The sequence below is a fragment of the Halichoeres trimaculatus genome, unplaced genomic scaffold (assembly GCF_033239565.1).
Source record: "Halichoeres trimaculatus isolate MK-OKI-2021-1 unplaced genomic scaffold, fHalTri1.1 fHalTri1_scaffold_13, whole genome shotgun sequence".
Lineage (NCBI taxonomy): Eukaryota > Metazoa > Chordata > Actinopteri > Labriformes > Labridae > Halichoeres > Halichoeres trimaculatus.
The window spans coordinates 12,106,360-12,178,448 of record NW_027437191.1 but is presented as its reverse complement, the minus strand read 5'-3'; the positions used below and the strand labels follow the sequence as shown (position 1 = coordinate 12,178,448).

General features: G+C 40.7%; 1 protein-coding gene across 2 annotated transcripts; it reads right to left on the bottom strand.

Annotated features, from left to right (window-relative positions):
• Positions 1-33,715: 33,715 nt before the first annotated feature.
• tbx18 (T-box transcription factor 18) lies at positions 33,716-44,059 on the bottom strand. Of its 2 annotated transcripts, none has more exons than XM_074685186.1 (8): positions 43,615-44,059; positions 42,039-42,198; positions 41,605-41,706; positions 39,951-40,122; positions 39,542-39,709; positions 38,640-38,704; positions 37,226-37,320; positions 33,716-36,332 (listed from the first exon to the last, which is right to left on the bottom strand). In XM_074685186.1, exons 1-8 carry the CDS (start codon positions 43,847-43,849, stop codon positions 35,803-35,805), a joined length of 1,527 nt encoding a protein of 508 aa, XP_074541287.1. In that variant the 5' UTR covers positions 43,850-44,059; the 3' UTR covers positions 33,716-35,802. The 2 variants fall into 2 exon arrangements, with proteins under 2 accessions (XP_074541287.1, XP_074541286.1); XM_074685185.1 differs by having other exon boundaries at positions 33,717-36,332; positions 42,039-42,201.
• Between the last annotated feature and the right edge of the window lie 28,030 nt (positions 44,060-72,089).

Genomic DNA, 72,089 nt, shown 5'->3' with positions numbered 1-72,089 from the left:
CCACACAGCATCTGCTCCATGTGGATACATCCATGTGGGCGCCACAGCAATGCATGTTTATGTGCAAACTTGGCAAAGAAGCCTTTACATTTTATTAGTTTCTGTCTTTACATCTGTCAGATGCTTGCTACGTTATATTTAGCATTTACATCCCTGCATCTGAAATAAATCCTCCCACAGTGGAGCTAATTATGGGACATCTTTGCTAAAATAAAGTCCACATAAAACACATTCTCTGGTTTCCGCTCGCCTGCCTCCCTCTGATCACTCTGCTGTAACCTGCTAATCACAAGCAGCACGGCAGCATGCTGGTCACAGCCCCACTATGTTTAGTGTTTACAAGGCCTAAACCCAGCCGTGTTTAGACATGCTCCACTCATATAGGCAGCGAGATACAAGCATATGTAAGCACACCAACATACTTATACACCCCCTTTTTATAACATATGTATCCGTCCATGCAGTGGACAAGCACGCAACCCACTGCTCCTCTTTGTAGTGGGCTCCTCAATGTTTGGAATAGACTGAACAGTAATTAGATTTCTGACCATCTACCATAAAGAGCATCATTCTCCATAAGCAAGGATCATTTCTGCCGCTGTAAGACAAGAAGTATAATTAGAGCTTCATAAGTTAATGCTCCACCATGCTGTGTAGAAGTTTATTCTGTTTGTTCCCTCTCCCCTAAAGTTCATGTGAGGAGAATACAAGAGAAATCAGGTCTAGAAATGTAAAGAAAGAACAGCAGATGGTGTTCAGTCTTTCACTGGATTAGAATCCACTATTATTCAACTTACAAAATCTTTCACAGACTTCTCTCAGATTCAGAATCCCATCATAACTATTTAAACCATTCAAACTAATCATTCATGTAAGATCTCTTGTAACTTGATGTTAGACCTTCACATTTTAACCTTAACTATTTTTAACAACTTATAAAGGGAGGTGTCCAATCAGTAGTTATCACATTAGAAGTATAGAAATGTCACAATGAAACTTTTTGCCTGTTTCCTTTTGCACAATCAGGTCACTGTACATTTTCTCCTCAAAGAGTTTCATATTCTGACTGTATCCCAGCTGAGACAGCTGTTTTCCTGCCTTTGAAGCCACTATGTGTCCACCAACATCACATTGAGTGTCTCAGGATTCAGGAACAAGTTTTGTATGACCATAAATGTGGCTGCTGAAGAACAGATGCTTTACTTTTGAAGGCCTAATTTTAGTCTTTCTGGAAACAGACTTTTGGAGAAGATGAATCGAGTCTTGAATTCATGAGCTATTTATTAATACCGTTCAGTAAAGGGATGGGTACCTTATTTGAAATGATACGGTACCAATGCCCAGTACCTGGCAATTGGTATTGGTACTCAACACTACCAATTTTTGGTACTTTTTTGTGTGGTAATATATAATAGTGTGTTCACTAATAAAATCTCAAAGTTTTTCAATATAAGATATTTGTTCTTCAATATATAACCTTGCAGTGCTGTGTTCATGTCCAGTATGGAAAATCGCATACTCTTCCACTCCCTCACAGCCACAAGGATGCGTTTAGGTACCTAAACATGGTACGGTTTGGTTTTATGTGAATCGGTACTTGGTACTACAGACAGAATTCGGTCGGTACCGATAAAAGTACCTACTTTGGTACCCATCCCTACTTCAGTATGTCACATGAAACTCCAGCTTTTTGTTGTATATTGCAAATATTGTAATATACCTAATATCAAATATATTTTTGCTGTGTCTCAAATCAGATACTTGTACATTTACATGAAGCACATTGTGTACACTGAGAACTAGCCAGAGCAGTGTATTAATTAGACATGTATGATCAATCGGTGCGATTTCCTTAATTACGGGGGGTCAGGATCAGGGATTGGTGATCGGCCCATCCTTACATATGAAATTGATCTTTTATAGCTCTGGGAAGGTCTGACAGCCAGCCATTGTTACTTTTTGCTCTGAGACCTAAAACTCAGGACACTTTATTGGTTGTTTAAGTTAAAACCCAAAGATTTTATTGTTTCACAGGTATTGTTCAATGATTTTCAATAAAATAGGACTGGAACAGTTAAGGTATATGCTGTCAGTTATAAAAATAAATAAATAAGTAAATAAATAATTTGTATCGGCCCAATTCGGTATCGGCAGGTCCAGCTGTTAAAAGGTTTTCAAAGGACTGTGAAAACACACTGAATAACAAGAAGCTAAATAATGTGTCTTATATTTCATATACTCAAACACTTGTTAAATTTGTGTCATGTTTTATTGTAAAACGTATATTTTTTTCTCATATTGTGCAAGCCCCAACCCAAAGCCTCCAACAAAAAGAGATCTTCACTCACTTATTTTCATGTTCTCGTTGTAACCTAAGATCCTCCCTCTCCTCTCCTCTCCTCAGTCCGCTCAGTGGGCCTCAGCTCTGTCACAGAGCGTGACGCCTACAGCAGCCAAGGGAGTTACAGCCATGCTCTTAGATTAAATACAACTCTCAGAGGGGAGATCGAACATGACCACACACATACTGATAATCACATCTTCATCCTATCAGACTGATGGGTTAAGTGTTCAAAGATAAAACAGGTGAGGATACACAGTAACATTTCACTCCCATGCTTATGAGAACAAGTGAACTAAAAGGAGATGGTGTGTGTTTGCATGTGCCTCTCCTGTTTGTGTTAGTGAAAGTCTTCTGGATTTATCTGTTAGCGCTCTGAGGCCAGCGTGTGTGGGATCCAAACACACTGGAATTATGGGAAAGAAGTTTAAAGGTCAAGGCCAGAAACACACTGCAGTGTGTATTGTGTGTTTGTATCTGTGTGTATGTGAGTACTGGTGAAACGGTCTCATCAGGGAGGGAGCTGAGCACGGATCATCAGGCATGTGATTGAAGGTGTTCATGAGGAATTTAGATTAGCACTGAGAGAAAACAAATGAGAGACGAGAGAGGGGGATGAAGACCTCAGAATATCAGTTCATTTCTAGAAAAAAAACGTCTCGACACCCCTGAACAAGCTGCTTCACCCTCAGTTTCTGTCCTACAGCTCCCAAAGCTGAATGCATGTCCCAGGCCGCGTTTACACTATGCCAAAAAACGGTCAAATCCGATAACATTTTGTTGCGTTTTGGCCATGTGTTTAGATAAGACCGCGTTGCGTTTTGTCCGAAAACGGAAACACTCTCCAGAGAGGAGAGTTTTCAAAAAGCTCCTCCATTCAGCCTCGTATAAACACAGAGCAGGGCGTTTCGGGTGAAACGCTGACTTCACTCGCAGTTTCAGGTGAAGGTTGCGCGTGCAGCCACGACTTATAGTTGAGCCAGGCGGTAATGCGCCTCAAGGTTGGATTGCCAACCGTCTCACACAATAAAATGGCAGAAAAAAAAGAACCACCACAACAACAATGGCTGATTTCCGAGTAGCATATATACACACATATATCCACATCGCCAACCACTGGCCTGGCATGGCCACTACATCATTGTGACTTTTCCTCTTGGAGTCATATGAATGCAGATCGTTTCCACGCCGTCCTCATGTAAGCTCGGGTGGGTTTTGGAAATGCAAAGGGAGAATCATTGCGGGAGTCTCCGTGAAAACGTGGCCTTATTTTGTTGTCAGCTTTGTCAGCGGACAGTTTTTCTTTATCTTGCTCAGCAGTTCTCGTTTATCTTATGCTGTAGAATTTTCAAAACTTTAATATTTTCCAACACTAATTTCTTTAAAAATATAATTTTGGTAGCTCAGAAACAAAAGCAGCTACTCATATAAGTTATTTCCTGTACTGTTGCACAAAAACTGGACTCATGGGGTGAGAGACCAACCTCAGGACAGATAATGTATTTAAAGATCGATGAAAGGCTTTAGGAATCAATATTTAAACATTGAATTAAAAACTCTATCAGCATCTAAACATAATTTATTAAATTCAGCCTTACTATTGTAACCAAGTTTGTTGGGTTTGTCAGGCTTGATACACTTGGCAAGAAAACAACAAAAGGCACACAGGCAGGGAGCTTCTGTATCCACGGCTTCCACTTTGTTCAACACCTACATGTGTACCGCCAACAGGATCACATCAGCTTTACGGCAGCTTTAGTAATTGATGAGGGACTAAAGGTGCTTGGAGATTACAGTAAATGACCATTGATTCTTTGGTGTTACACATTTGTGCTGGAAATTTAAATATAGAGTTTTAATAATTTCTGATAGCAATAAAACAGGCTTTAGTTTCAGATGGCTGTTGCTTTACTGAAGTACTGGCCTGATGAGTCCTCAGCTTAATTCACAACATTAACTTGTCCTTTGTGCAGGAACAAGGGGGACAAAAGATTTTTGTGTACACACTGCAAATAACTGAAATCTTATCAAGTTTTTTTTTCTTCTTTTAAGTAAAAAAAAAGTCTTGTTATACTTGATATTAGCCACATTCACCTGACCAGTCCATAAAAATGTCTTGTTTTACATTCCTTAAAGACAAAATGGGGTCTGAATTGCTTGTAACAAGTAAAAATAATCTGCCAATGGAACAAGAAAAAAGTGCTTGAAAATTTGCTTAAAACTAGAGTAATGTCTCAAAATAAGTTACTATGATAATATAATGAAGTCTGAAAGAATCATTTTCCACTGAATATAAGACAAAAACACTTGATCAGATTTCAGGTTTTTCTAGTGAGTTTTCAAATATTAAGCCTCACACTCCAGTTTTTAACTGTTTCACAATCTTGCAGTGCCTGCACAAATACACAGGGTGTGATGAAGGGAGAGTTTGTGGGTTTTTCAAAAGTCCAGGAAGAATCCCCCCTAAGAAAGAGTAATATTTTTAGTAGATGTTGAATATACATTACAAAAAACTTTAAGAGGGGGGAAGTTGAAAATAAATGTGAAGGAATGTGAAAATGTGAGAAAAAATGAGACAGACAGCGACAGAGAGAAAGAGAGTCACTCAGAAGTCAGTGCATCTGAAAAACCAGCAGGTCATAACCTCTGCTCACACTCCGTTTTATTTCAATTACAGACGCCAGGCTTGGAGTGTGTGTGTGTGTGAATGTGTCATTGTGTGAGTGTGTGATTGTGTGAGTGTGTGTGTGTGGACTGGAGATGTGGAGATGGAGTGTGAATGGTGTTTATTTGGTCATGGGTCTAAACCGGATGGAAAGGTGTGGTTAACGGCAGTGCAGGGACATGATGTCATGCACATCCCATACACTCTCAAGCCCTCAAGCACATAAACACACACACACACACACACACACACACACACACACACACACACACACACACACACACACACACACACACACACGTGTGTGTGTATGACCGACAGCAGTATGGACTTTTTCGGATAGGAACTCATGCTACATTGGTGTCCGTGTGGCGTGTCATTCCCAGCAGCGCCTCCTGCAGCGAGTTGGTCGTGGGAACAGAGCGCGCTCAGACGAGGCTGATGACAGGCAGACGTCTGTTTATGAAATACAGGAGTTTCTCTACCAGGGATTTCTCCAGCAAGTCTCCTCCTGCTTTGGCTTTTAGTTTCTCTTTTCTTTTTGTCTCTGTCTGTCTTTCTCCTTTTTGCAGGATGCTCCTTGTGTTCTTATCACCCACAAATCATAATCTGGGCCTTAACATCCAGATCAATAAAAGTATTATCTGTACTCCAGTTTCAAAATGCGTTATTCAAACAAAACTATCCTGACCCAAGAGTAACCTCAGCTGCCCTGATGGCAGGTAGACCCTGTACAATAATATCAGAGAGGTGAGCTATTCTCAGTGATGTTTAATATGCCCTGATGCAAACATGGACGTCACACACAACCGCAGCGTAAACAAACACACACTCCAACAAACAGAGGTTTCATGCGAGTGTAAACAGAGCAGAACCGCAAACCAAGAGTGACCATCGCACACAAAGTGGTTACAGATGAAACGGATGAAGCTGGTCCTATCTGTCCTCCTGCCTCCGTAAAGATCCTGACTCAGATAGTCTCGCCTCGCTGCAGGTGTGAGTGTAAACTTTGGTGTGTGTGGGGAAAACAGAGAGAGTGAGACACAGAGGCTGGGACAGACCAAAGCAGAGGACAGAGATGTGTGAGCAGATTAGGCTCGTCCTTGGCGCCTGTCTCTGGTTCCAGAGAACAGATGTGTCACCCGGATCCTGAGGGTGCTGACAGCAGAGCAGGCGAAAAGATGGTGTTGATGCCACTGAGAGCTTTTTCTTATTTTAATGAATTTGTTTATTGATGTTAGTGTATCCAAACAAATTAGGAGACAGAGGAAGATTTCGTCCATCTGTCTGTTATCTGTGCTGCTTTGAACTTAGAGAGTTTACCATCCATAAGATGAAGACGCTTTCGGCACACCTCATTACAAACCTGAGAAATGAGCATTATATTTGTAGAATCATTTCCACAGGAACCTCTGTCTGCCAGTATCGCTCTCTCAGGCCAGCTGGCTGCAGCAGATGGATTTTCACCAACAAGTCCAGTTCTACTCAAGGTTTCTGCCACTTAAAGGGGAGTTTTTCTCCGCAGTTTTGACAAAATGCTTGCCTGTGGTGGATTAAGTTGGGTCAAGGTGAATACATTTGGAGTATCGCATTCTACCTCTTAATCAATAAAAAATCACAACCATATCATTGAAAAGACCAGTTCAAAGATTCAGAATAGAAGAATATTCGGAGATCGTTGCTGCTGCCACCCACACACATACCTGCCCCTACATTACACTTTGATATAGATGGACAGAGCTGTTATGCTCTGCACGTCAATCATCAAAATTACTTTTTTGAGTGAAGGAGCCTACCACAGACTGTTGATCTGCGGACAGCGCTGCACTTGACGACTTGAGTTGTTGACCACTTGTGATGTGCCAGCTATATCTTTCAGAGTTTGCACTGTACCTCATTTTCGTTCATTTTTTTGAGGAAGTTCCTGCACTTTCCAATCCATATTTGAATGCTTCCTCATTTTGGCTTTGGCTGTAAATCCTCCAGCCTGTTCACTTCTGGTCTGGCTCCGTTCATAATGTCAGTTTTTTTTTCTATAGTCAAGTTAAACATGATCTGGTTTGGACGCAGTTTGTTGTATTTCGAATGTTGTTGTGCATTTTAGATGGTTTCCATGCAGAACTTCCTGTCCCACTCGACCTGCTTTTCGTGAAATTGACACGTACCAGCTCCAGCATCCTGCATAAAACTGCGATCTGCTGCAGACGGGACAAAGCCTTCGTCACGTGAACTACTCCATTTTTTTTATGTTAACGACTATTTGAACATTGGAAAGACACAGCCACCAGGTATGTGCTAATCTAAACCTGGACACTTTAGGGTCTTACCCAGGGATCCTTCTCCATGTGAACAGTGGGACCTAGGGTTGAACCCCTGACCTTCTGACTGAGAGATGAGTAACTCTGCGTCTGAGCCATTTTGCCACTAACTTTCTAAAGCTGGGATACTTCATCTGATTGCTTATCATCAAAAAAGGTTTAGTAAAAAGAAGTCACATGTTGAAAAAACTTGGAAAAAAAGCATGATCAAACTTGAAAAAGCTTTGCTATCAGAACTAGCAGCTGAACAGTTTTTCAGACGTCCACTTACCTATAATCCCTCATAGTTGCACTATGCATTGTGGTAGCTGAACAGCACTGTGACCTCTTGGAGCTGATAGTTTTGTCACCGGTAAACTGAAGGGGCTCCTTCTCTCTCAGTAAACTCACATAGAGGTTATTTAGCTGTTACTGTGACTGTAGTGAAATAAAGCACCGTGCAGGTGAATTACGTAAACAGTCCCAAACTCAACCTTTCCTTTTCCCAAATATCTATTTCTCCTTCAGCTTCTAACTCTTTCCTCTTCTTTGCAAATGTGCACATGGTTGCACAAATGCAAGCGAGTACACGTGTGAGCATCTGTGTGAGAGTGTGTGCGTTCCTCTGTGACACACACATGGTTTTCCCATAGTGCTTTTACTGCCTTTTGCTGTGTAACTCTGACCAGTGTCTAACCATCTGTCCTGCTCTCTGGATGCCTGTAACAACCAGCTCACCCCCATGTGTCCTCTCTGCCCTCCCACACCCTGGACCCTCTTCCCAGAGTCCCCACAAAGGCCAACACCACCCTCACTCCAGAAAATGTTCATATACAAAACATAAAGTCACACTTCAATGGGTTTTGACTTGTGATGTCTTCGAAGTGTGAAACTCGGAAGAGGCACAGTTGACGCAGGGAGTAAAAATAAAGTTGAATGTTCACACACACACACAAGATGTGTTATGTGATAGTGTGAGATGTATGTAGGTATGTGTATATATATGTGAGCTATTTTCTTGTAAGCATACTAGGACACACACACGCACGCACACACGCACGCACGCACGCACGCACGCACGCACGCACGCACGCACGCACGCACGCACGCACGCACGCACGCACGCACGCAAAAGCTTTGAAGGCAGCTTATTTCATTTCCTCACACCTTAACACCTGCGCAACAGACACTGGCCTTGGTATATGGTTGACACACACACACACACACACACACACACACACACACTTTCTATACAATAATCTAGACAAAGACCTGCATTCACAGCCTCAGTGTTATCAAAGTGACTGGAGCAGGAAAGGTTGCAGCTGCAGGGAGGTGCCAATGAGTCTCAGTGAGAAGATAAAGATTCAGAACAGCTGATAATGGAGGAAGATGTGTTTCCCGTGAAACTCTTTCGAGACTTCTTTCTCCTGAGTTTTGCAGTGAAATGTCTGCTAATATTTTTCTGATAGATTCAGGCTCCATTACTTAGTTCAGCTGCCCTTTAAAATGAGCAGACACAGTTAAAGATTCAAGTGTGTAAATGTGCACAAACATACTGAGACAGAGGAGTGGGAAAAGGATGAGACGAACACATGTAGTGTAATTCTTCAGATCAACTTCATTCTTCTGAGCTCAAAGTCACGGCATTGTTGCTGTTAACCACAGCTCATCAAATGTTACAGCTCCATGAGTTGTTGCTTAGGAACCTTCAAAATAAAGTGTCAGGTTCCACACAAGTGTCGCTGTGGGTGTCGAGTTGTGTCGTCTGAACCCATCCCAGGATACTTAGCATACTAAGATCTATTTATGCAACTCTGGACACAGACAGTTGTATCAATGCATAGGAGTGTGTATTGTTGGTATGATTTATGGGATTAATCCAAAGTTTGACAAAAACACATTTATATTTTATTCCTCATTGTCAAATGAAGCATAAAGACTTAAAGCCTGGCATAACTAATCAGTTGGGTTTGGGGTTTTCAAATGCAAATTTTAAAAATCCAACTGAAGGGTCTGATAAAGTTGTTATACTAGTGACATTTTATGCATCAAAGGTTTGAATTTCAAATTTATGTAGTGATTTAGAGAAGAAATCAGAATATCAAGATTCATATCGTGTGTTGGGGTTAGAGCCCAAACCAATATGGGATTTTTGGGGTCGATGCCGATTCTGATACCAGGGGACAAAAAAAAGCCGATATCCGATATATTGGTCGATATATGTAATAAATTCATTGATATACACAGGATATATGCTGTATATAATCACAAATCATTATAATACCCATAAAATTCAAGACAGAGACAGAACACTATTTAATTAAAACAAGGAACTTTAATTATAAAACTGTAAACATAAGAACTGTAGTGTAAACCAATGATAAATAAGAACAAGCTGTATACACAATAATAGATAAAGAAGTCATACTATAAACACCTTAAATAAATAAGTCAAACTTTAAGCACAGTAAGTATGAAAAAAATAAAAAATGTAAACACAAAATGAGCAACTTGCACGACGTTAAAACACCATATTATAGTCTTACATTAGATAATGGTGGATGTATGAATTAACAGTAGCATTTATCTCTGTTTATCTCACAAAAAAGCAGCTAACACGATGTTAGAACGTCATTCTATAGTCTTACATTAGATAATGGTGGACAGATACCGATTATTTGTAGTCAAGGATGCTGTTAACCGATATTTGAAGCCTATATTAATTTGCAGTCCAAGTGCAAATATTAGTGTCAAAATTTTGAACAATACAAACTCCAAAGCTTAACTTTATTCAAATGCGATGGCATGGCTCTGCTTGTAACCAATCACATGGTACACACAGTTTTAAATTTGTTTCTTATCGGCCATCGGATCCCAAAAAAGGCTGATGCTGACATGCCTCAAAATGCCAAATATTGGCCCCGATAATTGGCCTGGCTGATAAACGGTCTATCCCTTGTTGGGGTATAGCTTAAAAATATCAAGATATTGGTTTAAGGCCATGTTGTGCAGCCCTAATGTAAAGGTATGAAGCAAAAGACATTTGACTTAAATTAATTAACAGCCTGTGTGGCCAGACATGGTATTAAACTCAAATTTATCATTAACACAGAAATAAGACTCTCTCTCTGCTTTCCAGAAAACCCCTCAAATTGACAATGTTTGACCCGACTGATAACGATCTTAAGTCTAGTGGGTCCCACAAAGCATTGTTGTATCTTGAATTGAGTTAAGTTTAATGAAAGCCCAAGCTCACTATCTGTCAACCAACTGAAACCAAAACAAACCACAAACCAACCAACTTGCTAACCAAGCCAACCCATTACAAAAAAACAAACAAACCAAACTACCAAAAGCCAAAGTAGCCAATAACCACCTGTGCATCTTGGAATAAAATAGGAGTTTGAGCCATTAGGCATTACACTTAGGACTTGGTCACACTGGCCAATCGTGCCGTGCCTAAGCACGCTTCAGCCGTAAAGCACGTTTGGAATGGCCAGTATGACCGCAACTGTGCCGTGCTTGAGCACGATCCCCTTCCGTGCTTCGGCACGCTTCGAAGAGGAGGGCTTCGGCACGGTTTACTTCATGCACGAGCACAAGCACGCACAAGGACAGCGCGTGCGATCCATTACGTATAATCACCGCGAGCGCATCCCTCGACAATCAGTTTAAACAAAGGGGGGTTGTTAGGGGGCTGCGAAAACGACTTAATATAAGTCCAAAAGTCTCTAAAGTTGCCGCAGTGCTCTGTGTGTCTCATTGTGCTGACTCTGATGTGATCGTGCTTCATGTAAAAAGACGCTTCACGATGACGAATGCGGGCCGTGCGCGTGTCTGATACCTGCTAAAGTCTGGTTCATATAGGGGTAGTGTGACCGCCGGCCGTACTCTCCAGTTTGGGAACAGCGCTGCAGGGGGGCAATCGTGCTTAGGCACGACACTTTTTGGATGGCCAGTGTGACCGCGCTCTTAGCAAAGAATGATTCTGATGTTTGATGGCTAATAAGCATGGCCAGACATGCTTAAAGGTCTGATGTGTCTGTGTCTGTGCATCAGATTTAACCAAAAAGCGGTACCTTTGACCATCTCTGGGTTTCTAACCTTCAGCCTTCGGTCTAAAAATGTGAGGCCATGCAGAAGTGTGAAAATCTGCAGTTTGTGGAGTGTGAGCTGGCTCTGGAAGTACCACATACGCACCAAGCTCAAAAAAAACAAAAAACAATTTTTTTTTTACAGCAGATAAACAATGTTTACAGCCTGTTACAAAAATGTCTCCTATCTAAAAATGAAAAATTGAAATAAATTATTTTTTCATGGACAGTTTAGAAGATGTCAAGATCACAAGTTTGCCCAATCAGTGGCACAGCTCAGCTGACTGGCAGGCGGTCACCCTATAGCTGGTAGTGCGGAGGCTCAAAGCCGCCTAATTTCCAATATAGCTCCTGTCAATATTTTGGTACAAAACTCCTTGTCAGAAACAGATGAGTGATGTTATGGAGACTACGCTCGTTTATTATACAGTCTGGGGTCACCTTCAGCTACTCTTGAGGGTCATCCTCTTCTACTGAAGCAACTGTTAAGAAGGGACTAAGAGTAAGTTTCTGATGTGTTTGAGGTGGCGTAAGTAAAAGCGACTACTAGGCAAACACCACAATGATGTGTTCAAATGTAACATCAAGGAACAAGACAGGTTTTGACCTTACATTAATAAATGAAGCTCTTATGAGAAACCTTTTTGTTTCCCCTGCAGTGTGTAATAGAGATCAGATAACAAATATGACCCGTTTTTCCTCTAAATAGTGCCCTTGTTGTTAATTTGATAGCTAAAAACTGTATGTGGTGTAGCTTTAAAGATATTTCTCCCTTTCAGAGCTGAATGTTTGTCTGAATGTGTGCTGTGTTGAACAGGCTTATTTTTTCAAGTTTCTTGTGGATGTTTTTGTCAGTGTTGAACTCTTGAGGAAATCCAATCTACCTCCTTTTTTGAGAACCTCACAGTCAAAATACACTTGTTTGGGCTTCATGGGGATTACACAGGGGTCAGCTAAGGCAAGAGGAGTGTTAATAGATGAGTCCGGATGGACACTTTTTTGATAATTGTAAAGGTGAGGAGATTTCTGGCAGCCTTTGCACAGATGTGCCAGGATGTGTATTTCTTGTAGTCATTTCCTAGCTGAGGAAGGACATCGGAAACAAAGGAGGCATAAAATTTCTAAACTGAAGAAAAAGGAAGTCTAGGTAAAGCTGTGTGGGATGTTGTAGAGTGTATGTTAGCTGCTGCTGCTTCAGTCTGAGCGCTGGGCTCTGGGTTAATTAGACGAATCAGAGGCTAATCCCTCTCCTGGGTCATCTGCCGGGGTCACGCCTAAAAAGAGAAAGGTCACACTAACATCCGGCTCAACGCATTAATGATGGCTTCATACTGTAGACTAACGCGTGTGTTTGTGTGTGGAGGGGTTAGCTGGAGGGTTTTTCTGCCTGTTATTTTTTAGGTCATGTTTTGTTTAGAGAATATTTCTGTGAAAATCATAGAAATCAGAATCAACAGGGAAGCTTTAAACCTCAGCTGTGGAGCATATTTGAGGGTATTTACTCTTGTGTGTTTATTTGTTGTAGCTAAGTGCCAGCAGGTGGAACAGTATTGATGATCGGCCTTTGGTTGCTGTTATTGATCAGTGATTACAGTCAAAAACCTTTACTGTAGTCAGCTGAGGCACGCAGCTGTACACATACACACACCCACACACAGCCATTTGTTCCCTGTGGGCTACTGTAGCTCCCTACTGTATTCAGCTGAGTGTGACTGCTGAGCAAGGACAGGGATTAACACAAAACAAATGGACAAGTTAACACTCACAAACACGCACCTCGTCACAGTGACACATTTACTGACTGAAACCATGAACACAGAAACAGGAATACAAAAGCTGTTACATGTAGACTGTTCAAAGTACAGAGACATCAGCTTGTGTTGAGAACACTCTTTATTTGACCTGAAGAAAAAAATTACTTGGTGGCGCCAGATTGCTCAAAAAAACAAACAAAACTCTTTCTGTTTCATCTTGAAGCACCGTGGCTGACTCTTCCATTTCTGCTGCACACTTAGGGGCAACACAACACAACAAGGGTTTTAGGGTTAAACGCAAAAGTATTGTCGTGTTTCGGCCTCGCGTTTACACGGAACCAGCGTTCTAGCCAACCTAAAATGCAAACTTTTGAAAACGGACTCCAGAGAAGAATTTTTCTGAAATGCTGCAGACACCTTGTAAACAGTAAGCCAGCATTTTTAGAGGAAACACTGATGTCACACTTCGCGCATCCAACTGTACAGCTGTACAGTTGTTATGGTTGTCGCGGACTACCATGTTGTGCTTGTGTTGGTCAATCGGCTGAATCTGCTGACTGTCTTTCAACAAAATGTGCATCTTTTGCTCCACTTTTTAACTTAGTATTCCCCAGTACACCAGATGATCAGCTCAACTCTACTTCAGTGGAGAGCTACCAAAAGTGGCTTCTGGTCAAGACAGTTATAGCGCCAACTACAGGCCTGGCATGCTCAGGGTTTTCAGTCCTTCAGCGTTTCTTTGTAAACACAAGTTTTTTTCAATGCGTTTATCCTCCGTTCTAGCTTTTTAAGATGAAACGTTGTTGTGTAAACAGGGCCTTGGCCAACAGACCAGACAGGTTTTTTACACTTCAGACCTTAAGCCTTTTGGTATTATCCATGACTGCAACTCTGCCCACACAAAAACTATCATCACAAACTTATATACATGTGTATTTGTAACAATGATTTAGTACAAAGGTACAATGTTTTAGTAAGTATTAGTCCCATTTTTATCTCTCACAGTTTCTCACTGTTTCTTCTTTGACTCTTTGTGTTTGTTTTTGTAAACACATGACCTATCTGGATAATAGCTTTTAAGACCCTGGCTCCCATCTTGTGTAACATCCACTTTATGATCCTCAGATTTGCCTTAACACCAAAACAGAAAGAGCTCTTTTAATGCTCTATGACCCTTCTTATTATCCATGTCCGAACAAGAGATGCCTTTGTTAGAAGTGGAGTGGAAGGACTTAAAACTAAATCTGGAGTTGATCTGAAGTCAGCCTCTTAAATTAAAGCTCTTTGATTAAAGGATGTTCCTCATTAAACAGGACCAGTTTTGGAATCTCATTTAGTGTTCCACAATGTGCACACTTTGTACTTCTATTATGCATTGATTAGAGAAGTGGTTGACTGTTTTCCACTTCAACAAGTTCCACAAGTTTAAGCTTCAGAAGTTAGCTTCCGAAGCGGGCCTGCACTTGGTACAGAGACTATGTTTTGATCTTTTTCATTGTTTAGGACCGCAATAATGTATAATATGTAAGATATAACAACAGAAAACATAGGGCGTTGACTTCAGGGTTCCTGCCCTTATCTGCCATCCTTTGTGTGTTAAACAGTAATGTTTCTTAGCTCTCAAACAAATCCACAAAGTATTCTTTTAAAATTTACTGCAGTTGGTTTGTGTGTATCTCTTGGTCTAAGAATATGAGACAATGCGGAAGTACTAAAATCTGCTGTTTCTGGAGTGTCTGCCTGAGGCCGGCTCAAGAAGTACTAGAAGTCACATACAGACCAAGCCAAAAAAAGCAGTTTTCAAAGCAGAAATTAACCTATTTACAGCCTGGTTAAAAAAACATCTCCTTTCTGAGGCGCTTACTTTACTATCGGCACACACTGTACAGAGGGTGAATGTGTTTCTAACTTGGCCGTTCAGAGGATATTAAGATCGGGGGCTCGCCTAATCAGAGGCACAGCTCAGGGTCACATGATCGACAGGCGCCCTATGGCCCTACACAAAGCCCCTGCCATTACCAATATGGTTGGGTTAGCCGGTGTGCTTCATTTTCCATTCGGGTAACATCGGGGAGACTACTTCATGTTTTATGCAGTCTATGTAAAACTCACACACAGGTTAGGGAAACATACGGAAATCTAAATGGTTTTCTCATTTTAAGTAAAGGAAATTTAAAAAGAGACACATTCACTTGACAAGTCTAGAAAACTGTATTTTTTCCCCAACATATTAAAAGAGTCAAGTTTCCTGAAATATAAACACAACTCCATGGAAGAAACTAAACAAGTAGGTTTGATAGTCCTCTGGTAGTGTGCAAATGTGTCTTACCCCATTGGCAGACTTTTTTTTAAACTTGTAACAAGCAATTCAGGCATCATTTTTGTGTTTCAATATCTCAAAATGAAGACATTTTTTCTGGAGTAATTAAGTGAATGAAGCTCAAAATAAGTCTAGACAAAGTCTAAAAACGCACTTTTTACTTTAATTGACATAAACCTGTGCTTAGGTTTCAGTTTTTGCAGTGTATTGTCTGTTTATCTCAAATAACTTTATTTATGGCTGTCAACATGGTGGTTCCCAAGCTTCTTCATTTCAGGACCAAAATGAAAAAAAAGGTATGATACAGGAATCAACAAACAATTCATTCAGAATATGCTTCATATAATGGACCACCTTATCAGTGAGCAGAGAGCCTTACGCTACATGGATGTGCTCAGAGAGGCTGCAGTAAATCAGTGATAACAGATAATATTAAAGAGGAATATCTTTCAACTATCCAACATTGAACTCTAAAGTTATTTGTTCTAAATTACAGCTTCACACTGGTTTTAATAATAAAATAATAATAATAATAATAACTTAGATTTATATAGCGCCTTTCAAAGAACCCAAGGTGGCTTTCACAGTAGAGGGACAAACAAATTAACAACAAGGCCTTAAACAAGGAAGGCCAGGGAGAACAAGTGAGTTTTGAGAAGTGATTTGAAACAGTCCAGGGTGGGAGAGTTGCGGATTTCTGCAGGGAGAGAGTTCCAGAGGGTGGGGGCGGCCACACTAAAGGCTGTGTCGCCGAATGACTTTAGTTTGGTCCGGGGGATGGAGAGGAGACCAGCATCGGAAGACCGAAGGCTCCTGGATGGGGTGTGTTGGTGGAGAAGATCAGCCAGGTACTGGGGGGAAAGTGCATGAAGGGATTTGTAGGTGAGTAGGAGGAGCTTGTACTGGATGCGGAAGTTGACCGGGAGCCAGTGGAGGTGAATGAGAGTGGGGGTGATGTGCTGGTTTTGCCATTCCAATCTCACCTTACTGTTTACTGCACATTGAATTGTGTGCAGTCCTATTCTACAGCAACGTTCTCACAATGTTATTTGTTTCTATGTATTAGAGTAGTGGTTAAAGCCTTTGTGTATATTTTCTTTTTTGATTTCCAACATTCATGTAAATGCCTTTAATTCCCTCTGTTATAAAACAAGGATTATCTCTTGTTTCTGATCACGAGTCCTTAAACCGTCCCTTAAACCAAAGGGTGATGATTTTATCTCATAAACACGTCAACAAGAACCACATTTACTGTCCTGGTTTAAGGTCTGCTCTTCTTTTAACTTTTAAGGACTAGAAGGAAGATAGTGACAGAAACAGGCTCTGGAAAGTTTATACCAGAAGGATAATAAAAGGTAATGGTGTGATTTGAGTTGCAACTAAAATTAAGATGAACAGTGCCAATTACAACCTCTGGCAAAAACTGTGGCATCACCGGTCTTGGATGACGTTCATTCAGTTGTTAAACTTTGTAGGAAAAAGCAGATCACAGACACGCCACAAAACTAAAGTCATTTATAACTTTCAGGCTTTAAGAAACACTAAAAAGAAATCAAGAAAAAAATTGTTGCAGTCAATAACAACCACTTTCTGAAAACAAGCAAAAAACAAAAAGGAATCACCCTGTAAATTTTCTTTCTCAACACTAACACCTACATCAGATTAAATCTGCTTATTTGTTTGCAGTTAAAAAAGTGCATCATGGCTCAAAACATGAGAGATGTCAGTTGTAACAAAGAAGAGGATTATCAAACTTCCCAAGGAAGGTAAATCATTTGGGGACATTGCAAAAGATGTTGGTTGTTTGCTTAAGCTGTGTCTAAAATCTGAGCCAAATACGAACAACATGGGAAGGTTGTAAAAGGCAAACGTACTGGTGGACCAGGGAAGACGTCAAAGCCTTAAGACAGAAAACCTACAGCATTTTGTCAAGAAAACAGAAAATGCACAGCAAAATAAATGTGGAACACATGGTTGGAAACTTTAGTCAACATCTGAGGCCAAAACTGCCCAAAGGAAATGGCATCACTAATAACTTAACAGAAAAAAACAAACTTCCGATGGGCTTAAGAAAAGCAGTCATGCACATAGACACTCTGGAGAAAGTCGTCATTATATATTCAATACATGCACAAATTTACATTGACATTTGGACTCTTCTATTTCCATCAATTTCAAAGTTGTTCAAAGACGATGACATTACTTTCCGAGATGACAATGCATCTTGCCTTAGATTGAAATCTGTTTCCTGTTTCCATGTGACTTTCCTGGAAGACAAACACATGAGGTCAATGTCGAAGCCTGCACACAGTCCAGATCTCAATCCAATTGAAAATCTGTGGTGGATATTGAAGAAAATGGCTCATGACAGAGCTCCAACCTGCAAAGCTGATCTGGCAACAGCATTCAGAGAAGGTTGGAGCCAGATTGGTGAAGAGTACTCTTTGACACTCGTTAAGTCCAGGCCTCAGAGAATGCAGGCTGTTACAAAAGCCAGAAGTGGTGCAACAAAGTACTAGTGATGTGTTGAAGTGTTTTTTCGTTGTTTGTTTTTCATGAATCCTTAATTTTTCCTCAGAATTAAATGATTCCATATTTTTTCCCGCTGCTTCATCTTAAAAGGAAATTGTTATTGACTTGCACTGTTGCTATCTTCCGCTTTTTTAGTGTTTTTTTAAATGACTTCAGTTTTGTGGCATCTCTGTGATCAGCTTTCTTCTCTACAAAATTAAACAATTGGATGAACATCCTCCAAGATTAACGCCTGTTCTGTATTTTCATAATGAAATGTTTGATCTTTTAAAATGAGTCCTTGTGATTTGACTGAATTATTCTTATTTCTGACATTAAGCAGGATTATCATTATGATTGTTATTCCATTGAAATATTATTAAACAGCATGAAGTATTACTGACTGTTCTCATCGCTTTTAGCACACGATAAGTCATCAGGAAGAAACGACATGAGGTAGAGATCTGTGCTGTGATTGGTCGTTGTGAAGCCTGATTGTGGTTGGCTGTCAGCCCTTTGATTGACAGCTCTACCTGGGTGGTAGGAGGCAGTGACAGCTCTGTCATTGTGGAAACAAACAAGGCAGACCAGCCAGCCGATCAGAGCAGAGCGTGAGCCCCAGGGATTCATCCAACACATGCTGAAGATTTCCTCGAGACCTAAGCACACATAAACACACACTCATACACACACACATTTATATATTCTTCTTTACTTTTTAGTTATATGTGTGGGTGTGTATGTGTTAAAGTTTATTTGTGTGTGACTGTGCGTTAGTGTGTGGGTTCTCCCCGTGTGGTGTGGTCCTCTGTCGACACTGTCTATGGGTCATTGACGTAGTTGTCATGGGAGACTGCTCTCAGGACCTGCGTGTGCACACACACAGACTAATGCGACAGGGTCAGCTTGTATTAAAAGATTAAATAAACAAAGCTTTCCACACTACCAACCCACCACAGACAAGACCAGCAGACCGAGATGGAGAACACGACGGGAGGAAATGTGTGAATGTGAGGAGAAGGAGGTGTGAGGGGGCTGTAGCAGGAAATCTCTTTCATGTCTCAGAGCAACAGGTTGGGATTAGTTCTCGGTGTGTGGAGAGTATGTGTGTCTGGAAACTGGAGTTAAGTAAACCCCACCTGCATCAGTACAGTTACCTTTTTGCCTGACCTTTGACCTTTTTATAACAGTAAACAAGAATCCTTCTCGTTGTGTTTGGGTCTAGTCATGGCATTCCAGTTTGCATAGTCCCCTGATCCCTATAATTGACTCCAATTAATAAAGAAGTCACTGTGAGGACTTCATAAGTAATCTTGAAAAGTTCTCATTATTACTGGCCAAAGTTGAGCAGTGAGAAGAAGGTTTCTGTCTGGTTTCCTTTAAAAAAATGATTTCTTGGATTATTTTTTTAGTAATGTTGGACACTGGAACTCTGAACACACACACACTAGACCAAACGTCTACAACCTGAGGCTCTGGAGCCTCATGAGGCTCTTTGACTCCTTTGTAGGGGCTCCTTGTAGCTAAAAAAAATTTAATTGGAATAAAAAGTTTTGAAAATGATTATTGGGAATTTATTAAATTTCAACTTGGATTATTTTTTTGCAAATTTCAATCAAATTTTTGTAGTTTTTACATTTAAATATTTTTTAAATATTTTGCTAATTTTTCAGAATTTTTACAAAGTTTTTGAATTTCAATTTTTTTACTTTTTTCAAATAAAGAAAAAAGTCAATTTTTTAAAGGTTTTGCAAATTTCAATGTTTTTAAATTTTTGCAAAATTTTGCAAATTATTTTAATTCAATCTATAACTTTTGCAATTTTTAAAAATTTTCTGAAAAAAGGTTGAATTCTTTGCAAATGTTTAAAATTTCATAATCTTTTAAACTTTGTAAATTTTGCAAATTTATAGGTGGGTGAGCTGAGGCAAAATGGCTCTTACGATGGTAAAGGTTGCAAACCTCTGCACTAGACAATTCAGTGAGACAGCCAGACCCACCCATCCAATGTTTAAGGGAGTGACCCCTCTGACATGAGATCTCACAGAAACGTGCGTGATGAAACATGGCTTCAAAAGATTAACAAACATGGACGGCAATAGGCTAAATAATTACTGAAGCTAGTCTTTTTGCAATATTCCACTCGGCACTGGGTGCACTTCTGTTTACGATCGCTGCCATGTTCAAAGCCTGTAAAGTAACACAAAGTTTGGTTGGTGACACTTCCAAGTCTGCTTTTCATTTTAGTTATTGCAGCCATTCTGTTAGAGGCAGTCCCACTTGGAGTTGTTATTGTCCAATATGTTTGATATTTATGATCCCAGGTTGGAAGCAGTAAAACAGTCACATAGACACAGTAATGGCTTCTTTATAAAGTTCATGTAAGCCATATTTCTTTCACCAAGCATGGTGCACAACAAGGTTTCAGTGTTTTAGTCTTTCTGCTGGTTTGGCCACAGAATAATGTACTCCTTGATGCTGTATTGGTAAAGGGAAAGATGCGTGTGTGTTTGTGTTTGTGTAAATTATGTGCCATTGTCTAATTGAATGGATTTGCTGTGACAATCTTTGGAAAAGAGAACAAAAAATTTCTAATTGAGCAAAGAAGCTTACAAAAGCAACCTGTTGAAAAACTATTTTACTGCTCGGCGTCCTGATGCACTTCTGGCTGCATTCCTTTCTGTATTTTCACATTGTACACTCACTTCCTGAACTTGTCTGGTTGCACCAGGTTAAAACATTTTAACTAGTATCTATTTTAGTCTGCACACTCCATGTTGTGACCATGCTGAGCAAGCAGCCTGTCCTTATTCTGTCCGTTTTCTGTGCAGTCAGAAAACAGGATCCTGTGTAAGGCCTGTTGTACAGTTTGTAGATGTGTTAACTCTCATACTGAGTCTCGCCCTGGTCTGATCTGTGAGTTTGTTGTCTTTCTCTCCTGCTCCAAACATTCCCTCCTCTGTCCTTTACTCTATCCCTGTCAGCCATCTTGTTCTCTCCCTGTCACTCTGCTCTGTCTGTTTATCTTTCTTTCTTCTTTCATTTTGCTTGCTTTATCACATCTCCTCAGCCTTTACTCCCCTCTCTGTTTATTTCATTCTCTGTCTCTCTGTTTCTCTCTGTTTATGTCTCTTTCTCCTGTCCGTCCTTTTTTCTCCGTCCTTCGCTTCTTCCGTGTCTTTCCCTCTCTACCCAGCCGTCATAAATCGCTCTCTCGTTGGCTGTTGAAGTGTGAGGAATGGCAGATCTGATGGTTTCTCACAGCTGTTGGAGGCTTCGTCTTGCTTTAGCTGGCTGCTCTGCGCTCTGTGATCCTGGCTGTCAAACCTGCAGGCAAAATATACAGAACAGGAATACAGCTTCAAATATTTAAACTGCTTTGATGTGAGCTTGATTTATCTCCCTGAACAGAACAATGAATGCATCTTATGCAACGATACAATAAATCTAGAAATCTTAAGTTAATAAAAACTCAGGGACATTTTGGTTTCTGCAAAACAAGCTGTTTATTTTTAACCCAGGGTTAACCTTGAGGAGAGGAAACCCCAAGTTCAGTCCTAATGCCATGGAACACATCAGAAATTAGATTATATATATAATAGAACCTAAATTAAGCCAAAGTCCCCTATTAGACATGGACATGCAGCAGCTCTGCATAACTGGAGTGAGATGAGCAAATGATGAGAGGTATGGCAAAGGGGCGCTGTTTTGCTGTTAGTTTGCACTTTTCTCAATATAGGGCTGAACTATGGACTACAATTTGATCGTTTTTCCACATTTGCAAGATTCTTTAGCACTATAAACTAGCATTGCATTAGTGCCAAATATAAAGGGTGGGAGAAAAAAAAATGAAAATTGATGTATCAGGAAGTTTTTGTTTGACAATATCAAAATCATGATTCTTTGTCAAAAAATCCTTTTTTTTAATTCTTCATTTCAGTTTTTGTTTATAAACTGGAGTCAACACTTTTTTCCAGCAGAGGGTGAAATGCTTCTCTCTGACTCACGTGATGTGCATTTTATTTAAAAATATGGCTCCTGATGTAGTATTTTGACATTATCATCATCATTTAACTTTTTCCCATGGTTTAGTGTTAAAAAGACAAATTAAAAATCAGATTTCTTACCTGCATGCCCAAACCAACAGGTTGGTGGTGAAAGAGACGCTGTTGTTCTCTGTGTCGTGGCTCTGCAGTCTGCACTGAGTTGATCATTCAGTACAGAGAGAGCTTGTTTTTTTCTTTTCTTTTTTTTATATGAACGATGACCTTAAAAAATGAAATATTTAATGTAATTTATCGTAGTGTCCAAGGTAGTCTTGAACAGTTCTTGAAAGCTTTCTTTGACTCCAGCATCCCTTTCTTTGCAGCTAATCTAATAAATACACTGTAAATATTGAAGAATTGCACCCCAAAAATCGTAATAGAATTGAATCATGAGAATAGCTTATCATCCCAGCCTTACCAACTATGGTTACCTTGTAAATCATCACCTGGGTTCAGTTGGCATGCTTTCACATCATTTTGATGTTAATTAGATAAAACATGTACTTTAGTTTACCCCCCTCCTTTGCTCCAGTGGTGTAAACACTTCAAACTTTTAGCAAACAACTGTTCTGTTACTGTCAAGAATATAATATAATAGAATAGAATAGAATAGAAGAGAAGAGAAGAGAAGAGAAGAGAAGAGAAGAGAAGAGAAGAGAAGAGAAGAGAAGAGAAGAGAAGAGAACTTTATTTGTCATTGCAACAAGTACAACAAAATTGCACAATCAAGAAAAATTATGTAACAATAATCTTTAAGGACAGCACCTAGCTGGAGGCATGAGCAAGTCAACAGCTCTGGTCATGCTGGAAGTGTGTTTCCAACATGTGTATCTATGTTTGTAATTGCTTCAAGCTTTGAGATAAGGTTTGGATTTGATGTGACTTAATAAATTTTTATTACAGTCGCCAAGGAGGTTATGTTTTTGGGCGAGTTTGTCTGTGAACAACATAACTCGAAAACTAATGAACGGATCCTGGTGAAATTTTCAGAAAATGTTCAAAATGGGAAAAAGAAGAAGTAATTAAATTTTGGAGGTGATCTGGATCACCGTCTGGATCCAGGATTTTTTAAAAGGATTCTTTATCAGTGTGAGATAGGGCCGTTTTCACCATATGTGTATATAACTCCACGATAAATGGTCAGATTGCTTTGCAAAACAATACAAGACAAGGTCACCATAATTTCTGACAGATGTAAAAGTACAATCCAGATCCTGCCAATATTTTGGATACTAAGATCTGGAATATGAAACATTTACTGGGTCATCATAATTTTCAACACTGTCAGGTAACAAATTATCGTACAAACCTGCAACTAACACCAAATTGTAACAGACAGTCTGCTAAAAAGGAGTATAACATTAAAGTAGGACTAAAGTGTTGGTGACAATATTCTTGGCGGAGGTCTGTGCTCTCTGAGTGCTTTTCTAGTTCCACATTGTTTCTTCTGATCACTCACAACAAAGAGAGAGGGAGAACATATCATGTCCTGACCACTCTTGACCTCAGTGGAGCTGGGATGTCCTTGTAAATTAAGCAGCAGGTGCTTTGAGTCTATTTTAAGTCATATTCATACCTACACTAACTGTATGAACTGAGGCTATTTTAAACAGACTCATCTCAGGTTGCTGTTTCACTCCTGAGCTGTCGCACCTCCATTATTCCAGCATTGTGTTATCATGTTAGGAGGTTAACATGGATGGCGTCTCACTCTAAACACTGTCCCTCCAGACCCTCTCACACCTCGTGCCTGTGAAGGTGACGGCTCCATTCCTGACACACAGTGTCCCGTGTCAGCACAGTCTCGCAGCACACCGTCAAATATCCTCTCCCTCTTCCCCCACTCCATTCCACACCACCTCTCAGCAGGGCCAGACCATTCACCAAGAACACAGCGTGATCCAGTGCCCAACATGTGAGGCATCGGGGGTACAGAATGTGCCCATTAAACTTTTATCACTTAACATTACAAGAAAAGATCCAAAGAAGAGTGTGTGTGGATGAAAGTGTGCGTGTATAAGATAGAGATCACTTCTCAGCCTCTTGAAGAGTTTAATGGTGGCCTCGGCCATTCTTCTGACAGCATTCGGCACAGAACAGAGAGCGCTTCACATCATTATTATCACCTACAGGGATAAACAGCCTGTGACCTCTCTCTTTCTCACCCAATCCTTCTTCCCCACTCCCTCCCTCCTCACTTTCACTCCCCCTGTGCTCCCTCACCCTGCCTCCTCCATCTTCTCTCCTCTCATCTTTCTCTTTGACTCCTTCCTCTCCCTCTCTCTGCCTCTTCTCGCGCCCTTTGAGTGAATAGTGATCATGTCTGGCATTTCATCAGCTCTTTGCACTTCTCTTCTCTATTAAGATTGATGGGCTGCTTGGCTATAAATGAGCATGCTAAGACTTGGACAGGGCCACGGTCAGACAAGGGCTACACACACACACACACACACACACACACACACACACACACACACACACACACACACGGACTCACACACACACTTCTTAGACACGGACACTCACATGCACCTTCCCTATTAGTGGCAGAATGTCAGAGCAGGGGCCCAGGAAGAGGCACTATTTTTGTTACATAGAAGCAAACACACAGATCTACACATACAAACACACACACACACATACACAGACACACATGCAGACATGACCCTGTGAGTCACCTCCAGCAGCGCCTGCAGAAGATCAGAAACCAACACAGTGGGGACCATGTCGATCTAATCTCTGAGTCTGCATCAAAATGTGGAATCATTTGTAGCTTAAGTGGAATCAACCAATCCAGTCTCAGCTTTGATTTAAGCTGGAAAAACACAGAATGTGTGGAGAGCAATGGTTGGCTGCAACCCAGCGCCTCTACACAGTATTTGTGCACAGAGCAAATCAGGGTAATCGCAATTACAGTTGTACACTTGATAAATGGTGTCTTAAGACGTCTTAAAAGTGTTCTTTGGGAACATTTTACACAGAGCTGGTTATCTGTGGAGAACTCCTCCAAAAACAATCACACTCTGTGATGGATTCCCATAAAAACTCTGAAGAAAGTGGTTTCATCTGGTGTTTCCACCTACTCTTTTTCATGGTAAGACTGCAAATAACTTGTTGAACTATACTCAGTTAATATCAAAGTAAGGATTTGTTTAATGGTCATGGTTCACCTGTTTCCCCGAAAGTCAAACCTCCATAAGAGTCTCCTTCCTCCTTTTAATGCTCTGTTTTTTTGCCACCGAGGAATTTTTCTGAGTTGTTTTGGAGCCACAGTTGGTGCTCGGGTTAAGTGTGAATAAACCCTCTAAAAAGTCCTGAGTCCTTTAAACTGTCTGCCTAAGGCAGCTGTGAATATCTGTCCTCCATTCTGTTAAGTGTTTGGCTCTTAGGGGACGTGGCCACAGATCACATGGTTAAAGATCTGATAGACATTTACAAGACATGGCAGAGCCTGTCCTTTCATTTTGGCTCGACACTCGGTCTGTCAGCCTTCTCAGTGTCTCACATAAACACGCAGTGTTACATACTCACTGTGAACTGTGTGCATGTTTATTCTCACGTGCGTGGGTTTGTGCTTGTCTTTCTAACACTTAAGAACTGTGGAGAAATGTTCACGTTCTTGTTGTTGACATGAAAAGACGACAGGAACATATCATGTCATTATTTCTCAACAGCAGATCATAGATCAGAGTTCGTGCTGTGTCTAATGAGGGGAGTACTGAGAAATACGCCCTGCAGAGCGCTCCATAAATCAGCTCAGCTGGGGGGGATTTGATGACAAAGATTTGACTGCTGTAAAGGACACCCTGAGCCTCAGATTCTTGCAACTGTCATCAAATACTCGCTCGACCATTAACAGGACACGCAGAGGTTGAGCTGAAGCTGCAACACCATCAACACGCCCACCCCCCACTTGTCACCAGCTGAAGCCCACCCCACAGCACAGGTGCACGTCCTGGAATGGCAGAGGAATCTTTTTGCCCCGACATTCAGTCCTGTCCTCTCCCCTCCATAAATCTTCAGCTCTTTAAATTGAGAAGCACGACCACATGCAAGCTTGATCTGAGTGCTGAAAATAATCCTGATAACTTAACAGGCATCTTTCTCTGAAACACAATTTAAGTGTTGACACATATTTTAAGATCGTTACACAATTCTTGTTTGGGAAGCCTGTGGGGATCATCTGTATGGTTGATGATAAGGGCAATGTGTTACAGCAGCAAAAAACTATTCCAACGAGTAAAAATGGGCTAAATTTAGAGAGCATGATAAAAGAGAAACTAATTCAAGGCAATAAAACAAAAACAAAAAAATAGGGCAAGAAGGACAAAAGTAGCCATTCAAATTCTAAATCCGTCACTTTTGTCACAGTAACTACTGCTTCTTCATGTAGCTAGTTGGCAATACAGATTGCTGTTTGATGTCTCAGCCAACTGTCAGGGCTCTGAGGCTCGTGGAAGATGCTGTTGGGCCCTGGGAGAAAAGAAAGCAAAAGAGGGGGTCATGGTAGGTAGTGAAGAGGTGCAGAAGGGTTAAAGCAGCTCATACCATGAATCTAAAGCTGTGTTTCCAGAAAGCAATCTGGCTCAATTCACTATCCGCTGTCAAAAATTGTTAATGTACTACAATAGCCGACTGGTGCCATCTGACTGTTTTTGTTCTCTCCTGTTGGGGAACCAGGTGTCTCTTGCCAGACACACTGCACACCTGTTGATTTAGATAGAAGATGGATAATGAGGGAATTTGTTGGATTTTGTCTCCCCTATCTAAATGTTATTTGATCAGCAACTTTTTTTAAACCTTGCTTAAAGATGCTATGAAGAGGATCTGTTTTAATTGAACTTCCTCGCCACCTTCTGGCCTGGAGTCTCACTTTTACTGTCATAAATGACTTCGAGCGAAGCGTGTGTTTGTTTTGGAATTAAAAGGAGATTGGATGGAAATACATTTTCTTTGTTCAAGACAAGATTTTACTGGATACAATGTGTTGAGGTAAGGGATTTGTCTGAAGAGTTACATTGCACTACAATTGAAAAAGTGTCAGCAAGCAAATGTTGTAGTAGCTATTACATGTAGTGCTATCATAGCCCATCGCTCCGACGTATCTGTAGGCTAAGACTCCCAAGTTTGAACAGACCACTGCAGAATAACTGCTGCATGTGGGTTGGAATCATCATTATCACAAACAGTTTAGCTCCTGTGTTAGCTTTTAGCTCGGGCTGTATCTCTCTCCTGTTGAGCTTTCTTCTGCTCTTCAGTCCTTTTTCTGTCTGACAGTTTGGCTCCAGTGTCCACCATCACTACAAAATTAGTCACAGAAATCATTTTCAGCAGAGACTTAATTGCTTCCAGCTTCATTACTCTGCATCCGAAACAGACAGGTGACGTAGCAGAGATTACATCCATATTTTATACAGTCTATCAGCAGACTTCTGCAAGGCTAAAAATGGCTGCTGCGCCGCATCTGCGCCAAGTGTTGAGAGCTCTGACTGAGTGCCTTTTCCTCTAATGTAAAACCAATTATAGTCATTGTACCCAACACTTGCAAAAAGTTACTGTTGCTCAAATGTATTGCACCCCCACCTTTCAGAACAAACTGACACCCTTGCACACAAGGTACAGTTGGCTTGCAAAATTCATACATGGTTTTAATGGGTGGGAAGGTTGGACATCACTAGTTTTTTTTTTTTTCTGTCCCAGCCCTGGCCCCCCGCCAGCTAAAAAAATGTCCCTCTCAGCAGCCAAACCTTTTTTATACATTTTCAGAATAAATTTGATTAAGAAACCATTATCAGTACAACTGCGTTGTGTCTGCTTCTATATTTATGATTTCTAATTGAAGCATGTTTTTGACCATGACTGGGTTGTGGACAGTTCTATGGTTTTGAACTTAAATAGATTTTGAATGGGCAGCACATTTATCTTTAGTGCGTTATCCTTGAAAAACATTTTTTTCCTTTACTTCCCAATAAGTTTGTGGAAACCGCCATTTGTGATTCAAATATATCTTACTCATCAGATACAAACAGACCATTTTTGTGTGTCTGACAGTTTCTACTTTCTGTGCCAAACCTTACTCTGTGCTCCAGGGAACTTTCTCGTCACAGCTCAACATGACCTCACCTGTGGACTCCCCTGCTCATATGCTCCATCACGTCCAGTACGCCACAACTCTTTTCTGAGCACGCTCCACCACGTGGTCACACTGTTGGCCTGCGTTTTAATGCACACTTCAATCACACCGTACGCTAAAACCACATAACTGGCCTCTATGCTAATGCTAAGTTGTGTGTTGAGAGCTCAGGGTAGCAAAATCCCCGAGGGAAGAAAGGCAGCCGAGGAAATATATGGTAAATAGGTTTATTCCATTTTCTCTTAACTCACTGTTTCAGGATCCAAAGGCTTGCATCCTGTTCATGGGAAAGGTTTTTTTCCAGCGCAGCATTATATTCAAAGCTCTTGTTGCTTATTTCCAGTGTTGGAAACTTGAATTTCTAATGTAGTCTACTGAGAAAGTCTTCCATCTACAGTATGACAGCTTTCTAGAGGGCTATACTTAAATGTTTGTTACTTATGTCCATGTGCCAAACTGTAACTGTTTGTGTAAACACTGACTGCAAAGGTCAGACACACTCAGAGCGGCTCATAGCATTCAGCACTGAGCTACAAGTTGTAAATAGAAGACTTCATGTGTAAGGGCTGTGAGCTGGCAAAGCACTTGTCTGTGTGTGCACTCAGATGGCTTCATAAAAATCATAGTTTATAATGTTTAGTTGACTTAAGTCATATTTATAGTGATGTCATGACAACAAACAGCTACAAACTGTAAACCTGAATACCCAGCAGATCAAGGTTTTTGCTTTCTCTGTCATTCATTTTTCACTTTTATAGTGTACGTCTATATTAGTCACCCACACATGCAAACACACTCTGAGCTGAAGACTGATGCCTCTCAGCTTTGACTTGATGCCTCAGAGCTTTGGGGATATTCAGTGTCATGATGAGATGCTTTGGCAGTGCGGCAAATATTTATGTGTGGCTAATGTTAACATTAAATCAGAGTGCAGTCTAGTTTGGATAATTATAGATATTACAAGTAAAGATGATATTTGATACATCGAACACTGGTTCGTGGTGCTGTCAAATCTGGTGTGTTGACACATTGAAGTACCAGATGAGAAATGAAAATGGTCTACAGCTTACGAGCTTTAATTTTAATAACTCTTCTCTAACCTCTAACTTTTAAGACTGGAACCACCAAGACAGTTTGAGCAGCTGTAGTCCTGACAGGGTCATTGCTTCCACTCTCTCACACACTCCCACAACTCCTCACTCTGCTCTTCACATTTCCTCTTTCTCTACACTTGTCCTGTTCAATAAAAGCTAAAAAAAAAATAATTACTAAATGAATTACCAAATAAATAAGTAAAACTAACAAAAAAACAGAATATATGACAAAAACACAATTGGAACAAAAATTGAATAATCCACTGGGCAGCATCATATGTCCTCATTGGAGATGGTTACTTTTCACACTTGAAATGGTACAGTACCAATGCCCAGTACCTTGCAATCGGTACTCAGCAGTGCCAACTTTCCGTGCTTTTGTGTGTGACAATGTGGTAATAAGTATGTATTTTTTTAATTATAACCTCCCAAAGCAGGTGGCTGGAGCCTATCCCAGCTGTCAGTGGGCGAGAGGCAGGGTACACCCTGGACTGGTCGCCAGTCAATCGCAGGGCTGACACATAGAGACAGACAACCATTCACTCACACACTCACACCTACGGACAATTTAGAGTGATCAATTAACCTGGTGAGCATGTTTTTGGACTGTGGGAGGAAGCTGGAGTACATGGAGAGAACATCAATCAATCAATCAATCTTTATTTATATAGCGCCAAATCATAACAAATGTTATTTCAAGACACTTTACAAAAACATTTACAGGTCTAGACCCGTAAATGTTAATAAAATTTTATTAGCAGAAACCCAACATCAAGACAAGATAAGGAGTCTTATCTTATCTTAATCCACCATGAGTACAGGACTTTGCAGCATTTAGCAAAACATGCATACTCCACACAGAAAGGCCCACTGGTCAAGCTGGGAATTGAAACCGGTGACCTTCTTGCTGTGAGGCTGCAGGGCTACCAGTTGCGCCACTGTGCAGCCCCCAAAGTTTTTCAATTTAACATATTTATTCCTCAGTATAAAAACTTGCAGTGCTGTTTTTGTGTCCAGCATGGAAAATAGCCTCCCTCTCCCTCACAGTCACAAGGATGCATTTAGGTACCTAAACATGGTACAGTTTGATTTTACATAAATCGGTACTTGGTACTACACACAGAATTTGGCTGATACCTTTAAGAGTGCCCAATTCACCACCCATTCCTAGTCCTTGTTTAACGATATTTCTGGAATCACTGTTTATCGATCATTCAGTGGCTTCACACTTCAGCCCTCTTTTGCCCCTTTTCCATCAAAAGAACCAGGTGCTTATTTGGTGCTTGTTCTAGCACTTGGTCTTCTCAAACCATTGTCTTTCTAAGAACTGGTTTGTTTTTCCATCGTTGCTCACACCAAAAGGCCACAATGCAACAATGGAGCTCATTGTATGCATGTGAATAATGATCCTGGCTACATAGAGATCTAGAGACAAAGAACCCAACTGCTACAGTCTACCTGTCTTTGTAGTAGTCCCAGGGAATAGCGAGTATGATTAAAAAGACAGGTAATTATCACAGATGTTTTGATTCATGACAAACATGTTTTTTCTGTTTGAGCAACAACCATAAATATTTTCTCCAGATCAAGTGAACATGCACAGAGTCACTATAGTTGCCTTTGGTTGAGAGGACAGATGATTTGGCAGGATCTAAAACAGGAGATCTGACTATCTTGGAAATCACACTGCCTCTTGGTGGAGTATTTCAAACACACAAAAATGCAAAAGGTTGTCATGTTGGCGAGTCAACGCAAAAGTTTCAACAAATCGGTGGTGTCACGCACTGCTGTCGCATACTGTCGCATACAAACTCAGGGCTACCTGTGTTCAGCTATTGAAGGGTAAGATGCAAAAATAAAAAGGTGTACTCACAGAAAACCACAACATTTAAGACTTGTGTTATTGTTTGATTATGAAATGTGTTGGACAATTGTCCATTGTTTCAAGAGGATGAACCTTATTGGATGAGCAATGACTTATTTGATGAATGGCAGATTTGTTACAGCAAGATCAGCTTCTAATGGAAAAATGTTGACCAACATTGGTCATAGTCTGAAGAGGATGAGCTGAATGAAGGAAAACCATGGAGCAGAGCATTGGTCAGGTGGAAGATCCATGTAATGAGGGCATGAGGTGTGACTTAGTTGTCATGATGTGCTTTGAGATTGAGATTGTTGTCCCAGGATGATGAATCATTGGGGAGGGGCTGTAGATTAAATATATTCTGTTGTATTCAAGCCTCTGTTATATATCTATAGATCTTTAGCTCAATATCTAGTCAGAAATACTAGTTTGTGTCCCTTTGCTTTGACACAATTTTATGTTTAACTTTAAAGTTTGGAGTTTATTGAACATGACAGAATGTCTTGGTCAGGCACAAACATAGTGCTCCTGTTCCCTACCTCTCCTCCTCCTCCTCCACCTCCAGGGGGATAGCGTGTCAGATCTGTCACGTCGGCACCTGGTCGTACACAAGTGTTAATGTCCCCACCTCGGCCGAGAATCCTGAAACCACTGACACCACGCAGAAGTGTGTCCACCTGATTACATGAAAAGTTCTGCAGCTCTGAACTCGTTTTAGTCCGTTCTCTGAAGTTAGAACTCCCAGAAAACAAAAGTCAGGCCACAGTAACTGAGTGTGTGATTGTAAATGCTTGGGGTTTACATCTGTGTGTGTGTGTGTGTGTGTGTGTGTGTGTGTGTGTGTGTGTGTGTGTGTGTGTGTGTGTGTGTGTGTGTGTGTGTGTGTGTGTGTGTGTGCGTGTGTGTGTGTGTGTGTGTGTGTGTGTAGGTGTGTGTGGTACGGATGCACCAGGCAGGGGTCCTGTCCCCTGTCACTCAGAAACAACAAGCCAATCATTCCTTGGTTCCAAAATAAGCTCTCCTCCCCCCTCCTTTCCTCTCTCCTCCTCACATGTGCTCTCCTCGTCAGCACCTCTCACCTTCAGAGTGACAGAAGACATCTGAGGGGGGGCAGAGGAGGTGAGAAGGAAATGGATGACAGTGGAGAGGTGGCAGGAACTTCAGACAGGGGTCAGAAATGTAGGAAAATCATTAATAAGAACAAGTGCAGTGCAGCGGCCTCAGCTGTAGCAGATGTTGATCAGTTGTGCCACATCATTTTAACACTGGCCAACCAGTCTATCTGCTGATTTAGAAGAGAGGTTTTTGTTGGGCACATGGAGTCAAACTGATTTGCTGTGCTCACACAAAAGACAATACCAGCATTGTGCTAATATTACACTGTCTGTCAGAGAGATCAGAGACCTGCAGTTTGTCAGACATCTAAGAGGAAATATTTAATAGAGGAGAAACTGTGAGCATCTGTTTAATCTTATACCGGATTATCAGTCTTCATTGTCGTAAAGATGCGCACACATCTTGACCGCAGAAGCAGCGTTTAGCTCCATTCATTCAGATAAGTTATTATTTTTAAACTCTGAATTTAACCTTTTATTAGCATAAAACTGTACGGTTGTTCTGTGGTCAGTTTTTAGAAACGATACGATCCAACAGAGGCAATGTCTACGGGTGTTTTGGAGTTACTAGTGACCATGCTAACTGGTGACTCTCAGGACGGTTTATTATGAACTAAGTCTCAGACTCAGCAGTCTGTGTTCTTTTTTTGGTGGTATTTCACAGTCTGGTAAGTGTCCATGGATAATGCAGTCATGAGCATCGAGTGACAGTTTTGTATTTACATTGCTCTCTGGGTACAAGGCAAAACATCTGTCCACCTGATATCTGTCAACTTGCTGATCTCGTCTATCTACTTCCTGCTATTTCACAAACCTGGGAGCCGTTAACCATCCGTATAAGCGATGATATTTAGTTTAAAATGCATTTTTTGGTGGTTAGCTCCTCCACCTCAGTTGACAAACCTTTATACCCTGCAGTGCTTCTGCACCCAAGTTCCGCGCCCACCTGGTGCTGTTGATGAACAAATTATCCCTCTGTAGCTCATTTGTGAAACAGAGAAATGCAAAAAATAAACTTTTGTATTAGAATTTGTTATCAGCCAAACTGTTGTTTTATACATTAGTGGATGCCCAGACTTTTTCTAATATTTTTTTTATGATTAACTCACTTCGTTTGACTTATTGAAGCTAAGCTCGTTCAGGCAAGCAGCCCAAGCAGCACTGTTTACAAACTCAACATGCTCCATCATTAGCAATCAGCTAACAACCACATCCTTTAAACTCAGCCATTTCCTTAAGATTTCCTGTCTCTCCTTCTGCTTTGTCACCGCACTGCACCCAACACCTCCCCAGTATCCACCTGCAGGCTCTAGCTTGAGATATTATCTCATTCCTTCTCAAATTTCAGCGTGTAAAATAAATCTCTGAGGAAAGACGAGGTCAGCGCCCTGGCTTAAAACATTAACAGTGTTCTGCTGCTGTAAGTTGACATTACATATCTTATGTACGGTCTATTTGACTTACAGAAGAGATTACACTGAAGAAGGCAGTATTGACTATTACCCGGACAGAGGAGCAGACCTAGGTCTCTAAAAAAAAGGAGTCCAGTAGTTGTTGGTCAGATTGATCAACCTTTATAGAAATTTTAATAAAAGAAATTGTAAATATTGGGGTGTTTTTTGTGAATAAAGTTTCAACTCTAGCTTCCAGTTTCCCTTTTAGTGTGTCATAATGGAAAAATAATTTTTGCGCATGTTTTGAATGGATGTTAAAGTTTTTGTTAAAGTTATTTCATTTTATTTTTTTAACAGTCCTAAAGTGTGTTGCATTCTTTCAGTTTCTTCCACAGTTTTTTATGAGCATGAGTAACTGAAAAATATGGCTGTGTTTGGTCTTGTCTCTCTCAGGCTTTAGCTGGCGTGCTTGTTCAGGTGTTAAAACGGGTTAAAATGACAAAGTTTCAGTGACCGCAAACAGCTCTTTGAAAAAAAAAAAACTCTTGGCTTCTACTTTCAGCCGAGTGGTTTGACTTTGGAGGAAGACGGGGGGGGGGCAATTCTCAGGGATCGACATGAACTTTGAGACTGTGAGGTCACACACTCACTGACAACTCAACCACCTGTTGCCACACACACAAATGTGCACACACACACATATCAGCACCCTCACACCCACAACTAGATTCACTGCACACCCTGCCTTGTGTGACTAGTCAATTCAGCAGGGCTGGAGGTGTTAGTGTGCATGACCATAACATAATAAGGACAGTGTGTTACTTAAATCTCCTGTACATGTGAAGTCTGTGTGTGTGCTGGGAAGTTGTACTTTTCTTCCCACTGTCCCCTATAGCATGTTTTTCCCTCTCTGGCACCAAAAGATTGTAACAAAACCTTGATCTTTGACTGTTCTATCAGGCATGGAGACATGCACAGTATGACAAACACGGCAGACAATGCTTTAACAATGTAAAGAAAACACCCACACACATTGATGTTAAAAATACCCTTGATAAACCATAAAAATTCAGTTAAATTAGTCGATTATTGATTACATTTTTACAAAGTGACATAAAGATATACTTTATTTGGCTCAAAAAGGTCACAGAACATGTTAAGGGCGTGCTGGTATAGCGCATGTTTGCAGAGAAAAGCTTTTTCAGGCAGGTTCAGGGTTGGCTGTTGCGTACCTGATCCGGTGTAAAGAGCAGAAGCAGGTGCATTGAGGTTTTTAAGTGCGAAGGGTCACACAGACCTTTATAAACACATCCCTCCTCCTCCTCTTCCTCCTCCACTATATACAGAGTCATCATGTGCAGTTAGGTTTGCGTCACACGAGGAAAGATGTACTTTAGCCTGGCATCCAAGCAGCTGTCTCACGTAAACGTCCGTCAAAGTAGACTTAAAAGACGTAGCTCACTCTATCATCGATCATAACTTTGTCAGTCCATAACTGTCACTGGGATCTCCCATGATTCTGGTCATAGCCATGATGTCATTGTGGGAATATGTGACAGATTCTGGGGCTGTACGTATAACTTCTTTTTAAGTCTGAGTGGTCATGAGGTCCAGCCTGAAGTGCACTGTGTAAATGAACTTCAGGCGTGTAATAAAAACTTTAATTGATGACTTCAACTGGATATGTCCCAGAAAACTTGTTTGCTATCTCAGTCCAAAGGTTAAATTTTTAAAGAAGCAATGAAGAATTCTGTGTAAAGATTATTAAAAGTACTGTTCAGGGCCTGGCCAGCGCTTGAAGTGCTCGCTTGAGTGCTTGGGCCAGCCCAGTTCCTGCCCAGTTCAAACTCAGTTCCAGTTCAGTCTCTTTGGTTACATCGCTTGGACGTCTTCACCAGAGTTGGAGTGAGTTTGTCTCTTCAGTTTCCACTGCTGCTGCACATGCATGTCCTAGAGAGCATGCATAAGATAAGAACGTGTTAAAATATTCCCTTCAGGTTAAGAAGTCTCAACGATCTCTCTGTGCCCACAAAGGTAGTGGCCTCCTCTGTCTGGGTCTGGTGTTTGTTCAGCACATTGATGATAAGTTTGTTGAAAGTTCTTGCAACTTCCACTCACTGACAGGGTATCATTTCATTTTTAATGACAACCCTAAATGTCTGGAGTCAAATTCAGCCCATGTGAGCAGTGACCTGTGAGGCCCCACCTCCTGCTTGGCTACCTGCCAGCCCTAAAGTCCGAGAGTCAAACAAGAAGCCCTGCTGTCCTCCACTGAGCACGCCCAGACTGTCTGTTAGAGTCCCACTGGGAGACGAGCCAAGGAAGGGACTCGGATGATTGGCAGTGGCAGCGGCCGCCATTTTATCAGGGCTGGCAGCGAGACGTGGTGATGGAGGGAATGTGTAACCGTACAGGCTGTAGGGCGGTGTGTGGAGGCGTAGACCAGCGTAGCCCTGAGGGGTGGAGTTGGTAAGATAGCTGAGTTGAGAAGCAGGGAGAGGCAGGGAACAGAATCCTTCACTTTCATACGCTGATGGTCCTCTGGGGGGAAACGGCTCGGGAGCGTTGCTATAGCGGTGTAGAGGGTGTGTGGGTCGGCTGCAGGTGTAGTCAGGTGGGCTGAGGGGGCAGACCTGGAAAGGTGAGGAACATGGAGATGTGGAGAGCAGGTGAGGCGATGCTCCATGAGCTCCTGGGAGCCCTACGGACACAGAAGCAGATAAGAGGAGGTTAGACTCTAATCCATGCAGATAACTGTTGATATCCATCCAATACAGAGATCCAGAAAATCATTGAAAGCCTTATAAGGTAAATCAACCACCGGCTCTCGAGTGATTGATCCAAGTCACACATCACCACATAATTTCTGAAAAACCTGTGGTGGTGTTTATTTAACAGAGACTGCATTTAATTAATTCTCTTCAGTAGATGATACAGATCAACAACAATGGAAGAGTGTGTTGACAGGTATTGGATCAGTACTGGATCAGGAAGTGATCAGGAATCAGAAACACAACGGGACACTGGGGCATCCCCGAAAAAAAAGACCCATGGTTATTTTCATGTTGTGGTCGGGCTGAGCACAGATACTCATCGCCCCATTCACAGAAGCATTACATTGGAAAATACAGTTGACTGTACATTCAACAGACTTTCACTGACCAGATGCTCTTATACATGTTGTAGTGACATCAATGCAAACTAGACATTTTACTGAAGGAGTCCTCCTGCTACAGCTGAGGACATGGCTGACACCGAAAACCTCTTGTCATTTGTGACATGTATGAAAGGTCAGGTCCAAAGAACTGGATGTGCAAATCTAATATAGTTAATCAAAGCACAGGAAGTTCATCCTTGGGGAGTTGAGATGATAGTTTATGGGTAAAGATTTAATTTCACAGAGTAGACTACTTTCACACAATCATATCATGGGCATTACAGGAAATGGCAACCGTCTTTGTCAAGCTTGATTGTTGCAGAGCATTAAGCAGTAGCAATGTCTGATCAGCAATGACATAATAATGTCTCTGTTGCTTGGATAAGACAGATTCACTTATTCTTCATGTTCAAAAAATTCCTGCCGTTCAACGTTACCTTGCTTGGCCATGCCAGGGATGTCCTCAAACGTCAGTGTCCGCAGAGATGGACGCCAGAATGCGTAAGACTCGACCAAAGCCTCCAGGCCCATCCTAACACACAGACAGGAACGTTAACACAGTCACATCAGCGTTGGAAATAAATCATCATAAAGTCATTCAGAGCTGAACTCCTCGTCAGGCACTTCCTTAAGTCAGTGATGCAGCTGCAGCCGCTGGCTCCCAGCATGCTTCACTCAATCATACATTACTCTGACCACCTGGCGGCCATCTTAGTCACCTGTGGGGCCTCTTTTGCTGTCTCCATGGAGACCGCAGGTAATGAGGGGCATAAACGCCACATTGTGATTGGCTGCTGCCAGCCGGGTGCTCGAAGGTAATTGCTTTCACACGGCTTTTACGGGCGAATCAGGACGAAGGAGCAGGAAGCCACAGCAAGGATTTATGAGGTGGGACTCCCCTCCCCCCTAAAAACCTATGTCCCCCCCTTCCTCTAGGTGGGGCAGAGGGCTGCTGTGGCGGGGTAATGCGAGTGCTCTGTTACCCCTCGTTAGCGTGAGGATAAAAGTCCTCCCCCCTGCAGGGTTGTAGCCACGGTGATAATTTAGACAAGCTGCCCGGGGAGGTTTTGTGTGCTCTGAAGCAGCCTATCAGAGCAGAAGTTTATTTAGCAAACTGCTTAACTCTTCCTGTAATATTTAAAGGGAGTTTTTTTCAGCCTTCCTGAGTTTAACTTTATAGGGTCAGCTGTCAGGGTTATCCAGTTTGCCGTTCTCCACCTTCCTCCATCCCAAATTTTCTGTCTCACACGTTCACCCTCTCCCCTCCTCTCTAATGATTTCTGTGAGGCCTCAGGGGAGTGGCTGTTTGGAGCCTGTTGGAGTTTTACTGCTGTGTTGTTTTAATGCTGTGTTTATATATGTTTAGAAATGTGTTTATACAGATTTTCTTCAGGACACTCTTGACTTTTATTATTTTGCTGTTGATGTTTATGTTCCCGAGGCTGGCTGGAATCTGACGCTCCATTTAGGTTTGCAGCCGGGGTTAGGTTTTTCCCTCTGGAGGCATGAGCCTGTAACTGTGAGATTGTGGGAATTAATGTGCCTTTAAAGTTAACACATTTAAATAAAAATGCATCACCCATTAGTGGGGTGAAATCATCATATCTGCCACGTCTGCTCAGATTGGTCGGTTTCTTTTCACTCATTTTGGAGCGATTTAATGAGAGGCTGTTGCACATTTTCCATCAGGAAAAAAATAAATAAATACATAGCTTTACTCCTCATAAAAATAGTTCAGAAATAGCCGTGACAAAAACCACAACCAAGCCAGAATATAATGCAGTCATGCATCCCACATTACCCCTAATGCACAGGATAATGTGAAAATCTCTGTGGTTGAAATGAACTCACCGGTTTCTGCCAGAGTCTCTGAAGCCTTTGGCAAATGGGTTCCTGTCAATTTTCAGCCTTGTAATCTGAAAAGTGAAATAGGACTCTAATTATTTTCAAAATATTCTTTATTACAAAGTCTATGATAACACGCACTCTACTGCAGCCAAAATCATTTTTCTTCCTCTGTAATCTTTCAATCAGAGCTTTAAATAAATACATCAGTGTGCACAGTTAGTTTCCAATTGTGCTTTTTGTATTCACCGACTTTTTGGTTAAAACACACATATTATCCTGTGTGTTTACTTGTTCGTATTAAATCTTGCGTGTGTGTATGTTTGTTCAGGTCTGTAGCGCTGCCATCAGGGTTACACAGGCTGTGCGGTGTTTAAGGCCGAGCTCTTTCACCCACATCCAAAGTGACTTTTATTGGCATCGCTGAATCGCCGCGAGAAGACCAGAACTAACATCCCACTTCAAAGCTCATGTTGACTGGATACATAGAATATGTGTGTATATATATAAAACTCAAGTGATGTCTTTTTATTGAAGAAATTGGCGTTGAAATTTGGTGGGAAAAGCCCCAAAATATGACACAATATGAAACAGGGTTAAAATGTGATCATACTGTAACAACAAACAGTTCTCATAAGGAAGAAAGCGTTTATACACACACACACACACACACACACACACACACACACACACACACACACTCAATAAAACATCAAAATGCAAAACAGACCAAAGCACAAAACATAAAATTATTTTTTGGTCCCCTTATTTTTAAACTCATTCTTTAACATCTTCGTCTGTTCTGTCTATAACCATATGAAGTTTTTTTTTTCTTTTTCAATTGTTTAAGCTTGTAGCATGTTAAACATGGCTGTGAATATGAATATGTGGTGGTGCAGCTGTGGTACCTGTTGATTCTGATACGCTGTGACGGTGGTGAACACGGTCTCGGGGAAGGAGAACGTGCGTGTACCCTCCCCGGCAGGAACGGCTCTCACTGGTGATAACTCCTCTCCACACTCTTTACGGATCACGTGAACCCGCGGCTGGTACTTGTGCATGGAGTGCAGAATGATCTGATCAAAGATGGAAAAAGATTTACCTTCAGGGTTAAATTAAATATCAACAGTTTGAAGTTGTTCAAAGGTATAAAACCTGGTTGTGAAAGAAAATGCACACATGAGGATGCATGAAAACATGTATCTGTGAAATTAAATGACTGTTAAACTTCTATGTGACACATCAGAGACTAACAGAAGCCAAAAAAGATACTATTGATATTATAAATAGAAAGACAGTGTTTTTTCTAACACCTACATGTCCCTGGTCGTCCAGTTCGTTGTTGGTCAGTTTGAGTTTGTCGAAGCTGACCACCTGACGCATCCATGTCTCCCCTGAGGCCGGGGAGTCTGGGTGGATGTAAACTCTGGGCGGCACAGGAGAGTCTGCATTTCCTGCTACCATCCACTTGGAGCTATGATACACGTACCTTCAGAGCATACAGCACAGGAAATGATTAACTTTACCACTATGCATCTTTAATTCCCCCTTTTCTTTATTACAGTACGATACAGTCACCACAAGAAGGCTGAGGTGATTTGAAAAAAGTGGATGCAAATTTGTAAGATGCAGAGTAAGTGATGACGATGAGGCTTATTTTAAACAAGAGACAGATTCATAATACTGCATTAAAATTATTACAGACACAGACATCCCCAGGACAATCCCCCTGATTCTTAATGCAGGAGCTGAAACTCTCTACTGAAACATCATCAAAGAGAGTCGCCACAACAAACAGGGACCATTTGTATCTTGTTGAGTCAGAAATAATTTTCTGTGTAGTACAAAACACATAAAATCTATGATTCTGCCCTCAATTTGATAAACAGCACACCATAACTTTTCTATTATTCCAAGAACCAACTAAATAATAATTATAATTATAAATAATAATTTTCATCTAAATCATTATGCTCAGCACATTAGTTGGGTTGGAAATTAAAAAAAAGAGTAATTTGTTTGTATACACAATGAGACCTACAGGAATATATTTTCATATCAGAGCTACCTAAATGCTAGAGTAAGGCACATCTTGATAATTTGGTAACACCAAGGCCAGGCCCCCTTTTTTCCTGTGCTCTGAATCACTTCTTCTCTTTCCAAAGCAGACACGGAGCTACTTTATTTTCAGTTGTCCAGCTTTTAACAATTATTAATGAAAATCATATACCAATGGTGTAAATGCAGTGAGGTAGAAACACAGCGGCTGGTTGGTTCTTGTGGTTGAAGGTGAGTTCACCACCTGCGGTTAGGTGTGTGATTCAAAACCTGCACATACGCTCACATCCACGCCTGCTTTCAGCTCTGAGCTGCACGCGCACCAGGGCTGTGATCCACTGTAGCTTTTTATTATCAGCTCAGACTGACAGAACACTCCATCAGGCCGTTTAAAGTCTTAATGAACCGCTTTGAAAGTTTAAGGTGACATACCTTTGCGCAATTACGTCACGAAAAAAATTAGCTGCATTCACGCTCTTCCTAAATAAGGCTGTTTTTTTCGGTATCACAGCACCGTTTGCTGGTTTGACCTCGAAGCCTGGAGAGGTTAGACTTCCAAAAGGCCTCCTCCAAACGGGACAGCAAAACCGCCGTGACCAAACACCGGAGCCAAGCGCCATTTGTGGACACCGTACCATGGCCACACGACCGAAAGCTCCCCAAGAAGCACTTTATTTAGAGTCTAAATTAAGACACACGTGATCAAAAATATCATTTTATCCTCTTCTCTATGAGACACGCACGTAAGGCTAGGCCACCGACAAAATAAAAATAGATTTCTCAGCCTCTGTCGCTTTATCCATAAAATGCTGTCTAAAAACAAAATCACAGGTTTCGTAGCATTTTTGACAGGAGTGAAGGAGGCAGGGGTGTGTGTTTGCGCAGGTGTGTGCGCGTGCTTTAAGGGTTGTACCTGTATCGTTTGTTGTCCACGGGGATTATATCCATAGCGATGTAATACTGCTGATGTGGGTCCAGGCCCGTAATCTTCACGCGCATAGCGGGGAACATCCGCCTGACAGGAAACCAAAATAAATCATCAGTTACATATTTCAGCTCGGCCATAGCCGTTCATGATGATGATTAATGTAGGAATAAGACTACAAAAAGAGAAATGCATCGTTTGCTGTCACGAAGAACAGGGTCACCAGTCTTTGGGGATATTTTGACATTAGTTTTACATCTTGATATAATCGTAAATCACTGATTTAAGATGCGTCTTCGACTTTCAAACAACTTATTTGAACTCTTTCCTCCAATTAAGATGCATGTTGTAAAGCCCCGGAAGTATTAAATATAAAAGGCTGCTAAAAAGGCAAATGCCTCCCAAAATAAAGAGTGTCTCACCGTCCTGCCTTGGTAATAATCATTTCCGTGCCGATCTCGTGGAACCGTTTCCACAGGTCTGATCCCTGCAGGTCTACGCGTGTCTCCTCTCCGGTGCCGGTAAGTGGCGCCGTGCACAGAGCTGCGGGCTGCGGGCTCTCCAGCAGCGCGTCCTCGCTCTCTGCTGCACCAAGAAGAGGGAGAATTAACACGTCTGAAAGGAAAAAGAGCCATCTCAACCCAGCATCAGTCAGTTACAAGGTGTTACTCTCTAAAATAGTTTGTGCGTGACCAGTGTGGACGACTGGGCTCCGAGTACACCATAGACATTAAAGCAGGACAGATTTTTTTTTTTTAATGACTTCAGTTTAGTACCTAGACTTTAAAGCAACCTTTAATTCACCGAAACCCGTTCAGAGTTCGCCTATAAAGTATTATGAAGGATTTCATGCAGAAAAGTTCCTTCAGACTGATGAGAAACACTGAGCAGTTAATGAAAAGTCCATGTTTCAGAGCCCAGTACGCTTTGTTTTTATAGCCGGATTATTTAAGAAAACGGGACAATAATGCTTTTGAGAAATTAAATGCACTCCTAATAATTTGAATAAATATTCTGCAGTGTGTCTCTAACCGATGTCATTACATTCATTATTGAATTTAGGGCCTGTAAACAAGGTTTATTGTGAGGCTGCAGATAAATGGCAGCTTTACTGTTTTCTCATTTTGAGGGCATGTTTGGAGGAAACACAAATAACAGTATGTGTCTCTCCGCTTGTTTTGTATTGTTTGACGCAGGTGTGTAAATTTGTGAACACTAGACATGGTTCCAACAAGTCAAACTACTCTCAGATAAATAAAGCACGCTGCATGTTCAACTTGAATAGTTATCCGTGAAGGCCGCTCGGTTTATTCCTCCTGCAGACCTCTCAGCATCCTCTCCTCTCCTGCTCCCGGCCTTTACACGCTGCTAATTGGCGTGTTTATGATTGCAACACAACTCATAAAGCAGCTCACATTAGTCACACTCACAGCACTCATATTTACTAGACCAGGGCCATGATATGATATCACATTTCCATCCTGTGGTTCTGACCGAGGACGATCATTGGTTTGACTTACAATATGTCAGTTGAGGGTTTTATTTCTGATTTTTCATCGACGGTTAGTGGGAGGGCTCGCATAAAAACAAAAGAGCATATTCAAACAACGAAAGCTATCAGTTTTTTTTTTTTGTTGTTGTTGTTGTTTTTTGTTTTTTTTTTACAACGGAAAAAACTGTCACCTACTCTGACAAACATTTATTGTGCTTTAGTGTTTGTAGTATCATGTGCTATTTGAATCAGACCTTGACTCTTTAATACAGTTTAAACTGAAAGGATAGAATTTGAAAGGCCCACGTCGGACTGGATAAATTCTAGGAATTCTTTAACCAAATAAGTGCATCTAATAATAATAGAATATACATTTTACTGATTTGAACAAAATACCCCATTACAAACTAAAATTCCATGAAACTTGTGATTATTATTTTATCCAAAGTGTTTCTGTTGTTTGCGCTATTTTATTATAATAGGCTCAGTCTTTTTCGGCTACTTACGGGATCCATCACTCGCGCACTCAGCCTCGCTGCCCCGGTCGCTCGTGCACGCTCTGTCGGCTCGCGGCCCCGGGCTCCCAGTTAGATCAGACACATCAGTTCCGTCCTCGTAGCCGGGGGATACGGCCTCCTCCCCGGCCGTCCTGCGTCTCTTCTCGGCTCCGATCAGCGCCTCCACTGAGAAAGCATGCGCCTTGACGCTCAGCGCGCAGGGAGACCTCCGCTTCTCTGCCATGCCTCGCGCTCTCGGGTCAGAAGAGGGAGACGGCGTCACGAGCTCACGGGGAGCGAGAAAAGTTCACAGCACAGACGGTAGAAGAAAAATAGAGAAATCCACGATGACAGTCCAATGCTCTCAGTCCGGCGGTTTTTCCGTCCTTTAGCCGGTCAGAAAGGGAAACAGCGCAAGCCGGCTCGAGCTGTAATATGTCTCCGTTATCCGTGGGAGCCGCGCGGACTTTAGAAGAGTGTCAACACCCGGAGCTTAGAGGAAAGCCGGAGAAGTGGACCTGTCAGTCACAGAACACACCAACCAATCACGAGTGATCACAGCCCCCCGGAACTTTTGGCTGGTCCCGCCTGCTGTGGGGCCGCTCGTGCCGCCTTATGTGGTCAAATGAAAGCTGGTGATGGAATCATGTCTTCAGGGGTATGAGCGCGAGGAGCGTCTCTCAGAGGCATTACACGCATTTTCTCACACCGGTCTGACATACTTTGCATATCTGCCCATTAGCAGCTGCTGCCTGCACAGTGGACACTTGTGACAACTAGCATGGAAACAAGTGTTTGTTACAGCATATGAAGGCTGTGCGTTTCAATAAGAGGTCTGGAAAGTGTTTATGCGTCTTACCATTCCAAATCTGAGCGGCAAGATAAGATCAGTCAGGCTGCAATGACTTTATACATGGAGACCTGCGCATGAGTTATTTTTTTAACACCTTCAACTCCGAATTCAGACACGTCTTTGGGGTTTTTGATTCTTATCAGCTGTCATCCCACAGCAGAGCCGATTTAAAACAGCGACGCTCACATTTAAGATAAATTAAGAGACGTAAAAATTTTGTGCGCAACAGACAAAATACAGCCCTATATCCTGTAACACTGCAGCACAAATGTTGAATAAAAAATGAAAACTCACTTGCTGATCTCAAAAGGCTGCTCGATCAGATGCAGAAACCTGATCAAATATCCTAAACAACATTGGTCAGCTATTAACAGATTCCTAAATTCTACGGTGGATATCAAATCATATGCCTAATTTTTGTTCAATGAAAAGCGAATAAACAGCTCTGGTCAACACTAATTCTAATTCTTTTTGCTAAGTATGTGAATTCCATCATAAAATTAAGCACGTCCACCTGATTTTTTGCGTCTGTTTTTTTCTATAAATATGTAAAATGAAACAATCCAACCACAGGACAACTCGTACATTTTTTTTGGGATGGATTATGATTATTAAAAATAAATTATCCAACGAAATGTGAACGTCGTCATAAAGATGCCAGGGTCAGAAATGTTTTGTACATTTCCGTAAATGAGAAAGCTGATCTCTCAAACTTTTGGAAATACTTCCACACACTCTGAAGGCTCAAGGAGGGGTTCCGTTTGGGTGCGAGTGCGTTTGAGGGACTGTGTTAAGGCATGCAAAGCTGTTGTAAACAATACTAAACGCTCCGTGCAGCTAATTTGTTTTTATTTATAAGAGAAAATATTGCAAAACAACCAAATAGAAAACTTTTTTCATATTTACGGTCAAACTGTATTAATTATCCTGATCGAATTCGTGACTTGACGTGTTTTGCCCTTTTTCAAATCCATGCCAGTTTAGTTTCATTTGATTGTTTGAAATGCCATGAGTGGCATCGGGATTTCATTATCACTGAGGTTTTCTTCTTGATTCGGTGATGTTTCCTCCGCTAAAATCACTGCAAAGCCCATAAGGCCTCTCGTGGCTTGTTGGTTAAATAAACACCACGTCTTCGTCGTTTATTGGCCTACATTCAGTGTAAATGATTGAACGTCAAGGAGAAGGTCTGTGCCCAGATCCGCCTGAGTTATCAGATCAAAAGCCTCGTGTTTCACCTCCCGTGGGGATTAAGAAATGTCTTGTTTCTAATAAGTCCGTGAGAATTAAATAGGCTACGCTCTGTTTGCAAAAGGGCTCAGTTTCAATTTAATTTGAGAATAAAGCTGCATGCCTTAATCTTTTAAAGGAATGGCTTCAAATTCAAGAACAAAACATTTTCACTGTAGTTCTAATCACAAACAGAAGTGATTAGAAAACTGAATCAGACGACAGCGTGTCAACGACAACAGTGTAAATACATGTAAACGGTTCAGTATTGACCGACAGTCAACAGGAAGGTTCTTGTATTATGCCATACCAGTTAAAGGCATAGATAGCTTCTCATCCTTTCATAACTTCCTGAACAGGATGTTTTTTTGACGAAAAAGGAGACTGACTTTTAACAACTATTCATAACTGTTAAAACTTTTCCTCATGGAGAAAAACCGTGGGAAAAATTACACAAAAACAAAATTTTATATTTTACTGATAAAAAATGGTGATGATAATAATAATAATAATAATAATAATAATAATAATAATAATGATAATAATAACAATGATAATAATAATAATAATAATAATAATAATAATAATAATAATAATAATAATCATTTAATATTAGCACTGCTATTCAATTTAAAAAAGACCATGTTTTTTAGTCAGCAGTTGTGGTCTCATAATCCGTTTTTTTGACCCATTGTGCAATTGTTATTTTGCACTCCTTTTACGTGGATGGGTTAGTTGAATTCGAACCTATCAGGTAAAAAAAATACATCCAGAAAAGAGCCTTGTTATTTATCTAACATGTAGGCCTATTTATATTTTACATTCCTTTGCAAAATATTTTCTGCGTGGCCCCCCAAAAAAAACCACATTGTAAGAAAAAAAAACATTTTCTTAATGCTGTTATTTTAGTTTGTAATCTTGTACTGTAGAAGAATCGACAAAAAAGTCAGTACGATAATTCAGTTGATATGTCTTTTTAGTAAGATATCATTTTTATGTTTTCAATTCGGATTATTATTATAAATGGTTCTGGTAATATCTACAAAATGCAGACTATATGCCCGATACAGAAAGTTTTTCACGGACTGATAAAGTTTCATTGTTAGGCCTTTGACTACACAAAGCAAATCCAGTTATACATTGGTGGATTTGCTTAAAAAAAAATAATAATAATAAATAAATAATCCCTTTATTTTCATCGATCGTCAAAATGACCAGAGGCGATTTGGGTTGTATTACATTATCTGAGCCTCTTCAAGTATAAAGAGTTTTTTCTTTTTTTCTTTGCGGCCTGGCAGCGGCTCTGAGTTCTGCTGTGGCCATAAAAACTGTGGGAAGCTCTCTGTCGCCAGCCCTGTCTTTTATTTCCTATATGGATTAGCCAGACCGGCAGCTATAGAAGTGCACGTGAAGCTGTATTTTGCACATCACACGAGGGAAATGTTCCCGTGCTTTGTAAGTGTTTTGTTTTATCATTTTTGAAAATGTATTTCCGAAAGACTTTGAGTTAGACCAACTGACGTGGCGCTGCTGTGAAACCTTAAAACTAGTGTCACAATTTGAGAGCAATTTATCAGGATTCATTTAATAAATACTGTAAGGTTTCTTCTCCATCCTCAACCACTCTCTGGGTCAGGGTTGACTTTATGTAACAGCGGGGATAGGTTGCAATAGCTCCCCAGACATCCACGAGGCTAAACAAGTAATTAGCCTGTGGAAAAATTTAGTTTAGTTTTAATGTATTCACAGTGAATTGAAACAGACACAGTTGAAATGCCACGTCATTAGTATTCACTTGTTTTAACACTGTTTTTTTTTTTTATAACTACGTGACAACATTTTACCACGAACAATCGCGTGCAGGTGCGCGTTAACCTAGTTTATTTAATGGCTCAGCCAATCACAGCCCGGCTTCTTTAGCCGAGTGTCATTTGGAAAAAAAATGTCGCCATGAAGGTAGGTGTAACCCACTGCGCACTGAATAGGCTGTTTATTAAAAACCTTTGACATAATTACCTGTGCGCTTTGAAGGGACGCGGAGCAGGGTAGAAGTCCTGGAGCAGGGGAGTCTGGGTAATACATTGTTAACAGTTATTTAGCGCGTGCTAATGGGCACGTGGATCACTGCCAGGGCTTTTATGGCGGAAGTGGCATGAGCGGCTGGGAAGGTGTGTGGGTTTTCTTTGAGTGTGTGTAGACTGGACTGATGTGTGTTTAAGAGAAAGAAAGAAAGGGTGACCTACACATTCAGCAGGCTACAGTGGTAAAGGTTCAGTTTAAAGGCTTCAGAAGTGATTCCTTTCCACACTTTTGTTAATCTTTGCTGCTGTGGATTAGTGCCCAAACTGTGGAAATAGTATAGTTAAAAAAACAGGCAGATGTAGTGAGAGATATTCACTTGGAATTGCAGCCAGCTGTCTTCTCTGTCCAGGTTCAGGGTGCCCTCACTGCCCTTACAGCCCATTCTGGAGGGGGATGAATCCCCGACAAGAACTGTCGGATCCCCTCTGTATTGGTCCACTGGGAAAGTCAAATCCTGAACTCCATGGCTGTACACAGTTGTGCCAACACTGCAAAACAAACGGCCGGGGCCCCTGTGAGCAAATCCTGCTTATGCTGGCCGAGAGTCACTCTTCATCCAAGTGAAGTGACCCTTGCTCTCCTTCATAAAGTTAACCTTCCATTGAAAACGTGCTATTTACTGACGCGCTTGATAGAAGTTGATGGATGTATGACATTTATTGAATTTTTTTACGAGCTGGTTCTGGTCATGACGCCGTTTATTCAGGCCTCTGTGCGCCTCGGATGTTATTCAAGTTGAACTCCTGCTCTGGCTGCTATAGCTTTGCTCATGCATACACACACGTGCAGACAGAGAGACACACAGATGACTCAAGCTCTGTGAAAGTGAGTTACAGCCTGAAGCTGCTGGACTGCAGGGTGTTGGATTCATTCTCTTATTCTCAGATCAAAAATGCTTTGCTGAGTTAAGCCAGGTCTGTCATTCTGCAGACTATCACATCATTATTTTGATCAGATCAAACTGAAACACATCAGAGTCCAAACTCTGTCTATAAATACATTGTATCAGCTCTTTAAGCAGGGCTTCACCAGCACATCTCATCCTTTAGATAAAATTAGGGTATGAGATGGATGGAGGAGCTCTTCCTCCAAATTAAAGCTTAATGAGAAATTAAGACAAAATTAGCAACAGCTTTCAATCATAACATTGATCTGTATGCAGCTCATTTGATATTGATTTACTCATTTCTGGTATATGCACCTCAGCACAACATCCCCCTGTATTTAAAAAAATCCGATTTATTTTAATATCTGTACAAGTTCAGTGATAAGAATGATAATTTACAGTAGTCAGTTTTAATTTTATCACAGCTGTTTTGAAACTGAATCTGTTGAAAACCAGATCATGCTTTATTAAAATTTTCCTTCACAGAAAAGATTTATTGCAATATTTTTTACTCAAAAATGTATTCATTTATTTCATCATCAACAGACCAATGTGATTTAAAGAGTAAGCTAAGGTGATAACCTATCATTGATACAGTGTGATGCTTACTTAATTAAACTAACATAATTTGACACATTTTTATGTAGCGTGAGAACCAGAACAGGCAAAAAAAAGCCCCTAAAGAGATTGTAATCTGAAGAGCTCTTTGCAAATCGTCTAACCTCACACCAAACCAATCATTTCACTGAACAACAAAAAATAGTCCTTCACATAAACTCTCTTAATCACAACAGTAATACCAATAACTTGAGTTATACACCACAAGATTTTGAGTAAATGAAAGATGGAGTATGTATCTTTTACACATGGGAAGGAAGCTGAAGAGAATCTATATTTAAAAACAGAGACACACATATTAATCGATCAGTTTTTTCAATACAGTACAGTGAAATTAATTATTTTGTAAAGTAAATTCACAGCAGTTTTTATGTTAATTATCTGGATCTTTTTCTCAGTGCTTAAATAACACGTCTGTTCAGTAAAAACTTGAAAAAAAAAAGAAAAAAAAAATGTCTCACAAAATAAAACCCTGCATTTTTAGCCCTCTGTTTTTTTTTGTTTTGTTTTTTTTTTTGTTTTTTTTGCTACATCCTTACATGTTGATAAATTGTTTCATCTTGCTGTTACCTTTCATATTTTTGTAGTGAAATTGTTAGCTGACTTACTCACTGTCTCAAATTTATTCAGTTCTGAGCTCTACTTTTATCTTTATTTTTAGGAAGAGACGCATTAAAATTAAAAATGTCTTTTCCAAAAGTGTCAAGTCTTTCTGTAAGTCATTCAAGCTAAAGGGAGCAGCAAACTTGAACGTTTTTTCCCAGAATGTAGTCGGTGGTTTTCAACCCTTAGAGGCTTCTTGCTCACAGAGCAGTTGGACAGCTCACCTGTAAAGAAATCACCCCCAGGTATGATACATGGCGTTGTCAAAGGTATGTTAGACTTGTAGTATTAATAACTAACAAAGTTTAGAAAAGAACATAGCTAGAATATAAAGTATGAGATGTTTACAAAATAGCAAGAAAGGATCTGAACGTGTCAGAAGTTTTTTTTTTTTCATTTTTCACCACCAGTTTTTATTTTTTTAATCTATCTCTTGTTGTAACAAACCTCACTGTGTTGATTAAGAGATAAAAGTAATTCCAAGCAACATTTACTTTTTAATGGTTTCATTAGAGCCAGCTAATGTCTTAAAGATTATTTCCACATTACGCTGCAATGACCCGAGAGCTCTATGAAGATTTTTGATGGTTAATAACTCTGATATCCTCATGGTCGGGAAATGTAGCAGCACACTTTAAAAACAGAGGGGTGTTCTCCATGATAATCTGTAGGTTCTTATGTAGCTATGTGCTGTATGTAATTGACTTGAAGTTAAACCAGGTCAGCAGAGGTCACCAGCTCTGCAGGACCGGCTCCAGTCATATTTACCCCAGTCAGCAGGAGACACCGTCGCACTGTTCCTCCTGCTGATCTCAGGTCTGTTAATTACAAAGCTGAGTCATCATCGGTGGAAGTAGGCCATATACTCTCTTGCTCTAAACCCACTGATAAATATGTCCACAGTGTCTTCATTACCTCACTGCCTTGTCATGGAGGGGCTTGAACATGTGGCGGCCTCCTGGTTAAAGCTGTGTTTACTTTGCAGGTGTCTCAAAGAGGGTGCTAAACACATGCGCGATAATTTTAAGATGATTTGGATGAGTGCGGGCTAAGATGCAAATGTAATGTGTTGTGTAAAATAACTGAGGGTAACTTGGCAACAAAACATCAGATCTCATTACCTCACCCCTGCAAATACAGACGAGGGGAGATGGGGGGAGCAAGCAGGTGCTGTTTTTATGGTTTACTTCATCTAACAAAGAAGATGTGAAAACATTTTCTCCTCTCATAACCCGTGAAACCACATGATGGTTCGAACTGAATGATTTGTGTTCATTTGTGTGTGTACGTGCCTGTGTGTGTGTGTGTGAACACGTGGTCATTAAAAGAAAAGTCTGTGTGTGAGGTTTTGATTGCCTCCTATTGTTCATTGCCAGAGTATATTTGAATTTGCAGGTGTGTATGCATGCATGCCTGTGTGTGTGTGTGTGTGTGTGTGTGTGTGTGTGTGTGTGTGTGTGTGTGTGTGTGTGTGTGTGTGTGTGTGTGTGTGTGTGTGTGCGCATGCATGCATGCATGCCTGTGTGTGTGTGTGTGTGTGTGTGTGTGTGTATGCATGCATGCATGTGTGTGTGTGTGTGTGTGTGTGTGTTCCTTTAAGCTGGTAGTCTATGGTTATGTGTAATCACCCCTAGTTTCCTGTGATCAGGCTGCAAAATGAGCTGTTAAAACACTCACATATAAGAGCCATGGCTAATTAAGCTCATGGTATCCATGCTGTCTCCTTGTATGTTCATCTTTCTTTGCCCACACATGTAAACACACAGATGTGCACTGTAGCGAGTGCAAAAAGCTCATCACGGAAAACGCCACAATTTGAAAATAACAACAATCATAAAAAGCCATAGAAACATCTGCAGCTCGTAACTGACGTCTCAGGCCAACCCCAACACACGTGCCTCTTAAAACTGGAGAACAACGGTTATTTTCATCCCTTAGAAGTTGCAGTTTTATTTCTTTTCTCTTTCTCTGGCTCAACTGGAACCGTTTAGGCGTTTTTTAATCAAAGAACAAAGTCGTTAAAATTGAGATTTGGTGGTGAAGGCGTTGGGTAAGCCTGCCTCACCCCCACGGCCTGCATCCAACATCCAGCCCAGAGCTAACTAGCATTTAGCGCAGAATTGAGGAATGCTGTTTTATTACTGTACTTAGGGAATGTCTGTGTTATACGTGCTGAAAACATGCTTAAGCTATATCTGACATTTTATTACTTTGTTACAAAGAAAGCTCTTAAGTGTTTTTGTGAGTGCCAGTTACTTCTTTTTCAGCTTTCTGAGGATCTGATTGGTTGTAATGACACAGATTTAGCTGCTAAATGAGAGTGGGTATCTTTAAGAAAGAGTTCTCACTGATTTAACCTTACACACAAAGACAAGTGAAAATGGATGCACTTTACACCCATGGTGAAGAACAGAAAGCTCACAGGACGTTTGTTAGTGGTTAAGTTGTGAATTAGTAACTGTGATTTATTTTATGTATGTAAATGCATAAACATCTAAACATCGTCTGAAATTAACGTTACTGTCATGGATGTTCTGATCTTAATCTCATCTGTTAGATCAGAGCTGATCTGAGAGTTTTGTAACTGATTGGTGTTACCTGCCATCTCACCTGATCATTTATGTAAGCTCCCTCTGAGCAAGCAAAGTGTGACTGTTAATGGCAACACACGCAGCTACATAAAACATGGTGTGACACTTTAAGCTCTGATGTTTTTCCTGCACCATTTCTGAGCTTTGCTGCACACTGGATTGATTCCTCCACTTCTGAATTTGAGGCAATACATGTTGATTTGACATTGCAATCCAGTTTGTAAATAGATCGAATGACCAATAAAAAAATGATGTGAGAAAAGAAAAGAAGAAAAGAAAGTTGAATAATCACTTTAAAAGCACTTTAAAGTTAGTATTCTGTTTGCATCATTTGTCATGAGCATTGATAAGTAATTGATACCTTCAGTTTGTTTTTGTCAAATATGGAGAAGATATATCTCCTATTTTAACAGGCTTTTTTTAAAGTAACTCAACCAGACTCTTTCAAACTGATATTTTTTTATTTTTTCCTTTGTAGTCTTTACATATTTCCTTTTTTGAACTTCAAACAGAACTTTGTAACTGTTGAAACGGGTTTTGTTTTTTTAAGTATGTCCTCTCTACCTCATGTTCAGGTCAAACTTTCCTCCTCATAAGCAACAAAGTCCTTCTGCAGATTTCATTCACACTCAGGCACATCTGTGCACACACACACACACACACACACACACACACACACACACACACACACACACACACACACACACACACACACACACACATCTGTACAAGTGTATACTTATATATTTGTGCACCTCTCTTTATTTGTGGCCCTATAGCTGCAGTGATACATCCTCGGGGCGAAATGTGTTTTTGATATAGTCTCTTCCTCTCCCGGCATGCCTCTACTACTCTCCCTCTTCCCAGGATAACAGGGTCACAGCATGGAGACCTCAACGACTCCACACCTGGAATAACACCACCCAGAATATCCGTTCTGCTCCGCCTGTGAGCTTGTGTGTGTGTGTGTGTGTGTGCAAAAAGGACAGAGTAAGAGCGGCTTTATGAATGGCGGGGCGTCCAGTCATCTGTCTCCTAGATTTCTTCTTCTCTGTCTCTCTCTTTGACACATACTCAGGCACAAACTGAGCGCTCTGCTGTTTTCTGCCATGGCCTGTTTTGCAGCAGAGGAAATATGAAACACCCTGAGGCATTCGTCAGCGGTCACTTGCATGTTCTTGCTCTTTTACTTTTAAACTCACAAACCCCGTGTGCGTCACTCCTCCCCACTGACACACACTGCTGAGGTCTGATTAATAAAAGATGAGTTCAGGGGAAATAGGACTGTTTGGATTCCCCCCCAACTCTCTGAAAAAGGAAAAGAAAAGATGGGATGAAAGTGGAAAGAGAAAGAGGGCAGGGTCTGCTCTGATCACGGCAGGACCACACTGTGAATGAGCTGAGAGGGGGATGAAGTGAGGACACATGAAGCGAGGGCGAAGAAGCAGGAGAATTCATATATATCCTCAGTGTTTGATGCCTGTGGTGTGCCTCTGTAACTATAACCCTCTTTCTTTAGCTTTCCCTCTCTTTTCCAGACTCCCCTCTACCTCTCCCCCATCTCTGGCTCTTTTTTATACCCCTCTCTTTGCCCTCTTCCTGCTGATCTGTGCCAACCACCATGAAACCACTGCCACATTAGAGCCTTTAACGGGCACTGCCTGGCATCCTGCTCCATCCAAACATATGACGGCCTGGTTGCACATGCACATGTGAGTGTGTGTGTCTGAGTTTTTATACAGTTTATGAATTCACAACTACAGGGTTTTGCCATATATTAAGGTCTGGGGGATATTTTTCAACCTTGCAAAAGTGCCACGTGTCATTGTGGCTCCAAATAAACTCCTCAGATGTTGACTGCTTTGAACAGATTGTGGAGGGAGAAGGCGGCAAATAAATGGTTCACATGTACCGACAGAAAAATGATATAAAAGCTGAAGAATTTACTAGGTGTATGGTTTGGACTGATGTTTATAGAGTGGAATATTCACATTTAATGCCCACTTTATTCCATAGTAGTACCGTATTATACAAAAAAAGTCTGAGAAAAGACACAGTAATCTGAATTTGATCAATCTGTCCATCCACCCGCTCAATAAATGCCCTGAATCCTCCACCAGTCCTTAGTTTATGGGCCCATCTGTGTACTTGTCATCCATTCATCATTCATATATCTCAGACAATTAACATTTGTTGTCTTGATTCCACCCACACACCAGCTGAGATGCTGGCGCTCCTTCACTCAAACTCTCCAATTACTCCACACAACTACACATTTTAACACAACGGGTTGTGTCAGTGTGTTAATGTGTGTGTGTAACTGTACTCACCATGCCTGGCTCAGTGCTTCAGTCTTTCATCTTCCACATGAACTGACCATCTGAGCATTGTCTCACACACGCACACACAGGCCCATGTGAAGATTTTATGGTTTGTTAATGAGGCGGTGAGGATGTTGCTCACACCCAGCAGACGAGGATGCAGCTGGACCGCGCTGACCACGCCTGCTGACGTTACCACGCAGAGGCGATGCTTGTTTGTTTGCTTGCTGTGTTGTTGCGTGGAGATTATGAAGCTTCTTAACTGATGATTACCATGTGGCTGGTTATTAGTGAAATCTTCATGACTTTCACCTCCACAAGCCCTGATCTGCTGAATTCTGTTCAAAGTCACCTTTGACCTGTTGGTATTAAAGCCAATTTCAAGTAATAACTTAGCTGACAGATCCCTCCATCTTTGATATCTGTCATCACATGATCAACATCAGTGCTTAAAGGCTGGCACACATTACAGGGTTCTTCAAACCTTCACACATTTAGAGAGCACACACTTGATGATAAAAAAAGACAGATTGCACAAGATCTCTCTCTTATGATCTTACAGGTTTCAACTTACTTTTAAAATGTTTTGGCTTATAGTTTGGCACAGGTTTTCATACTTAAGAGTTTGGGCAAGTTCAATTTTGCTGTTTGCCATGTGACCTACTGCCCACCTCAACTTTACCATTCGTTTTGCCAAGTTGACAAAAAATAAGGTGAAGTCAGCTCTTTCAACAAGGCGTATTTAGCTTCTTAAAGACTCTTTATAAACCAGTGGGTGACATGACTGAGACAGTTTCCATGATTTATACAGTCTACGGTTACATGATAGGAAAATTATTTGTGTGCTTTACACAGTTTGCACATGGCACCGTTATGAAATGATAAACCTTGACACATCACCGCTCTGATGCATGCTGATGTTGTGTTGAATCTGTTTATCATCTATAATCAAATCACTTGTGTCGCCAAAGTGAAGTCCAGCTGCATTCATTCATTCAGAGCCACGTGGATCAAAAAGATGCATTAAGGGTGTGTGAAGAGGTTAGGCAGCTTTCCTGTGACAAGTACACACTCTTATGGATTTATCCATCTTTTACAAACTGATAATTACACCAAACCACAGCGTGGGGACTTCGAATTAGACACGCTTTGCCTAAATCAGTTCTGACTGTATTCTGCTATGAGAGCCCAGTGTGAGAGTCCAGATTCAACTGAGCCAAGAAAAAGAAAAGCGGGCATTACTGTCAGGTAGTATCAGGGTCAATGTCCTCTGACACTGTGCTTATGTAAACATACTTTATAGGTTTATTGGAACACCCCTGTATTATGCGGGTCGTATGAACAGTTAATGATGTATGTGACGGATAGTTCCCTTCTATACTCGGCTCTGAATGGAGCAGGTAATCGCAGGAGCAATCACTCAAGCTGCACAGGGATAAATGTTGATGAGCCACAGCAAAACAGACATATATCACATCACCCACACCCTATTAACAATCCACTTACTTTTATTTTCTGTTCTTTTAACTATTTCTGTCATTCACAGGTTTCATTTTATTCGTTCATTTTACACATGCTCCACGTCTAAGTCCAAAGTGGGTGAGGAAGGATGCAGAAAAGGATGAAACACTGAAAGTATTTTATAAATTAGAATAACAGTGTTGAGGAGTTCAGTGAATGATTAAGGGAAGTAGTCAGACTTTCTGTGACTGTCTGCATCTGTTCAGATCAGAAACTAATGCTCCTCACAATCACTTTAAAGAGGCCAGTAGACCTAAGGGCAGATAGTTAGTGTGCCTTTCTTTAATTTCTGTTTTTATAGCTGGAGCCATAAGAAAGTGTCTCAATCAAATCACTACCCTGACAGCCCTAAATGTGTCATGTTTCCTCTTTGCTGAGTTTTTAATGTGTGCGTCAGGCCCAGCCAAGCAGCCCAAACACTCAGTTTTTATATGCTTCCTCATTTATTTATTTATTTCCCCCTTTTTTTTTTGGAAACCTTGACTCCAAAATCTCTTTTCCAAAATGAAACCGGTAAGACTATTTCCCCTTTTGGTCAGTCTGCATCGCAAGTTTTGCTTCATAAACTTGTTTACAGGCTGTCTCTGGTTGAGTTTTAGAGTCAGGGATTCTCAGTTTGAACTCAGCTCCTCTCAGTCCACAAGACACATTTTCTATGGGCTGACACTTCACCCTTATACTCCATCTACAGCCAGCAGAGTCTGAATGAGTGTGAATGATTTTAGTTTACACTGACGGACACTTCACATCCTCTGCCATTAGTGGTGTAACTGGGTAAAAGTGACATGTAGTGGAAAAGTGCTTTTGGTGGTCAGAAAACTTGAAGTGCTGTATAAGTACAGCCTGTTTGATATTTAAAACATTAAATCATTTCACGAGGAATGAGTCACATCTGTTATGGAGAATGTGTGATGGTCTCTTAGAGAAATCAGCACTGATATCGCCAGTTTTGTGACAAAATCTACACTGACAGTCAACCTCAAATGTCTTAAACTACAATTTGTGCACATTTAAATAAAAGCTTGTTTGCCAGATTTGGATAAGACAACTTAAAGGTTGCAACATCCACCCAAAGGTCTCTGATCAATGCCAGAAGCATCAGCCAGTGAAAGATGTGAGATTTCTGTATATGTAACAAATCATAGACTGTCCATTTCAATCCAGCTGTGAGTGTAAAGAGAGGAGTTTTAGTGCTGGATAAATGCTTTGTTTAGTTTAATAACTTATCAGTCTGATACGATGGAAATTTTAAACTAAGTACGATGTTCACAGTATGCCCTGTGGCTGTGAGATTTATAAAAATCACCATCGCAAAGTGAAAAACTATCCACATCCTACCCCGTCCACCAGGGCTGGGATGCTTTTCTCTCAGCTCAATTCTTTTACAACTTTTGGGGTGCCAATTAGATCTAAATTGCAGTTCTTTGATATCTGTGATTTTAGTTTTCCTTTTTAACACCTGACAATGTGAAAAAGTTGGTGATGATGTCTATTGACTTTATCAGGCGCTTTTTATTTTCCTCCACATAATGCACATCACATGTGAGTCAGATTCAAGAATTTATTCAGGCAATCTGATGTCTCATCCCTTTGAAACCATCGTATAATCAAAGATTAAAACAAAGGGCTTAGATTAAATAGATTTTAAAAATGAACAAAAAAATTACTATTTAAAATATTTTTAAAAAATCCACATACATACATCATTTATATTCTCCCACCCCTAACATCTACAGTCTGACGAGGTACCTTCAAGACAATACCTTTATTATTATAAACATCACTATTTTAATTAATATTATTAATATTATAATCATTAGTATCCTTTCATTTTTATTCTATATATATATATAACCATCATTATTATCATTACTATCACAACTATCTGTGGAATAAACTCTGTTTACAATTTGTTGGTCTGTCAATGTCACTGTCCTGTCTTGTTGCACGATAATAAAAACAAATGATGGAGCATGAGGCACTTGTTCATTCATGTGTTTTCAAAGCAAACAAAAAGAAAGAGGAGACAAATAATTAAGTGCCAGTCTAACTGATCAGATATCAACCAGTTAAAGTGTACCAAAAGTAGGAATTTACATACACAATAAAGGATGTTTTTACTCATTTCTCAAGCATGGGATGGTGTTGCACCCTCACACAGAGCTTGTCTTTAAACATTGTTTTCTGCTTTTTAATACATTCTTGGGATGAATTCTACAATATGTTCATGTACAACTTCTAATTGTTGAATATTTGTGTAACCTTTTGGACGCAGCCACACCAGCGCCATCCTGCCATTTCTAAATTTTGTGCTGGACTAAGCCAAGTAGTTACCAACTCCACATAAACTGTACCTGTCATCCATCTATCAGCATCAGAAAATGAAAAAGCATGTTTCCAAATATGTAAAGAAAGAAAAATCATCTAAGATGTTGGTGTTGGATGTTGGATTGTGCTCTCTGTTGAAAAAAAAAAGTAAGTTTATGCAGAACTGTCCAACAGCAATGTTTCCTCTGGCAGCAGGTTGGCATGTTTGTACCCTTCGTTGAAACTGAAAGAAGAAAAGGCTATAAAATTATGTACAGTTTAAGAAATTGTTGAGGACTGGGTTCACATTTCAACATGACTTCTGAGTGTGTTTTGTCCTACTTTTCATACATTTTTGAGCTTTACTGAAAATGATGATGATGCATCTGCAACGTTTCCCACACTCGTTTAAAAAGGCTAAACCTTGGAGGAGGAACTTAAAAACATATCAGCTCATACTGTGATATAAAGGAGGGATTGCTGGAGTACACTTACAAGCTCCTGTGAAAAACTGATATTATCAGGCTTCTGTACGGCTAATGGCAGCAGCTTAATCCTCCTGAACGCTGTGAAGGGAATGAGAGGACAGAATCCAGTCTGCAAACCAAACACTGTGAAAGGGTCTGGAAAGAGAAGGAGAGAAACAAGTCTGTGGACACAGCAGATTTACTCCTAATAGACTATGACAGGGACCCATTTTTAGTCCCGTGGTTTTTGGTTTTGAGTGTGTAGACAGTCCAGGAAAAGAGATCATTGTCTTGTGATGAAAGATGGAGTCTGCGTTTGTGTGTGTGAGAAGGCCACTGTTAACCTTGGTCACATTTTTCTCCATGAGTTCAGAATCCGATATGAGGTTTTCAGCAGCTTGGTCCTTTTTGTACATGATACGAGGGGGATTTCTCAACTAGCTTGGGAAACTTTCCGTTATAGAAAATACATTTTGAAGCAGTGTGCTCTCCTGTAGCCTTTAATTTTTGTCACTTTTTTTTCCAAAGTCAGATCAAAAGAAAATGCAAAGTAATAAAGCATCAGAGTTGAAATCCAGCTTTCCTCCTGCTCTTGATATTTCCTCCTTCCCTCTTCTCTCCTTCCATCCATCCTTCATTCTGACTGCCTTCGCTCTTAAACCTCCTTTGGCTTGTGAAGTGCACTCAAGCATGATGGTCTGAACTTGACAGACGTACAGGGGGCATCTGCGAGAGCATGAGCGTGTTGGGATGTGTGAAAATGGCAGATATAGCGTGTGTGGTCTCCTTGATTGCTTTTTGGTTTCTATCTTCTTTTAAAATCAAATTCAAAACCCATATATATCAATCTAACGCTCAGACCCTGCTCACTTTCATCTCTTATGCTCATTTTATTCTCATCTACAGCGAGGAATGTGTTAGTTTTATGTGAGTTAGCACATATGCCAACAGGCCTGTGATGTAGATGCCAAAGTATTACGCCAGTATTCATGCTAAGAGTCGGACGTTAGCTTGTGACGGATTTAAACACGTATTTGGAAGGCATTAAAATGCTTTTGCAAGGAAAAAAGTTTGAAATGGAGATATGGTTGAGCAGAGTTTGGGTGTCTGAGCCTGTTGTTGACTTATTAAAGTTCACACACTAGAAGAGGGGGGTGGAGGATGGAGATCCAGGGACAGGAGGGGCGGAGTGTGGGGTGTGTAATTTCGGCAGAGGGCTTTTTAATGAGGGAGATCTCTGCAGGTAACTTCCTCTCCTCTCCTACCTCCTCCTCCTCCACCACGTCTCTCCCCCATTGCCATCATCCCCCAATGCGGGGGGAGAGGCCCATCTGGTTGGACTAAACAGCAGATTAGCACATTAGCACTGGAAGACGGGAAGGCAGCACCAAGGGAAAGACTCGAGCTAACATACGACACTGGCACACATGGTGAGCGACTCATTAAAGGCAAACATAAAAGTTGCACTAAATTAAAGGCAAACTGTATCCGCCTTCATTAACACATGGTAAAAGTTTGACTCATGATCCAAGCTTTTGTTCTTGGCACACAAGCCTCTCAATGCCGCCTCCATCTGATGAGGTTTCATTCATTTTGGTGAAAACGAGCTTTGATACATTTTTGATAATCTACCCCTCTGTCTGTTCTTCTCAGGGCAATTAAAATGGATACAAAGGAGGCAACACTCTCATTTAATGTGGGACGATTTTCTGGAGAAAACCTTAGTGATTAACACCCCCAGTGTTTTCTCAAGCAATGTTTTACACACAAAGTAAGACTTGTGCCCCCACACCAAAAACATTGAGGTGTTTTGGATCAATCTAAGCACGTTTCCAACCAAAACACCTTCACAGTCGTTTTTTCCTACCAATAGTATTACTCTGCTAATCAAGGCATCATGTGGCTGTACTTTAAAGGGGTTGTGAGGAGTTTGAAAGTGATCTTAAAAAAAATACATGCCTGATGGTAATCCACACTTTAAAATGAGATCATCAGCGCCAATGTTGCTGGTTACATGTTATTTTAAATTGTTACTTCTTAGCTTCAAGTCCGGGTCGTCCAGGATTGGATTGATTTTCGGCACGTCTAGGTTTCTATGACAACACCATGCTTGCTGACAAGGTTTAGTCGTGAGAAGAGATTAAAAAACAGAGATCTGTGCTTTTCCCTGCTGAAAACAATTTCTGTGATTAATTTTGTAGAATTAGTGGACACAGGAGCCTAACTGTAAGACAGAAAAAGGACAGAAAAGCAGAAGAAAGCTAAACGGGAGAGTGATACAGCCTAACTAGCTAATTAAAAGGCTAATTAGCCTTTAGCTTGGGCTGTATCACTCTATAACACAGGGGCTAAGCTGTTTGTGATAATGTTCATTGCAACCCACAGTCAGCAGTTATTCTGCAGTGGTCTGTTCAAACTTGAGAGTCTATCAATAAAATGAAGAGTGAGGTTACGTTAGCTCTGCTCGGTAGATGACTGGTAGGACATAGCTAACAGGATTTACTGATGTTACACATTACTGGCATGTCTTAGAGCCAGGTGCGCTAAATATAAACAGCTACTAAACTACTTAAAAATTGACAGTGTTTACTTGTCGTTAGCCTACAGATACGTCGGAGCACTGGACTAACATATAGCCGGCTGCTACGTTTGCTTGATGTCACATTTCAAACCATAGAGCTATGCAACTGTACTGATAAACACCTTACCTCAGCGCGTTGAATTCAGGAAAAAGTTGTCTTGAACAAAGAAAATTTGTTTCGATTTGATCTCCATTTAATTCCAAAACAAACACATGCCTCTTTATAGTAATTTACGACAGTGTGCAGAGACTCCAGGCTACAAGGTGGTGAGGGAGTGCAATCAAATCAGATCCTCCTCACAGCATCTTTAAACTCTGTTTGACTAAAAACAAGCATATTTGTTGAAATGCAACAATTTTTTTGATATTGTGGCACCAAAGCTAATCAGATTAATTTAAAAAGATGTATCATTTCAAGAGGCAAAGGTTTGATTTGTCAGATGTCACCACTGCAGAAGCATAAAAGCTGTTTTTTGCTTTCTGCTGCACAGAATCAGCAGGAGAGAACTGTGGCTTTTATACTTTTAAACACTTAGTGTGGCGTCTGTTTCCAAACTGCAGGGGGCAGTGTATTGCCAATGCACATCTACCACTAGAGTAGAAGAAATTGTTTACACCATTTACATTTTTTTTTTCGCCAATTCATCCCCTCTGCTGAGTTTGGCTGCAGTTTCATGGTGATCTCTCAGTGATGAATCATATAAATGCCAGTATTTCACTTTGGTTTGTCTGCATGGTGACACCTGGAAGTCAGAAATTTTCAGTGGTGTTCTTTTCTGAAATTTTTTGAGTAAAAAGGACCATGCAAGGGGGCGAGGCTTCTAAAGTAATGTCACTTGTCTGCAAAAAGCTGCACAAATCTTTTAGACGCGTCAAGCATAAACCAAACTTAAGTGTATATTAGAAGCGCATTAATATTTTTGGGATAGTGCAACTTGTTATTAGATGATTGACCTTTTCAACCTTTCTAACTTGGATTGGCAAGTCAAGGTTTTTTTTCTTTCTTTGGTCCCACACACAGCTGGTGAACAAGCCAGTCGAAAGTTTTTCCTGAATTGAATTTAATGTTTACCTTTTTACAGGGAGAGTGCTGCAGTAAAACCAAAGGTTAGCATTGTGTTTCAGATATATAAAAGATTAAACTCTTGGCTCTCTCCTCTCCTCTCCTCTCCTCTCCTCTCCTCTCCTCTCCTCTTCCCTTCTGTGTATAAAAGGTGCAGAATGCTTGAACCATGTCACAGGTATCTAGGTTAGATCCTTTTGGCCTCCTTTTTTATGATTCTGGGGAACAGAGCTGTGAGAAACTACAAAGTTGCCAGGCATGACTGGGAGGGGTGCTGGGTGCCCATTCATGTGTGCGTGTGTCTTGTAATAAAGTGTATCCCATGGCGAGGTGTTGAGTTAGGAGCTGCTAAAACGGCCACATCTGAGATTGCAGCTGCGTGAACATATCATCATCTGGGCTCCTGGTGACGGGCTGGTTGGAGGAATTAGTCCTATCCCCCAAATACCTGCTTTCACAGTTTGTATGCTTGGTACATCCAAACACGTGAATGCTGTCTCACATGAGTCCTCAGGAAACTGTCTCTGCAGTTCTTTAATACTTTTCTGGTGCTAAATGAAAACACTTGGAGGAACATCTCCAACTAATGTGGTTGACATGCAGCACGTTAGTAACAGGAGGTATTAAAGCAATTTCCCCTTGGGGATCTATTAAGTTTTCTGATTTCTGATCCCTGATTGAGTAAGTAGAAGAAGGCCAGTGTGAAGAGGGTGAGGTTTTCAGAAGTAAGGATGGAAAGAGGTTCAACACAAACTGAGAGACTGCATGAGCGAATAGTCCAACAAGTTCAGAATAATGTTCACCAGCATGAAGCTGGAAAGATTGGTACATGATATAGTTAATTAAATCGAAGAATCCAGGCTGCACTGCTTTAAAAACAGATGTGACTCTGTGATGGAATTTGCTGCATGGATCAAAAAATGAAAAAAAATCCACAAAATTGATGTCTGTAAACACAGTTTGTTAAAAACATACCATGTAAAGTAGAAACTATATGTAAGCATGATCAAGAACTGCCAGTGACTTCTAGAGGCCAGAGCGCATTTCAGATAGGACATGATAAACTGGAACAGTGTCCAGTGATCTGACAAATTTGGTTTTTAGATACCATGGACTTCCACTTCAGTTGTGCTGCGAAGAGGATATGTTTTAATTGGACTGCAACATCATCTTTTTGCCCGCAGTCTCACGCACACTGTTTTTAAGATGTTACTTTCAACATGGTGTGTGTTTGTTTTGAAAATGAATGGGGATTGGATCGGAACTAATTTTTTTTTTTGCTCGCAACAATTTTTCTTAGTTCACAACAAATTTTTACTGGATACAATGCAACAAGGTTAGGTATTTATAACAGTTATGCAGCACTATTGTTTAAAAAGTGATTAACAAACATAAGTTTGTACCGTAGTTTAGCAGTTGTCTATATTTATTGCCCAGTTCTCTAAGTCTAAGACATGTCCAAGAGAGAGATACCAAAGATCGTTCCTCCCTGCAGCCATCAGAGTGTACAATTCTTTGCTTGGAAGAGAGCCCAAACAACATGAATTTCCCTTCAGGGATCAATAAAGTATATTTTATCTTTATCTTTATCTTTAAACTGTGTAATGTTAGTGAATCCAGGTTACATCCTGCCTAGGGATGGGTACCAAAATAGGTACTTTTATAGGTACCGGCTGAATTCTGTCTGTAGTGTACTGATTCACATAAAATCAAACGGTACCATGTTTCGGGACCTAAACGCATCCTTGTGGCTTTGAGGGAGTGGAAGAGTAGGGGATTTTCCATGCTGGACATGAACACAGCATTGCAAGTTTATATACATTGAGAAATATATAGATTGAAAAACTTTGGCAATTTATTTTTAAACAAATAATATTTATTACCATAAACACATACAAGCATAAACACACACAAAAGTACCAAAAATTTGTACCATTAAGTACCTATAGTAATTTCCAGGTACCAGGCATCGGTATGGTATTGTATAGTGTGAAAGTGTGAAAGGAACCCATCCCTAATCCTGCCAGCACTCATCTACCAAGAAGAGCTAACGTAACCTCACTCTTCATTTTATTGATAGACTCTCAAGTTTGAACAGACCACAAAATCAATCCAAGAAATTGTTCTGAGCAGAGAAAAACACAGATCTATCTTCTCACTGCTAAACTTTGTCAGCTGGTGTGGTGTTGCCAATGGAGACTTCGACATGCTGTAAATCAATCTGCTCAACCTGAGTGAGAAGCTGAGAAACAGCATTTTGAAATAACCTTCATTGGCGCTGATAATCTCATTTTAGGTTGTGGATTATGATTAGGCATATGTCTAGAAAGTGAGGCTTTTTCAAGATTACCAAGAAAGTATTCAAAGTCCCTTAAAAACGATTTGTTGACAATGCAGTATTTCCAGTGATATATTTGATTTGTAAATCATCAAGTCCAATTTACATCAACATTTTAATGTTTTAATATTAAGATGTTTTAATTAAATCAAGACTTAACCCTAAACCAGAGTGTGTAACCATGAGAGGAAGAGAGAAACCAAGTGCAGGGTAGTGTTTCTGTAACAGCAACACATCATGTTAGCATCTAACACACTGCAACACAGCTGTGAGTCAGTAAAGCAACCCTTACAAACACATAAACACACACTTACATGCACACGCACACAACTTGTTCACAAATATAGACCTGTCTTTGTTAAGTCAGAGTACACAAGCATAGCTGTGCACAAGTTTAACGACCTCATTTTGCTTGGCCAACGAGGTGTGCTATTAACAACATAACACATGCTTATTTAATACACACTCGCACATGCACACACACACACACACACACACACACACACACACACACACACACACACACACACACACACAAGTAACCTAGTTAACACAAACACAGCCAAACTCAGCTACACCTAAACACACACAAACACAAACTAATCTTGCCAGGCCGATTTAACGAGCACTAATGAAAGGGAACAGACTTTATTAGCTCTCTTTAACGGCCAACACCCCACATACCTAATCACACACATACACACACACACACTTAACCACATACACAGAAAAAAAAACACGTGCACATTTTCCTAAGCAGGTTAAAACAAAAATAATCTGGATTTGAAAGCTGAGATTTGAGGCTGGGAGCAGCGTGAATAATCGTCCATAATTTCATTTCCTGTTTGTTAAGGTGAAGGAACTCAGTGCCATCCCAGCATCCATCTGGTTTTTGTTTGAATCCCAGGACCCCTCACAGCTCCTGCAGCACCACCATTACACCCGAGTAAAGCTCCAACGTGATGATATACGTATGCATATCAACACATAGGTAAAGCATCCTTAATCTTTCCTCTTAAGCAGGAGTGTGCACTGTGCAGTTAGTCAACCTTGTTTTTGATTAGTATTAATTCTTTTTTCTTCCTGATGCAACAGCGTACTTTCTTCTTCAGAAAATGTTTTAGTTCCAACCAGTCATGCGTTAGTTCATCTTTTCCTCAGGCAGAGTCAGAGGTGCTCATGGCCAGCTGTCAGCTGGGATCGGAGAGGGCCGTGAGGGACAGACGGGGGAGACTGAGCGAGGGCAGGAGGGAGGGAGTCAGTAAAAAGGAGAAAGTAGAAAATTGCTGATGGAATTCAGGCCCTCAGAGAACAGAGGTTATTTGAACATGTGACTCGAGACGAACCAAAACAAAATCTGAAGCACCTGTGTTGTGTGTTTTTTTTTTTCAGTGTACAGGTTAAACCCAAAAAGGGTGAACCTGTTGATGCAATATGGTCACAGCATGCCAACCTGAGCACTTCCTCTCTTAGTCTTCCACTCTGTCGTCAGGTTTACAGAAAGTTGCCACCTATTTAGCTTGCCCTGTACTTGTTTTCTTTGAATTGGTTTCATCCACAGATCTGTAGTGATTCTCACGCTCCAAAAAAAAGTGCTCAGCCAACTTTTGCAATGTGGCTACCACCTGACAGTCGTCTTATCGCCTTCTTGGTCTGTATATTTGCTCGAAAGAAGCTGAAACTCAAAGTATTTCAGAGGTTTTCCGTTTTTTTCATACTTTTGAATGTCAATCCAGATCACCTCCAAAATTTAATCACTTCTTCCTTATCCCATTTTGAACATTCCCTGAACATTTCATCAAGATCTGTTAGTTACTTTTTGAGTTATGTTGTTCATGGACAGAAAAACTCTCCCAAAAACATAACCTCCTTGGTGGAGGTAATCATATCTTTAAGTTACTGTATTAAGTTACTCCATTTTGATTATCAGACCTATTATGTACCATCATTTTAAAGCAAACATAGTGCAGAAAGAGAGAAGACGTAGGGCACCAGGTTTTGCTCAACAATCCTCTTAAGGATGGATTTATTTGGTCATTGTCTGCACGTTATTCACACCCTATAAACAAAAACTCTTCACACAACTCCTGACACATCATGCTCTCGGAAAACAGATTATGAGCTATGTGTGTGTGTGTGTGTGCATTGAGTGAACAAGTTGTGTGCGTGGGAAGAAAGTTAACATTGCTAAGTGGTCACGGCATCTCAGCGAGCGGAGCTGGCAGCGCCTTTACTGTCCAAATTAAAACAGCAGAAATCACCACAACAATTGAGAACAGATTTTCACCGAGGTGCCTTAATGACGATGTTAAACACACAGACTCACACAGAGAAAAAATGCAAGCAACACACACTCACATACGCAGTCAAAAATTGCTAATGATCTAGCGTCAGGTTCAGGAGCTATCTCATCAACCAACAGGTTGTAACTCACAGCAAAGTCGCTCTGAGGTTTTCTCAGTGTGTGTGTGTCTCTGTGCATATATATCTCTATATGTGAGTGTCTCGTCGGCATCAGAAAACACACACACACACACACATACACACACACACTCACACACACACTCACACACACACTCACACACACCCGCTGTTCCAGTCTGTTTCCTCCCCATAAAAAGCAACACTTAGCACTTCATTCTCAAGCAGTTCTGACAACATTACACAGGTTAGTTTAAGAGAAGAGAGGATAAAAACAAAGGCAGAGAGAAAGAGGGGAAGGGGAAAAAAAAAACGGAAGCCTGGTCACTCAGCTGGGAATATTCACAGAATTGTTTTTAACGAGTTAAATAAATTCTCCCACAAATGAGGTGAGGGAAAGAGAGGGGAGGGAAGAGGTAGGGAGGGAGGGAGGTGAAATTAAAGTGAGTGTTTGGCTCGGTGTTGGGGAATATTTTACAAGCTGCATTAATGGCTGTTCTTAAAACGCTGCTATTAAGAAACGGCCATAATGTTGTATATCATGGGCGATTATGTTCACACACACGGGCTTACACAGCTAAACACTCTCTCATTACACTCTCACACCGACACGCACAAGCCAGAGCAGTTAAAAGTGTGCTGGTCCAACACCTTTTTATGTAAATAGCAGCTTCCTCCTGCCCAAACAAACTGCAACTTTTCTCCTCCATCACAAACACACACACACACACACTCACACAAACACACACATACAATACAATGTGGCCATTTAGACTAATTGTGCCTCCATTTTACAAATAAAAAACATTGTGTTTACGTTCAGCATCAAGTTGTGACGGCCCTGTTGTGGCAGAGTATTGGGACGTGTGCCTGTGTTCACCAACTGTCAGCTTGTTGTGGTCCATTCAGACAGAAACAGCTCGATTTTGGGTCGGCTAGCATGGGAACTGAAAATATATCTCCACTTAGCACCACTTAAACAACCTTCAGACAGCGTTAGCACCCAAAACTGCTACTTTTCAACCCCCCCTCCCCTTTATCTTTTGGGCTGTTGTACTTGTTGGCAGCTCAAGAATTTACTGAAGCATTTAAACATTAATTGATGATTCAGAATAATAGTGTAGTTCATGTTGTGTCTGGCCCAGTTACCTGACTCCTGCCAGAGCTGTAGATGTAGCTGCTATCAAACTGCTACTACACAGATGTAAACAGACACAGATGACATGACATCATATAGAGGGGCATAGTTTGGCTGTATTTGACATTTAGGATCAAGTTGTAACTAGGGTGTTTGAGGTTGAACTATGAATAAACCCTTAACCAAGCAAAAGATAACCTACCCAGGTATGTAGAGGTTCTCTTGCAGGGAGGAGCGAATTGCCGATGTTGCCAGCTCTGCCAATGTTAGCTAAAATAAGTAGGGCTGGAACAATCTGCTTTTCTCTCAATTCAATTCTTTTACCATTTTTGGGGTGCTGATTTGATTTGATTTGCAATTCTTTGATATTTCCAATTTTTCTGATTTTTAGTTTGCTTTTTACACACCAGATCATGTGAAAAGTTCAATGGTGATGATGTATACAGACTAAATCAGGAGCCATATTTTCCCAAAAGATGCACATCACATGTGAGTCAGTTTTTAAGATTTATTCTGGGGATTTCACATCATGTTACTAGATAGTCAAAAAGAAAAAAAATGTGGCCCTCCGCTGGAGAAAAGCAGTAACATTTTTACAACACAGCTTATAATCAAAGAGTAAAAGATTTAAATGTGAAAAAAAAAGATTTTTGAACAAAAAACTAATTGTGATTTAAAAATTGTAAAAACAAAACATCCTAATACTCAAGTGAATCGTTTTTTCTCTCCCACCCCTAACAATTAGCTAACCATTTTGATAGGTCATAACAGGAGTTTTCAAAGTGTAAGACAGAGAGCTTCCTATCAGAGAATATGAAGTTATCCCCATTCCATAAATTTAATAAAAGGGACACTACTAATAATAATAAATGAATAACCCACTCTGGGTTTCAACCACAAAGTTTTTATTCTCAATACTTAATCCTAATACACTCTCACAAATTTTAGTAAAATTAGGTAAGTATTAAAATTATTTTGGTCAATGCCTATTTTTGCATTCATCATAATGACTACATTAACTTCATAAATGAAAATAAAATGAAATGACAGCACAAATAAAAGTTCAGTCCAAATGCAATAATTAAAACAGTTTAATAAACCATGTACAGAGTTGTTTTTAAGCATCTACATCATTCTTGTTAAGGAAACCATTTAGAATAAATTAGATTACATATTCACAGTCAACAAAACACACATTATAGCCTTGGAGCATCTGGTCCAAGAAAAGCCCAACTTCAAATATTTGACATAATCACTGTGCAAAAAACAGGGGTCTAGGGGGTGTCCAAGACCCCTTATTTGACACAAGAGACCTCCTGAAAGCCTCAACTAAAAAAATTTGGGGGGTCTCTTGAGGAGTATTCGACACACCTTGGTTGGTGGGGTTTATACGATCACATGCCTGTGTGTGTGTGAGTGCTTGTCTGCACGAGAAGGAAGCACAGGTGTGCTGTTTGGTTGCTGAGTAGAGTTATACTGTGGTCCTGTAGCTGTGTGCATGGTCACACGTTCACATATTTCTCCTCTGCTCACAGCGGAGTTTAACCCTGATTTGTACACAAACACACAAAAAAGTGTGCGGCCACACACAGACAGTCAGTCAGGGGAAACAATGTCTCAACCACAACACTCTGGTTGTCATAGTTCCTGCACTTATTGCTGAGTTCACACATTTTTTTTTGTTTTTGTGCCTCTTCTCTTCTCTTCTCTTCTCTTCTCTTCTCTTCTCTTCTCTTCTCTTCTTCTTCTTCTTCTTGCTTTTCTTTAGTAATTTAAAAAAAATTCTTAAACTTTAGTTCTTGAAGTTTATTTCAGTCCATCTGTCTGACTGCTGAGCCAGGTCTCCTGACTCCAAGGCCCCAGGAGTTTTTAGGAAACTTTTTATTGCAGGGCCCAGGTTATTTATAACATTTTACATTGGGTCAATCTTATTTTTTTTTGGATTAAACAGCTCAGATACAAACTTGGGGGCAAGAAGTGAATTTTTTTTTAACTCTATATAGCAGTGGCAGTTCCCTACTGACCTAATCTCGAGAACTCATAAGGATTATAGTAAGGATCTATTATCTTCACTCATGGGAATAAAGCTAATAAAATACATTTCCTCCAATATTAAACCGTCTTTTGAATAAGCATCCAATTATCTGCTGATAAAAAACAGTCATCAAGATTTTATTTGCTTCCATCCATGTTGCCAATAATTAAAGATGATCTTTAAAGCACACATGTTTTTGTTTTAATCCAGATTTTAATAAAAAGCTGTTAAATCTTTGGAATCAGCGCCTGTCCATTTTGTGGCTTCATGAAAATAAAAGAGCAAATAATAATGTGTGTATGTTTTCCTTCTCCTTGGAGATAAATTGTTTCATCATGCTATGACCTGAGATGTAGTTTTCATGCTGTCTTATCGTACTTCAGATGCATACATGTGGCATAAAGAGCTCAAAGGCTGAGTACACTGTACTGGCAGTGTGGTGGCCTGAGCAGATCTCTAACACTCCTGGTCCATTTCCTCCTTCAGTCTCTTTATTTAACTAGCAGAAGGATCAGTGGGAAAGGATCTGATTGTATTTCTAAGTTATAGTCCATGAATCATGCGTCTATGAGAACAGAAGGCTTGGAAATATTAAGACATCAGACGGTATGGAGCTGAATATTTTCTTTGTTATTCTAGGCGCCAGGGCCTGCTCCTGGAGGAAGTGGCAGGCATTGTGGTCAGTAGCTGAGTACAGTATGGAATAGACTGTGTGTGTGTGTGTGTGTGTGTGTGTGTGTGTGTGTGTGTGTGTGTGTGTGTGTGTGTCTCTGTATGTTTATGTGTGTCCTGAGTGGTGATCGGAGGTGTGGCCTTAAGTCTGTCAGGCTTCTCTTTCTCCAACGTCTCCTCTCCTTCTTTCACTTTCTGCAGAGCTGCAGTCTGAAAACGTCCAATTAAAGTAATAAACCACACATCCCATCCAGCCCCATAAAAACACACACACACACACACACACACACACACACACACACACACACACACACACACACACACACACACACACACACAGAGTTCTCTTGCAAACAAAAACATACAACACACACTTTTCCCTACGCAGGTGAGCACACATGCACTTAACACACACACACACACACACACACACACACACACACAAATGCACTCAGAGTTCCTGCCCCTGTCTTCCCGCCCCCCCCTGGTTAAATATCCTGGTTATTAAAGAGAAATGTGCAGCACATTTCTGAGGCTCTGTGTGCGACACATCTGGCCTGGGCCTTCAGGAAACGACTGGTTCACTTCACTCTTGTCATCACCTTCCAACACGTTTCTTTCACATTTCAATTTGGGAGCGGCACAGCAGGCAGCTCAGGCACACACATACACAGACACACACAAGCATGCACAACCACACACACATATACACACATATACACACACGGTACACATTAGCGACAGTGGGAGTGGACTT

Excerpts from the sequence above, each read along its gene's own strand:
- tbx18 (XM_074685185.1), bottom strand. The coding sequence starts at position 43,849 with ATGGCAGAGAAGCGGAGGTCTCCCTGCGCGCTGAGCGTCAAGGCGCAT. Across the intron at positions 39,710-39,950 it reads AACTGGACGACCAGGGACAT|ATCATTCTGCACTCCATGCA; the intron begins GTAGGTGTTAGA and ends ATCTTTGATCAG. Across the intron at positions 37,321-38,639 it reads AGAGACTCTGGCAGAAACCG|GATGGGCCTGGAGGCTTTGG; the intron begins GTGAGTTCATTT and ends TCTGTGTGTTAG.